This window comes from Lolium rigidum, chromosome 4, assembly GCF_022539505.1.
Source record: "Lolium rigidum isolate FL_2022 chromosome 4, APGP_CSIRO_Lrig_0.1, whole genome shotgun sequence".
Classification (NCBI taxonomy): domain Eukaryota; kingdom Viridiplantae; phylum Streptophyta; class Magnoliopsida; order Poales; family Poaceae; genus Lolium; species Lolium rigidum.
The window spans coordinates 173,211,016-173,283,104 of NC_061511.1; the positions used below are offsets into that span (position 1 = coordinate 173,211,016).

The 72,089-nt window shown below is 45.1% G+C and overlaps 3 protein-coding genes across 5 annotated transcripts; 1 reads left to right on the top strand and 2 right to left on the bottom strand.

Moving 5' to 3' along the window:
- Positions 1 to 35,687: 35,687 nt before the first annotated feature.
- LOC124646400 lies at positions 35,688 to 50,250 on the top strand. 3 transcript variants are annotated; one of them, XM_047186521.1, is made up of 4 exons: positions 35,688 to 35,735; positions 47,279 to 47,343; positions 47,935 to 48,048; positions 49,789 to 50,250. In XM_047186521.1, exons 2-4 carry the CDS (start codon positions 47,299 to 47,301, stop codon positions 49,909 to 49,911), a joined length of 282 nt encoding a protein of 93 aa, XP_047042477.1. In that variant the 5' UTR covers positions 35,688 to 35,735; positions 47,279 to 47,298; the 3' UTR covers positions 49,912 to 50,250. The 3 variants fall into 3 exon arrangements, with proteins under 3 accessions (XP_047042477.1, XP_047042475.1, XP_047042476.1); XM_047186519.1 differs by lacking the exon at positions 35,688 to 35,735 and adding an exon at positions 46,400 to 46,507; XM_047186520.1 differs by lacking the exon at positions 35,688 to 35,735 and adding an exon at positions 46,739 to 46,851.
- Positions 50,251 to 51,313: 1,063 nt separating this feature from the next.
- On the bottom strand, positions 51,314 to 52,762 carry LOC124647810. The gene is made up of 2 exons (XM_047187680.1): positions 52,681 to 52,762; positions 51,314 to 52,368 (listed from the first exon to the last, which is right to left on the bottom strand). Exons 1-2 carry the CDS (start codon positions 52,760 to 52,762, stop codon positions 51,314 to 51,316), a joined length of 1,137 nt encoding a protein of 378 aa, XP_047043636.1.
- A 1,850-nt stretch (positions 52,763 to 54,612) lies between these two features.
- LOC124646402 (TATA box-binding protein-associated factor RNA polymerase I subunit B-like) lies at positions 54,613 to 59,440 on the bottom strand. The gene is made up of 6 exons (XM_047186522.1): positions 58,843 to 59,440; positions 58,163 to 58,743; positions 57,920 to 58,076; positions 57,054 to 57,178; positions 55,177 to 55,645; positions 54,613 to 55,043 (listed from the first exon to the last, which is right to left on the bottom strand). Exons 1-5 carry the CDS (start codon positions 59,438 to 59,440, stop codon positions 55,247 to 55,249), a joined length of 1,860 nt encoding a protein of 619 aa, XP_047042478.1. The 3' UTR covers positions 54,613 to 55,043; positions 55,177 to 55,246.
- Positions 59,441 to 72,089: the final 12,649 nt, after the last annotated feature.

The window sequence follows — 72,089 nt, forward strand, 5'->3', positions numbered from 1 at the left end:
GAATCTCACTCGCAGGACTATCCCACGCTCCACGGCACCAGCCACCAAGTGCAAATTTAATGAGAAGTAAGTAGATTATTGACTAATCGTTTCCAGCTCCCCATGCAACATGCGCATTACTCGCTCATTATTTTATTAATAAATTCAATCACCGCCACAGGCATCAAAGTGGTACCAAAGAACTCGTGAATGTTCCCCGTCATACAAAAACAAGGCGTAAGTACAACGACAGAAGAGTCCCAAGTACGCCACATATCAAGGCGTAAGTACAACGACAAAAGGCATAAGCACAGCACCTATCAAGAATAAAAGTACATTTCTATCGCGGAACAAGTACACAAAACAAGTCTTGAAATACTATTAGCCAATAGTACTCAATAGTTCCCCATCTAAAATTTCAGTCGAGTACAGAGGTGAAAGGCGCACGAGTACAGCTTAGGCAGCAAGAGGAATAAATGACTGTTTCACTAATTCTCGTCCGCAAATTTTGGGTTCTCGCAAGAAGGTACAGGTGTAAGGTTTGTCGAGTACAGCGGTGATGGGCGCACGAGTACAGCTACGTTAGCAAGATAAGTAAAGGAGTGTTTCCTCTCGTTCTCTCGCACGTTGTTTGTTCTTTGGGAAAGGGACATGCGCCAGCAGGGTCGAGTACAACGGTTAAAGGCACACGAGTACATCTTAGGCAGCAAGAGGAACACATGACTGCTTTTCTATATTTGTCTGCAAATTCTGGGTTATTCAAGAAAGTACAGGTGTAAGGTGTGTCGAGTACAGAGGTGAAGGGTTCACAAGTACAGCTTCGTTAGCAAGAGGAGCACAGGAGTGTTTCCCTATGTTCTCCGCATGTTATATGGTTCTTTGGCAAGGGACATGCGCCGACAGGTCGAGTACAACGGTTAAAGACGCACGAGTACATCTTAGGCAGCAAAAGCAAGACGTAATCGTTTCTCTATATTTGTCTGCAAATTTTGTGTTCTGCAAGAAGGTACAGGTGTAAGGTGTATCGAGTACAGCAGTGATTGGTGCACGAGTACAGCTTCGTTAGGAAGAGGGGTACGAGATTGTTTCCCTATGTTTTCTGCATGTTTTTTGTTACTTGCGAATGGACATGTGCCAGCAAGGTCGATTACAGCGGTGAAGGGCGCACGAGTACAGGTTAGCCAGCAACAGGAACACATGACTGTTTTTCTATATTTGTCTGCAAATTTTGGATTATTCAAGAAAGTACAGGTGTAAGGTGTGTCGAGTGCAGAGGTGAAAGGTTCACAAGTACAGCTTCGTTAGCAAGAGGAGCACAGGAGTGTTTCCCTATGTTCTCCGCATGTTTTATGGTTCTCTGGGAATGAACATGTGTCAGCAGGGTGGAGTACATCGGTGAAAGGTGCACGAGTACAGTTTAGGCAGCAAGAGCAAAACATGACTGTTTCTTTATATTTGTCTGCAAATTCTAGGTTCTAATGGAAGGTACAGGTGTGTAAGGTGTGTACAGTACAGCGGTGATGGGTGCATGAAGGTACAGGCGTAAGTACAACAACACAAAAGTCCTAGGTACATAATATACAAGAGTACAAATACAGCTAAAATATAAGCTAGAATATAAACTGCAAACACAAGTATTAATTACAGCAACAAACAAACAACAAAGTACAATTCGAATACGGGAAAATAACATCTACATAACTTGAGGGAAACATAGCAAGGAATAGTAAGTGTCTCACAGTCACAATAAAGAGGTAAGTACATCAGGAAGCAAATATCAAGTACGTAAGACATAAGAGTACAAGTACAGAAAAATATATGCCAGAAAAAGGAAACCACAGATGTTCAACACAAGGTGACAGCACAAAACAGGAGATTCTTGGGTTCACTTACAGATAGTAAAAGCACAAACTAAAATATAAATAGAACCATAACGGAGAATCAATGATACTGTCGGAATACAAACAGAGAAACATGTTTCTTTCCGAAATGGTTTGTATCTCCTTATCGAGCAACATTCACCGTCTTGCATGCTTTCTCATTATATCAATGATCTGCAGGAATTTTCTTTGCATTACCTTGGAAAGTTAGCATATAGAACGCCAGCTGCTCACGCAGCTTGATAACATCATTCCGCAATTAACAAATGAAAATTATATGCAGACCAACAATTACATTTGCAAAGAAAAATATAGACAAAGACTTACTTCTCTTATCTTATGCTGGAAACCACCGCAATGTTGAAGAATTACTTTCATAGCTTGAGGTCCAGAGTCGTTCCTAAAAACAGTATTGAGTAAGATCAAGAAAATAAAACTATATGGATTACCACGAGAACAAAACAAAGACACATAGAAACACACTGATAAATACAATCTCTTAAAATTTTACTTACTCATTGATGTTGTCAGAAACAATTTGGGCAGGCATCACCTGAAAGTTATAAATATCATAACGCTCAGAGTAATATGCTGCTGTATAAGTGTTATCACCAGAATTTGACCGGGTCAGAGGTGGGCCGCGATCAAGATGGATTTGAAGATATATACATGGAAGAAATACGTGAATCGGCCTTTTAGACCAAGTTGGGCTTAATTGCCCGTGTATCTGTAAAATATTAGATCGCATCTTAGTTTAGAAGTTAGAATCTTACCCGTGCACGGTTTGGTGCACGCCCACATTAGAAAGTCCGCTGGACTATAAATATGTATCTAGGGTTTATGGAATAAACAACAACCAACGTTCAACCACAAACAAATCTCGGCGCATCGCCAACTCCTTCGTCTTGAGGGTTTCTACCGGTAAGCACCATGCTGCCTAGATCGCATCTTGCGATCTAGGCAGCACAAGCCTGCCCACGTTGTTCATGCGTTGCTCGTCATCGAAGCCTTTTTGATGGCGAGCAACGTAGTTATCTTAGATGTGTTAGGGTTAGCATTGTTCTTCATATTACATGCTATCGTAGTGCAACCCTTGCATGTCTAGCCGCCCTTACACCTATTTTAGGTGTAGGGGCGGCACCCCGCTTGATCATAGTTTAGAAGATCTGATCCGTTACGGTTGCTCCTTGTTTCATCAAGGATTAGTTTAACATCCGCAATAGTTAGGCCTTACAAAGGGTTGGAGGATCCAGCGGCGTGTAGGGTGGCGTTTGCTAGCCCTAGAAAGGATGTTCCGGGGATCAACCTCGTGTTGGTTTTTAGGCCCTGTCTAGGATCGGCTTACGGTCACCGTGCGCGAGCGCGAGGCCCAATCGTGAGTAGGATGATCCGATTATGCGGTGAAAACCCTAAATCGTCGTAGATCTAATCAGCTTTATCTTGATCAAGCGGGACCACCATATATTCGGACACCGTGTCCGGATCATGGGTGGATCGGCTCTTTGAGCCGATTCACGAGATAACCCGAGAGTCGATCGAGGCTCTTATTTAACGTTTACGTGTGTGCCCTGCAGGAAACTAAGCGAGGCATCATCCACACCTTCCCGACCAGGTATAGGTCGGGTGGCACGCCCTTGTGATAAACATCGGACGTGCGACCGGGAGGCTTTGCGGGCCGTCGCTCTGAGGGACTGGGGCCAGCCGCAGCCCTAGTTGTTCCCGGCTCTACCGTGTTGCCCGTCTCTGCCCGCCAGGGGGTTTCTGACGTCAACACATTCTGGCACGCCCGGTGGGACAACCTTCGACATCCGCAACATCCCATCTACATCCGAGATGGCGGAAGACGCTCCGGTCACGTACGAGGATCTGCCTGATGAACTCAAGAAGAAGCATGACGAGATCAAGGCAACCCTCGAAGCCGAACTCATCGGCTCCTTCCACCGAACCCGCTCCCATGGCGTCAGGTGGAAGGGTTTCACACCCGAAGGCGCGCTCGATGGAGTGGACCTTTCCGCCCCGTCGGAAGAACGCACCAGGTCGCTGCGGCAGGAAATCAACTACATGGTGGCTCATTCGCTGCACCGCCACTCTGAGAGCCTGGTGAACACCTTGGAGCGTGTCGCTCTGCGCGTCGTCAAGGAAATCATGAGCCACCAATATTCTCCATCGGGACCAGCTCTGGGGACTTTCAAGGGAGAGATGCTGACATAGGCATCCCAAATGGGCCTGCCTAATATAGTACCCGGGGTTTATTGAAGGCCCACTACCCGAAGAATAAGAAGACTCGACAGCCCAAGATGTATTTAAGGAAAAGATAGAGTTGTAATAGGAAGTGTTATTTGTAAATCGGCGGGATGAGTTAGAAACCGTCCCGGACTCTGTAATCCTTGTATAGCACGAATCCCTCGGCTCCACCTATATAAAGGGGGGTCGAGGGACGAGAGGATCATCGAATCATTGTCTGCAAACCCTAGTTTTCATATTCGTCGAGTACTTTTCGGCTGAAACCTTCGAGATCTACTTGCCCTCTACTTCTAACTAAACCCTAGCCTATAATCCATAGGCATTGACAAGTTAATCCCTTGTCAATTGGCGCCGTCCGTGGGGATTAGAGGCGTAAGGATCTGATCTCGATGGCACGTTCAAGATCTTCGACATCGTCAACCGGGAGCAACACTATGGATCGAGGTAAACAGATCGCTACTGGTCCTGTTGATTTTGTTCCTCACCCACCCTCCCGTTTGGATGCATATGCGTATCTGGCGGAGCCCTTGGAGATGACGTTCGGAAGGTTCCACTTTCGCGTCAAGAAAGAAGGATCGTATCGTGTCGAAATTCCGATTTCGTCGGGATCGTCGGCGGTCGATTCTGAATTTTCAAGCTATGCATCATCAACCGAGTCGAAGAAGAAACTTCGGCAACACGCTACGTCGGCACCAGAGCAAGAGAGAAACTCGCCAAGATCTTCGACAACGCATCGTCCGGGTCATCTCGCGGACTCATATATAAGCGATGGCTCAAGCGATGTCGACAGTTACTGACTTCGTCGACAAATCTCTCACAGTGGGCAAGGTCTTCATCAATCTCAACAATGATGTCACCGAACCCAACATAGATCCGAGTACAAAATATCATCGGATTTATGCTATCGAAGATCAAGAGGAAACATCGGAGGCTTTCGATCAATTGGGAAATCCTTTTGTCGATCCCTCAGATCTAAGGAGAGGTATGGGCACTAAATATGTCGGGCCCACACCACGCGTCAGAGTCCAACTTCCACAGGCAGCCTGGGATAGAGCGGCAAAAGCCATAGATGGTTCAGAACCAATGACGACAACAGCTACAGCTCAAGAACTGCAAGCTTATCAATATATGCTCGCACGAACTGCCCGAGAAATAGAAAAACAGACAGCTGAGCTAAACGGGAGAAAGGAGGCAGCTTACGCATCCAGCAGGAGAAGGGCAGATCTAAGTGGACAATCTAGAGTTTCGGGTGATAGCCACAGGGAGGCTCGGAACGAGAGGAAGATCAAGGCTACAACACATACCCGAAGCGGACGAGAGAGTACTTGGTTCAAAACCTCGACATGTCCTTTATGTCGATAGATACAAGAGGAAATATTATCCCTAGGACACCGGAAGCTGGGTATATGGCGACACAAGCTTACATCCTCGCATCCAAGCCACCCCCAGGAGATCCAAGGGAAACATTATACAACATGGCATTGGCGGGAGTTGGAGCTATGGGGACAGCGTTCGTAGCAACGCCTCCCGAAGGAGCGAGCAAGGCAAAATAGTCCACGACCTGCAGCGAGAACGGCGGCAGCTCCGGAAGGACCAAGTGGAGCAAGAGACACAGGAGTACAAGCAAGGGTCGACGAGCAAGGCAAAGCAGAAGAGATCATCGGCAGTCCCCGGAGCTTAATGACGAGGATATGTGTGGTCTACCTTGTTTCACGAGAAGAGTCCGAAAAACTCGAGTCCCCTCGGGATTCAAGTTACCCGATCACTTCAAAAAGTTCGACGGCCCGCAAGACCCGGAGGATCGGCTAATCGATTACCTCGAGACGGTAAAGCTAACCGGAGGAACTAGAGCAACAGCCATGCAAAGTATTCAGGTGCACCTAAGTGGAGCCGCACGATCTTGGATCAAAAAACTTCCGCCAGGATCCATCGACAGCTGGGAAAGTTTCGAGGACGTTTTCGTCAAAAACTTCAGATCCACATGCAAAAAGCCTGCATCGTTGGAAGAGCTGAGGGCGTGTCGACAAAAGCCCCAGCCGTTCGCATGGGCAGCACCGGAACTGCCGAACTCATCGGCATACGTCGTCTACAAGATTGGTGGTGATCCTAGTGACTACCAATTCCTACCTGAGGCACCCAAGGAGATCCCGCACGGATACGCGTGCGCATACCTACCAGACTGCAACGCCTGGGCACTCTCGAACCAGGCTGCAATATCAGGGGCCTCTGGAACAGCGGGAGGGACGTCAGGAGCCGATCCTGAGAAGCAGTCGTGGCTAGCTAAGTACGCCACTCCGACAAACCTCCACAGCCCAGCTCCTGCAGTTGGCTTAGAACCAGAAAAGCAAGCATGGCTGGTCAAGTATGCCACCCCGGCGAATCTTCAGGGTTCGACACCTTCAGCCATCACAGCGGATCAGATTTGTGCAATCCCGAAAGATCGGTTCGGCATGATGCCGAAAAGGAAGACGTTCGGCTACACCAAGCCGTACCCCAACGACTACGAACTGATCCCGCTACCGCCCAAATATCGGCTCCCGGACTTCACAAAGTTTAGTGGATCAGATGGTTCCAGCTCCATCGAGCATGTGAGCCGATATTTGGCACAGCTGGGCACGATCTCAGCGTCAGACGAGTTGCGTGTGAGGTTCTTCGCACAGTCCCTCACAGGATCGGCTTTCGGGTGGTACACGTCGCTGCCACCGAACTCCATTCGGACTTGGAAGCAGTTGGAAGAATAGTTCCATGAGCAGTATCACTCAGAGGCTTCCGATGTTGGCATTGCCGATCTAGCGCAAGTACGACAGAAGCGCGGGGAAACAGTGTCAGAATATGTCCAGCGCTTCAGGACAATTAGGAACCGATGCTTTTCGGCTCATATAAGTGAAAAAGAAGCAGTCGAGTTGGCGGTGGTGGGTCTCTCATCATCAATCAAGGACGTGGCCTCCCAAGCAGACTATCCTTCGTTAGCGCACATGGTGCAGAAGCTGTCAGCATATGAACAGCGCCACCCAGATGTTTACCAGGACAAATTCAAGCGTGCGGTGACCTTGGTTGAGGCAGACGAAGATGAAGGTGCTATGGGAGATCGAGAGATAGCAGTGGCTGAATGGACTCGAGCGACAGGCCCCGTGACCTGCAAATGGGTGAAGCCACAAGGCCCTCCAAAAGGGTTCGACTTCGACGTGACCAAGACGGAGCAGATTTTTGATCTCTTACTCACGGAGAAGCATATAAAGGTACCCGAAGGCCACAAATTCCCCACGGTGCAAGAGCTGAACGGAAAGCCATACTGTAAATGGCATAACACGTTCTCCCACACCACCAACGACTGCAGGGTGTGGCGGCAGCAGATCCAAATGGCGATAGAAAATGGACGGTTGATTTTTAACCAGTACGCCATGAAGGTCGACACACACCCTTTCCCCGCCGTTAACATGGTGGAGTATACTTACCATGAGGGTTGCCAGCCAGGGTCTGCGTTCAGCATCAACATGGTAGAATCCGGACACCACGCTGGCAAGGATGGAGATGAGGGCAGCTGCTCTCACAGCAAAGATACAGAGGAAGCCGCTCCACGCGATCGGCTCCGCCAAGATGGCAAGCGCTACGTAACAGAGGGAGAAGTGAAGAACATAAGATATCAGCGACCTCTCTCTGATCACCTCCTCAACAAGTATGTGAGTCAGTATGACCAACGCCGACGGTCCAGCCGATGATGATGAAAGAGATCGTCCGGCCGGAGAAGCCGAAGACATCGTCGGCATAATCACGATGAGGAGGAGCACGAGCGTTGTGCCAAGGAAAAGGCAAGGGAGCAAGACGACGAGGACAGGCACCGGGATTGTCCCTTCTTCGAGCACTCGCTGGGATTCGAGGAATGAGCCGATTGCCAACAATCGGCAATTGCCCGAATGCAACCGGAAGAAGAAGGAGGCAGCCAACGTGTCCGTGTTCGAGCGCTTAGGACCTCTCCCGCCACGAGCAAACGAGCTGAGTCCCCTCGGTTGAAAGATCTCGAAGATTCAGAAGACGAGGGAGAAGAAGAAGACAGGTATCACCGGCCAAGGTGGTGCCCTGACGGACTCAGCCGTTCCCAGAAACGCAGGGTTCAACGATTGCGTGGCCTGGAAGAAGCCGAGAGGTTATACTTGCATACGTTGAGGAAGGCAAGGCCTGATCTGGCTGCGAAGGTTCAGCGAACCCTAGATGAAGTAGAAGTCGTCCATGCAGATGATTCAGTCGAGGTTTCAACGGCCGGCATGGACATTTGGGAGACATCAGGCCAAGAGCCGCTCTCAGGCATCAATTTGGACGACTGTGAGCGCATCGACGTGACAAAGAACGGGGTTAGGCTGGTTTTATCCACCGGCCTGACCGTGTAACAAAGCAAAATGTCGATGGATAAACGTGGCGAGACTGATCCTCGTGATCGGCCCCAAAAGATTTATGAAGGGACATCACAAAACCTTCACCGAGCAAGCAAACATGGAGGCCGATTCCAGCAATCGGCCAAAATTATCCTCACCAACCATTCTGCCTGGGTTCGACATGTTATCCAACAGAGCCGATACCATCAATTCTCTTGACAGAATCGGCTCCGGGGGGCACCCAGGTAGATAAAACACGAGGATATGCAGTGAAGTGCCTCATTCTTTGGTAATGAGTATTAAAGTATGGGGGCCGATGCACAAGTCGGCCGTAAAAAATTCGGAAAATTCGAAAATTTTTGAGCACAGCCGATGCAGCAGACATCGACTTAAGGATATAAAAGCCGATGCATGGCCATCGACTCAAGAGGAATAATTGTTACGATCAGAGGGTCGATGGAGCACGAAGGGAGATTTTAATGGAAGAACTCCTCAATGGAGTAGTTTAAGGGCTCGGATCCTCTCTTCAAGAACAATGCCAAGAGCAGCCTGGACGTGCAGATCAGGTCAAGGATGGATTGCCTCAGATCCACCGAAGGAAGGGGGCCGACTGAAAGGCTCGGGGGGCAGCTCACCCTGAAGGTTCTCTGCTCTGGGGAGCCGATTTTGTTGGAATCGGCTGGCTCTGCATTGTGGCATGAGGTCAATGGCGACCTGATTGGCTATTTCGCTACCTTTCTCGCCTTGACTAAAGCTCGGAGGGCCACTAACTTGGGAGGTGCTATTTTCGAGAGCCAATTGGAGTTGCATTGGCTGACACTGCATCATGATCTTCTCAGGGAGGAACTGGGAAGGAAAAGCCGTCGTCTTGTACGAGGTTTGGACCGTCTTTGGTGCTGCAAGAAAAGGAAGGAGACTGGTTTCTCAAATTAGCCGATGAACAGTCATCGAGTCGCGGGACTGCAAAATACCACGGTCAAGTAAAACAATAATAATCCGATTCGTTGCTATCGGTCTTGGTGTGGCAAGCGGAAGGATGGAGATTGGATTAATGGAAGGAGAAATTGAAAGAACAATTCTCATTAATTCAAAGGAGCAGCTTTACAGGAAGAGCCGATGGCTCTCAAAAGAGGGATCTGGTGCCTAGTGCACCGCTACTGCTAGTCCTACTCTACTAGTCGTCGCTGTCCTCATCATCGCCGTCGTCGAGGTCGTCGGCGCTGCTCCCAGGAAGCTCCTCGCCGCTGCTGCCCCAGCCGTCGGCTGGAGCTTCCTCCTCCTCCTCGTCATCATCATCATCCTCGCTGTCCGCCCAGCTGCGGAAGCGCTTCGTTGGAGGATACCCAGCGGAGGAGGAGGAATCATCTTCCTCCTCCTCATCTTCTTCTTCCTCGTCGTCATCGTCGTCCTCGCTGTCCGCCCACATGCGGGAGCGCTTCTTCGGCGGAAGCCTGGCGGAGGGGGAGGCCTTGGTCCTCTCTGCTTCTCCTTCTTTCTTCTCCTTGTCAGAAGAGATGGGATTAGCCCTGGAGCGGGGATCGTCCTTTTCCTTGCTCTTCGGCGACGATTGGAGAGAGAGGCTTGAAGCGGAGGAGGAAGAGGAAGACATGGCTGCAGGGGAAGAGGTTTTTTTTGTTTTGGTGAACGGAGCAGAGCAAGGGGATGGAGTGGTGAACCGTTTGGCACAGATAAATAAAGGGAGTGTAGTGGAGATTTAATGCCATGACGGTTCTCGAGGACGTGATGCCGAAATTGCCAATTCATACAGAGAAGCCCAGGAGGCGAGGTGTAATGATGGAAGATTCTGCAGCAGTTCTGCTCTTCCACGACATGACCCGACGAAAGAAGAGCATAATGATTTTGGAAATGTCATTTCCAAAACCAGGGGGGCATGTGTTATCACCAGAATTTGACCGGGTCAGAGGTGGGCCGCGATCAAGATGGATTTGAAGATATATACATGGAAGAAATACGTGAATCGACCTTTTAGACCAAGTTGGGCTTAATTGCCCGTGTATCTGTAAAATATTAGATCGCATCTTAGTTTAGAAGTTAGAATCTTACCCGTGCACGGTTTGGTGCACGCCCACATTAGAAAGTCCGCTGGACTATAAATATGTATCTAGGGTTTATGGAATAAACAACAACCAACGTTCAACCACAAACAAATCTCGGCGCATCGCCAACTCCTTCGTCTTGAGGGTTTCTACCGGTAAGCACCATGTTGCCTAGATCGCATCTTGCGATCTAGGCAGCACAAGCCTGCCCACGTTGTTCATGCGTTGCTCGTACTGAAGCCTTTTTGATGGCGAGCAACGTAGTTATCTTAGATGTGTTAGGGTTAGCATTGTTCTTCATATTACATGCTATCGTAGTGCAACCCTTGCATGTCTAGCCGCCCTTACACCTATTTTAGGTGTAGGGGCGGCACCCGCTTGATCATAGTTTAGAAGATCTGATCCGTTACGGTTGCTCCTTGTTTCATCAAGGATTAGTTTAACATCCGAAATAGTTAGGCCTTACAAAGGGTTGGAGGATCCAGCGGCGTGTAGGGTGGCGTTTGCTAGCCCTAGAAAGGATGTTCCGGGGATCAACCTCGTGTTGGTTTTTAGGCCCTATCTAGGATCGGCTTACGGTCACCGTGCGCGAGCGCGAGGCCCAATCGTGAGTAGGATGATCCGATTATGCGGTGAAAACCCTAAATCGTCGTAGATCTAATCAGCTTTATCTTGATCAAGCAGGACCACCATATATTCGGACACCGTGTCCGGATCATGGGTGGATCGGCTCTTTGAGCCGATTCACAGGATAACCTGAGAGCCGATCGAGGCTCTTATTTAACGTTTACGTGTGTGCCCTGCAAGAAACTAAGCGAGGCATCATCCACACCTTCCCCGACTGGTATAGGTCGGTGGCACGCCCTTGTGATAAACATCGGACGTGCGACCAGGAGGCTTTGCGGGCCGTCGCTCTGAGGGACTGGGGCCAGCCGCAGCCCTAGTTGTTCCCGGCTCTACCGTGTTGCCGGTCTCTGCCCGCCAGGGGGTTTCTGACGTCAACAATAAGCCTTCTTGAAGTTATCAATAACACTCATTGCAATATTTTCTGCTACAGTAGCATCATAATAAGGACAATATGTCTCAAACCGCAGTCGGGCGAAATTAGCGACAACCACAATCCAAAAGTGATTATCTCTAACAGGAAGAATTACCTGAAAAACAACCAAATTTTTAAAATACCTAAAAAAATCTACACTACTTAAAAAGAACGAAGGTGTTCCCTATTCTGCCAAGGCATCCACTACGACAAACCTTTGGTCGTCCTCTCGTCGTACTGCCGTTCCGCACCTGGGCCGCGTCGTCCTTCCCGCGCGCAAACGTTGTCGTGGGCCGTGGCTTCGTCGTCCCGCAAACGTCGCCGCATTCAACCCACCCACGCCCACACAGCGCCCCCGCCGCCCATCTCCCTCGCCCATCGTCACGCAACCCTAGCGCCGAGCAGCCCTCCGCCGCCAGTCTCGCCTCCTCGCCCAAGCTGCCTCCTGCTGTCGTCTCCCTGCAAAAGTGCCCGCAGTCTCGCCTCGTCGTTGCCGGACTCCTGACCACCGAGCGAAGCGCCGCCTCCATATTCTCTCCCCGAGAATCCAGCCACCTCTCCTCTCGGCCTCTCCAGCATCCACACCTTGGCAACGGCCCTATCGGCCTCTCCCCGACATCCGGGAGCCCTCACTGGCCTCACACCTCCTCTTCCAACGCCACCTTGGTCGTCACCGTCTCTACCGCATGGATCCGGCGCCATCGCCTCCCCCTCAACCGTCGGTAATCCCCCCGCTTGTCCATGTTCACCACTGCCCGACGCCCTCCATAGATCGTGACCAAGAGGAGCAGCACATACCCTCAAAAAAAGAGGAGCGGCACAGAGTCAATCTGGGCATGGAGGCCCAGATCCGACCTCCCCCTTCCTCCTCCATACCCCTCTCTCTAATTCATACTCTCATATTGCAAATCAATTTCGTTCGTGTTCAAATCTGTAGCAATCAGATTATTTACCATGTAATCCATTTTTCCGCAATCAATTTTAGGTCACTGGATGCACGAAACGATTCATGGTTTCAATGAATTTTGGGTCGCTGGATGGGCGCTCGTCAGGCCACAACCGCCAGCGAGTCTGTCGTCGCGGACTTCACGAACTGCTTCATCGTCGCGTGGGAGCAGCTCAATCCTCAAGTCCCCATACGTAGCTGTGAACAAGGTGATTTCTAATCGACTGAGCACATGTACTACTTAGCAGAGAGGTTTCAGTGTTGATTCTTTTGGGGACAATCACAATTGTTGCTCCCTTTCACTAACAAAGGTGAGCACTTCTCATCTATATGCACATACATTCGTTGATTCAGCTAAAGCAGATACTAGATTGGCTGTGAATCAGTTTTTTGGTATAATACTCACAGCTGGGTGAATACCTAGAAGGTTGTTGTTTTCATTGACATTTCCGTCAAAAAAATTAATTGTACTACATGATATGAACTGATGATAAGAAGTTAAATAGTTTATCTTACCAGTAAATTTTACTTTAATTCAAATGTGTAGATATATTTCATCTGATGCTTTCATAAATTGAATTATTGTATGTGGGACTCTGGGTGCAGAACAACATGGTAGTCATCATAACCGATGCCTTTTGTTTTATTCCTTTGCTGCAGACCAAATTTTGCTTTCTTTTAACCAAAGTATGTATTATTCAGGTATAATCAAGGATGCTAAGCAATTTTAACTAATATATGCAATATCTAGCTGACAAACCTGAGGTCTTAAAAATGCTACTTTCATTTTTGTTAGATATATCTTGTAACAAACCTATGAGAACACAATTGGTAGTTCTCTAACTTCTATTTTTTTGGGAAATGCTATTGTTACATATTAAGATGCCAACTCTGAAGCTTGATTGAAAATATTGTGTTGTTATTTTACAACCATACTATAGTTTGATCGCTTGCTATAAGAAACAACCTTGTTACATACTTCAGTTTTTGTATTTCAGAAGATGAACTGTGCTTTAATATCATGATCATATAGGAGGATCATATTGATTAGCTCAATTTTTTTTATTATTTTCCATGATTTTAAGACCGGTCATCGCATTTTGTCATGATCATCCAATAGTTGTCTCACATGCGAGTATACAAATATCGAGGTTATCATTTAGCACATATATTACTTATGATCTCACTGATGGCATAAACTTTAGGATACCTGTGATGTTGCATTGGCAGATACAAACGTGATAAACATGGGTATTAAAAAAGATAGATACAATGCTCTTTACCTAAGTTATTTATTGATCTCAACCAAAGTTCAAAATTTTATTAATTGATAGACGCAGAAAGAAAGGGGTATTGATTCAGATTCCCATCTTATTACAGATCTCCCAGAACCACAAATAATCTTTGTCTTTTGTATTGCAATCAAAATGTTTGTGATCTGATGTTCGCATAGGCATCATATGCACCGAAGGAGTTACAACCTTCTCTCTGTAGACAACTTGTAGGCATGCCCTCTGCAGCTTCCCGCTCCATAAAAGAGGCCGCTTCCATTGTATATGTATGCTTGCGTTATGAAAGCCTTAGTGTGCTGATCTATGACAAGCTTATCAGCAGATTGAGTCTTGTCCTGGTCATATGGGGTGTCAGTCTCCTGCAGCTGAATGTATGCTCCTTTCAAAAATTTGTGTCTCCTTGGAGCCTGGTCAGATCATTACTATTTAATTTCCCTTAGGATCAACCAAGTTAGTTGTGTCCTATCAATGTATAAGTAGGCATTCACCTGCAAAAGAAACTACTGGGTTCAGGTTATAGCATTACCGAATAGGATGTGAACTACATAAGTGGCGAGAATAGGAATGCCTCAAAAGCGACTTTCTTCGTAGTATTTTACATCCTTTAATAAGATACATAAAGAGATTTTCATAAACTAAACTACATAGTTCTTTGGGTTGCTCTAAAGCATATGATGAATTGAGTACCTTTTCATGAATGTCCAAGAATTTTTAGTGTTGAAAGGAGGCCCTTAATCGAAAAACTAATTTATTCTTTTTCCAAGGTCCGCTCTCAAACTTTTGCATTTATTTCTAACACATTTAAGTTCTTTCTAACACAGAAAATCATCATATGTGTTGCGATGACTACGAGGACACTTGACACCGTGACGCGAGATGCCGATCATGCACCACCTCTCCGAGCATCTTCGCCGCTATGAGGATGCACTCTTCATGCATATTTTCATGGGGATCTGAGGCGGTGGCTAGCTCTTCGACCTCATCGTGACCAAGGAGCACTACACCAAGTGTGCTGCTGTGAAGCTCATCAAGACAATTATTGTGGCTGTGGAGAGATGCCATTTGCTTGTTGTCATGCACAGGGACCTCCAGCATGAAACTTCTTGTTTGCCGGCACCGCCAAGGACATGCCACTGATTTTGGGCTATCCATGTTCTAGAAGCCTGGTATGTACTCTTTTTCTTTGCTTTACATTGACCAGTCTACCACAATTCATGATATAGAGATGGCCTTTCATGTGTAGTAATTTATTGACCGGTTGGAGCTTCTTGGGATAATCAAGATGGCAATAGTACTTTGTAAACATTTGTTTAAAAAAGTCTTCCTGTTATTCTATATTTACTTGAAAAGGGTGCTCAACATAAGGATTTTTTTTGGGTTTCTTGCTTGGCACTATAAGAATCAATGTAGACGTCTCCTTCATTGCGGCTACCTATTCTGCAGATTTTTTTCCCTTCGGAATTCGGAGCATAATTTATATACATTTTGAGAATCATGGTTTTAAGGCGTATACCTTTTAGAACGCTTAGGCAATAAGACGCCATGGTAGCGCCTCAGAAGTTTGTCCGCTTTAGGCACTTAGGTGTCAGGGCGGGGGTAGAACGCTTTACCGCCTTAAAAAACCATGTTGAGAATGCCTATTTTCCAGAAGGAAAATATTTATTTCTCACTCGAGTTAGTGTTGGCGATCTGAATCTATCATTTGTTACTCTGATAGGAATTCTAATCTCCAACAAAGTCACATAATTCTTGCAAATACAAGAAAAGGGCAAATTGTATGAAGAAATCTTCATGAAATGGTCAAATTGCAAAGAAAAGTGTTGCAAATTGTCAAATCCCCTGTCCCAATTCTCTACCACCTGCAATTATCGGTCTTTGCCTTATCTCACCTGTCAGTTATGTGGAATGTGATGGCCTGGATTCTGGTGTAATAAGATAAGTAAATATAGTGTTAATTTTTGACTTGTTTCTCGAGTTGTAGTACTCTTTCAGGAAGATTTGCTAAGTTTCTACATGACCAACATCATTAATTGGTTTTTTATATGGAGCTTTAGCTATTTTCCCTTAGATCTATCGAACTAATGTAGCCTACGCATTCATTCTAGCATGTAGTCGGTGAATGCACAACCACCTACTATTAGTAATGCAGATGATGTTCATTTATATTTGATGTAGGTAGCTTTGATGAAAAGTACTTTGAATTATGGACGAATTTTAGCCATTTATTTGTGTTAGTGTAGAACTATAACTCATATCTGACATTGTACCGGATTTAGATCTCTTACAGTGGCATACGATTGCCATTTAGATATCCTACAATGGCATAGTGGCAATGCACCTTGGATTTCCATTAATATGTGTGCTAGCGATAAACTGATCATGTTTGAGGTGAGATACATAGCACCTAATTGTTACCGTTGCGACATAAACCACTATTCATCCCTTTGGTTCTGGCTGAATGAAAAATGACACACAGCTTCTTATGTGCCCTGTAGGTTTACTTTGGCATGTTGATCTTCCTGGGGTCCATGGTGTACGACCCGCAAGAGATCATTTAGAGGGCGCACCACAGCGACATGGACTACATCAAGCATGGGCTCATACTCTTCACTGATTTCATCGCCGTCCTTGTCAGGATCCTCATCATCATGGTGATTGGCGAGCACGAAAACCACCTTGGTGGCATATTCATTCTCCATCCACTGTTTACCCCAATTTATGGTCATGTTGATGTGGTATGATCTGATCTATTGTGCTGATGATGTTGGTTTCCATTGAAGCTCAAGAACGCAGGTGACAAGTCAAAAGAAGGGGGGAGGAGGTCTTGAACATTTCATGTGCACATAGTAGATACTATTGGTATTACCACCATCGCTACTGGTACTACCACTGCTACGTAAGAAAGTTGGTGAAGTAATTGTGTGTGAAGAGGAGGAGGAGGAGATCTTGAACATTTCCTATGCACATAATAGATACTACTGCTGCTACCACCATCGCTACTGGTACCACCTCTGCTACATAAGAAAGTTGGTGCAGTAACTTGTGTCTATTCACTCTGTTAATTCACGCGTGTGAATCTGATGTGACTTTGAAGCTTTTGCTCACACGGTTTTCATTCCAGATTTCATGTACTCTTGCAGTATTTCATGAGTTGCTTGAAACCTGGAACACATTCATAAGTGAAATGGTTTTTGTTGTATGATTGCTCGTGTGTCTGAACTTTGCATTGTTCATTTTATTTATGCGATTAATGCATCTTTGTGTCGTTCAAATTTTATTGGATGTCCCTGAAGGATCTGCCAAATGCATCTCATGCATATGTTGCAGCCTTATGTTGATGAGCTATGTTATTGTTTTTTTTTTTTTGACTTGAGCTATGTTATTGTTGTGGTTGGCTCGCTGGGTGGTACTGGCACCATGTATGTTTTTTCATTGTTGTGGACTCAGTACGTAAACATGTCTCACAATTCAGCCTTAGAGTTTGAGGCCTCTCGGGACTACAGGACCAGAAACATAACAAAATGCAAGGATGCGAAACACGGGAAGAAGATACCCAATATGGACTACTCCCTTCAGTCTTGATTAATTGACGCATCAGATTTCATAGGTCCATGTTCAATCATGTCCATTAAATTCAACCGGAGGTAGTAGTAGACTAGCATAGTGCTCCTTCGATACAATGCAACTATATGGGAAACGATTAATACCCCGCTCCCCCGATCCATAAATAAGTACCCCACTCCTCCGATCCATAAATTTGATCTTAACCCTGGACACTTATTGTGAGTAGTAGATTTTTATCTACCTTTAATACAAGATAAGTAACTATTAAAGGGGTATGAAAAGCATGCAACAACTAACAGCTAAAAGATGTCTTCTCAACAAAAAAAGAAGAATGCCCTTCCAACGGTTAGAAGTGTTGATTTATTTGTTCAGTGATTTTGGTACCACCATAATATTTCCTAAAAATGAAATATTGTCTTGCATATATTACATTCTATACCTTTGGATGAATGTTAGCTTTGTGTACCATAGTCATCCTCCGTAAAGCCTTTGGCCGAACCTATTTAGAGTCATCCTCGGTAAATCCAGTCTCAACCAGAGATAAGGTAAAATCTTCTAATGACATTTATGAAGGTTTAGAATATAGGTGAAACTTACCGCGGAAGAGTAACAAGACCTAAAACTTGGAACCATGCAGAAGCATAACAATGATTTCTTGTTATTGCATTCGGTATTATCATGATGTAGTATACTATGATATCTTTGATTTATTTTAGTTGAGAATTATATATGTGTATTGAGAAATGAAATTTAAGGACCCGTGGCAACGCACGGGCATCTGTACTAGTAAAATTAAAAGGACAAATTTAATTTTTAAAATACAAAAAATCAAACAGTTGCACAAGAGTTGAAATAGCAGTTGAAACCAAATTCAATTATAAAACATCAAAGGAAAACTTGTGGCATACTAGACAATGTATATATTCAAGATACAAATATCATAAAAACAAAATACTCACAACATAAAAGTGATATATCCTGCAGGGTAAATTAGGCTCCATAATGTAATTCTTCAGTGCGTTCGGATCAGCACCCAATTCCCTGAATGTCCTCTAGCAGAGTAGAGAGAGAAAAAAAACACACATTTTACCATTCTGCCAAACAATTATCCATAAAAAAAGTAGAAAATATCCATATTTAATAAATAAATAAAAAGAGTAAAAACTTACTACACTCTCACTATACATTATGTACTTTAGGCACTCGGGGACGCTGTTGATTAAATAAGACATCGTTGTCATACTGCTCTTCCATTACGGTGGCGAGCAAATACATTCATAACGTAGTCATGAACATAACCACCAGAGTTGCATTGACAACCCAAAATTTCTGTGAGTGGCCCATCTTCCCCTTGTCTCAACAATTCTTGGGCTGCACAACGAAACAAAATCACAACATAGCAAAAACATTATTTAAAATGATTAAATAAAATGGAAAACCGAGTGGCATAAAATAGTAGGATACCTTCTTCCAAATTGCGCTGGTAAATACTTTCGCACCCACTCCATCATATCAATCTCAGCCTGCGTCGAATCTCTAATTGAGAGGAAGGGGCGATGATTTCCATGATGCAAAGGTTGACTTTGTGAAAGCCCTGCTGTTGATCCTCTGTTATATGTGCCTTGTGACAGACTCGTGTTAAATCGTACCTGCTGTTCACCATAATTCCTCCGGTGATACTGCGGCGTAGCACAAACACGTGGGGACCGAATCATGAATTCCGGAAAGGGAGTAACCACATAACCAGCGTTCCCACCCACATCTTCATCATCATGTTGGCTACTATTATACCTTCCTGCATTTTGAGAGCTCTGAAAATTTTGCTGCCCAAGCGTGTTGTAAGAGCTGTTATGACCAGTGTTGTAAGAGCTCTGAAGAGAAGACGCTTCATAGGGAATAGATCTCTCATGTCTATAACCAGCAAACCCAGAGTTAAAACCAGACACAGATATTATCCTTCCAGGTGTGTTTACTGCTTGCAAAGAAGAATGATTTGACAGGTGCAAACCATCAATGTTAGAATTAATAGCTTGGGAGGCGGGGAGGGTGCACGAAATTAACGAGTCCTTCGCCCTCCATGGAATGTTCTTCCATTTCGATCACGGAGAATGCCACGATAACCGGATGACAATACGAGGTTGCGATGGCTGCGACATACCGGGGACTCCGTCTAGATACTCGGTGTTGAGTACTTGGATGGCATACAAACACTTCCAACAGGCACCAAATGTTCAGCCATCAAGACATCTGAGGGTGATGAATATGAAAATTTCTTCATTGCAAGCGTTTTCGTCCTCTCAATCCTTTCTATTTCTTCCCAGGCAGAAGGTTCATCCAACGGGTCACATGGAACAATATAACTAGTTTGGTCTCGCTCCACTTGCCATCTTTGAGCTACCCTCCTCCGATACGAGACATCTTTTGTTTCTTCGCAGACGAGTCATGCTTGGAAACCGTGAGACTCGGATGAATTTCTCTTCGAAGACGGGGGTAAAAGAGAATCTTCAAGACCGAGTAGCTGGATTATTAGAAGTGGAAACCTTAGCACGCTCATCGGCAAAAGCGAGTGGGATTAATTGGAGGTTACGCACTTGTAGTGCAATAAGATTGAGTTTCAACTGCCAGCTTCTTGCCAATTTGTTTAACTTCAACTGTTGGATCGTTAGAATTACCGGATGAGCCATCTTTGAAATCTACTCTATCAGCGTTAACACAAGCCAAAGAGTCGGCCTTGCAGGTTTTCGTAGTAGCACCTGAAGAACACGCGAGCTGAGCCACTCCCTTTGCTAGTGGACTCGGGAAAACAAAGGACAACTTCATTTCCTACGAGTTGCATCAACTTGTTTAACATTGTCAAGCACCTTCGGGGGGGTCACGAGAGGGCATGTTTAACCTCTCACCAACTGCGCTCTTACCGGTATCTAAGGCAACCGAGCGAGTTGCAAGTTTCGAAGCAAGAGGACTATTCAAAAGTCCACAACAGTTGCAAACAACTCCTTTCTGGACAAGCAAATCCAAAGCTCCTTCGGACGGGAGTATTGATGGAAGATCCTCCACAACGCGATCAAGATATGCTTCGAGATTCAGGAGATACTCCTTATACAATGCATTTGGCGTGTATTTGCAATTAATGGGAATGAGCTGTTGAAGCAACCTAATACGTTTATAAACATTCGACTAATCGGCATGATTTGCTCACGCCACATGTCATCGCACATCTCAGCATTAGTAGCAATACCCTTATTCCTGTTACGGCTTTACGGCAAGTCTGTATGTTTGGTCATTCAATACGGAGACTTCTTGATTTGATTCAGTTCTAACGGCGGATGGGCTATCACCCGTCCCATTCGAGCGGTATATATGATCAAAATCATTGAGTATACCCGGACAATTCGCCATATTACTTGAACCATGGCCTTGAACAAGAACCACCCTGTTTATCTTCGGATGCGCAAAATCTTCATTCATTATAGTGGCTCGCAAGCTGCAAAACATTGGCAATCTTATTGTTGATGATTGGCTGAATTGCGAGAAAATATTTCAAAGTACAAGCCACTGCTGAATTTCTTTCGAGGTCATCGATAGCTCTGTTGCAAAATAAAAAACAAAACAAAACAAAAAATTAGTAATTGCGAGACAATTACTTCAAAATATAAAACATTACACTACGGATGTCAATTAAAACAGAACATCACAATAAACGTACCAACGGACGCATCGCGAGCTTCACAAAGGAGCAAAGAAACGTCTCGAGACCGGGATGCGGATCTCCAATACGGAAAGTGGAAGACCCACTCGATGAAACGGAGTACGTCTCACATCCTTCAGCTAATTATAACACACATAAAGAAAAATAAAAAACACGAGTTTCGGGACAACACATAAACATAAAATTTTAAAACATGTATTGCTCATCATCGGATAATAAAATACACTAACCGGTATTTCACCATAGGTTCCATCCTCCGTGAGAAACCAAGTCAAGTTTTTCAAATTCACTAAGCATGACTCGAATCCCATACGCTAATTCTTGGAACAACACTAGCAAGCTCTTTGACTTTTATATCAAGATATTCTAAGTAAGTCATCTACAAAGAACAACAAAGCAAAAAAAAAAAAAATCAGGCACTCAGATAGAATTAATCAATAACATGACAACGGCAATGCTGTTGAGAAACTAAAGAAGTTACTAACCGGAGGAACTACCAAGCAACCACGAGAGGGCACCTTGTAGACCACAATCAACGAACGTTTTCATGGAAGCTGAAAGTTTACGAAACAACTGCTGTAGACCGAGTCATACGTGCGGATTTCCTCGGAAGGACCCTCAAGTGCTTGAAAGGTAGTCGGGATCGACACACTCATACGTCGTTGGACATAGAAATGCGATAATACGGAACATCATCCAATATATCTTGAAATCTTCCTCTTCCAAGTCGGAAGACAGACATATTCATTAGCTCATTTATAGTTGGGGTACTGCCTTCACGGCATGAACGATTCCTAACAACATCCACTGAATTGCTCACTTGCACTTGATAGGGATGCGCCAGTCCTCCAATTGGTGTGCCTAATACCTTATGGACACACGGTGCATTGAAAGCAAAGTCAAAGCCATTCTTGAACACAAACATCCTTTTTGAAGCAACATAGTTGCCGACAATCCAAGCAACAAAAGCCCTTGGTATCTCTTCAAGACGAATATCAAGGAGAGATTCTTGACCTATATCGACAACATAACCCCTTTGTTTGGGGCTAAGGGACTTGCAAACAGAAATGAACTTTGGAAGGCTAAGTTTTGTACTAAATTCTGATGAACCATTAGGCATAGATCCGGAACTGGAAAACAGAAAACAATAACACATAAACACATGATCATGACATGAAAATAAACCACAAGCATGAACAAACATATTTAGGAATAACAAACAATCTAAACTAACCAAGATTTTCTCAATCCGTGCGGCTCAATTTTTTCGGTATTAGCGAGATACTTTCTTCTCCATCCCGATCCTATCCTGCTCAAGCTGGTCACGCACCATGAATTCCTGAGTCACCATCTCGGTACCATCAACGGAAAAAGACTGCGTATCGGATAATCGAGGGTGACCTCATCTTCACCATCACGAGGTACGGCAGCTTCGTCATCCATTGAACAACGCAGGCTACGAGAAAACAACGAGAACTCACAAAACCAGCCGAAAAAATCCACGGGGCTCTTTATTGAGAACCCGCCGCCTACAATCAACAATCGAAGAAAGAAATCAAACGATAAATAAGATTAGGAAGCATTCCAGACGAGAGGTTTCGAAAAACAGATCTCGAGATGGGGGCGCAAACGTACGAAGAGGCCAAGAGGGAGGAAGAAGATGGCTCACGGGATCAATGAATGACGGCAAAAATTACGGGAACGCCACGGAAGAAAAATTGGGAAAGAGAAATAGAACCAATCATCCCATCCAGAGTCCCACATGTCATCCACGCGAAAAGGAATCATAAGAAAAACGAGGACCCACAAGTCATACTTGAAACATCAACTCCCATTTTAATGACATGTGCTTGGCCCACAAATACGAGGTGAAGAAATATATCGGAGATATATATCTTAACAAATCCTCCACTTCTGGTGGACAACAGGATCACGCTTTCCATCCCTTTCTCTCTCATCAACAGATTCAAAATTCAAATCAAGATCCAGACGAGAGGAACGACGGAGCCACCAAGGAAGACGAAGGAAGACGAACGACCACGAACTCAAGGTAAACATCTAAATTCCAGATTCGAAGATTTGTAACGTTGCGTACCGTACCCCGATTTTTCTCGTTCGACATACGGAACCCCATCCACGACTAACATGTATTTCGGTCAATCGCAATTTTCCATCTAACTTTTTTTTTTCCAACGATTCAAAATTCGAACATGCGGGACAACATCAACGCAAAGGAACAAACAAGGGATGAGAGAATTACGCAACGTGCACAGTACATCCGATAGGAATATCCACATAGGTAAAATTCACCAGGTTTCTTTTTCATTGGTTCTGGAATCTAAAGAGACACAGACTAACCACTCAAACAGGTGGCACTAAATAAGTTCAAACAACTGGGTACTCATCAAAAGTAATCGTAAATTAAAACTTGCACATTTGCTTCGAATACTTTTCAAAAGTAGCGATCTAACTTCTCAACCTTCCACGCTTGCTCTTCATACTCATGGACTTCAACACTTCATACTCGTGCGAAGCTGGAGAAGAAAAAAGAGAGACATCGGAGAAGATGGATGAAACATGGGCACAACAGAACAAGGATGAAGAACAACCAATATTGTGGTTGAACAAGCTGCCTCCTGGAGTCAAGATACCACTAACCGCACAACGAGATGGCAAAAGTTGCAAAAATGGTAAAACTTACCGAAATCTACTCTACTTACAAGCACCTCCCCGTTATGATATAGTGCTAAACTTTGTGGTGTCGGGAAGTACTAAATCACCATACTAACAAATACTAGTAACAACTGCATGGAGAAAACGGACTAACGAGTGTAGCAAGTACGGAACTACCGATCTCGTGCCTACAATGATCGGGAAAAACTAACTATTCATATCAAGAAGTACTAGTAACATTTGCAAGGAAAAACAATTTCCATCTTTGTCAAACAAAAGCAACGGTATTAGGATGCCTATATTGTTCAAAGAGTACTAACCCATAGTATTAAGAAGCATTAGAAACGAGTTCCAGGCAATAACGAGCTTCCTCATGTCGACGGGTACACAAGTACTAGTACTATGCCTATAATATAACTTTATTGTGGTTTATTTTGTAATGTTATCATATATCTTTATTTAAAATGTACACAACATAAACTATATTTCTTTTGTTTTTGACATGCATGTACAAAATAATTTATATTCAATTTTTTTTCGGGCAAGAATACACACGTGGAGGAATAAAAGGGAGAAAATGCAACAAAATAAACTTAAACAAGCTGAGTCACGATACGGAGTGCAGTGTGCTCACCTTAAACGATCTCTAATAGAAGTAAAGAAGGAAGAAGCTTCCGGCAACGGCTCGACAATGGAATTGGATAGAGAGACGAAGGAAAAAAAATTGCTAACCTGCGAGAAAATCAATCAGTATGCGCCCTCCTACGCTTGTTCAAGAGAGCATCCTTCCCTGCTTCCAAGCAACATCAAATCAAATCAATCACAAAAGTTCACAACGAAGGTTGGTAAAATTAATTACTAGACATGGCACCAAAAATTCACTACTAGATTTTATTGAATCAATTTAACAAATATACTTAAAATTGATTATTTTACGAGATGGTAATATTATTGACTGTCAATCTTCTTACAGGATGCCAATGGCACCAATTTGAGACAAAAGCATCACGAAGAAAAAGGAAAACATAATTATGTGTCAGCAACAAGCAGCCAGAGCAGCTCAGCTGCACCAGCGGAAAAATACATGCAAAGAAAATCATCAAGTTATGAGGTAAGTAACAAATCTTACACAAGCAAAGTACAAAATCAAAAACATTTTTAGGATAAATACTGACAATTATTTATCCATTTCTCAGGGTTTATTCAAAGAAATCGACGACGATGATATGTCTGACGACAACAACGACAACAACCACACACGGATCAAGCTAGTAGACAAGCACGACACCTCCCAACAACAATCTCAACAAAACAAAGAAGACATCAAGAAGGCATGTAGATTACGGTTAATCAACAATTCTCGCAATGACCGAGAAAAGTATACGTGATTAAAAAATAGCCGACAAAAATAATTTATATCCAATTTACGGGAGGTCTACGGCAACCGAGGCAAGAATGAAACAACATACAAGACCAAGCAGCAGCTATGGTATACCGGACAAACGAGAATGACGGGAAAACACACAAGCAACCAATACCGAGAAAAAATTATCAAGGTACAATTCAAGAATTTATACAAGATAAATGATGATTATGCATTATGGTGAAACATCGGTAAACCGGGAATCTAACACAAAGTTTACTTGGTTTACTTATTTGCGAGGAAATGAAGTTTGCCACAGCCAACACCAACTCCGGTGATAGCACAACAAGCAATGCAAAGGTAGTAACTACATGTATGTATTTATAATTACAAATTACATTTAAAATAATGCATTAAAATATTTTTTGTATACCTTTAATTTACAGGAAACATATGAAGCATACACATGTACGAAACATGAAACAAAATCATCGATCGAGCGGGTACGTACTTTTGATTTCAAAAACGAGTACACACTTTGTTATATGTGGAAATAAACATTAAAATATCTAAACATCTGGAACACCATCTTACAAAAACTGATGCACAATATGAATGTTATGAATTCGGGAATACGAGAGAAATGGGAAGTACGGACGAAGAAACAAGTGCCTCAAAGGAAACAAATCAAAAAGAAGCTTATTCATCATCGCAGAAACACAGCACAGGAGAATCAAACTCGCCCTCGGAGGAGCAAGCTACCAAACAAGAAACAAAAGAAGAACTGAAGGATGATGATCCAGAAATAAATCCACATCCTCCAACAAAGATGGAAGAGGAAATGGATAAGATGTTCAGCACAGATGACTACCCAGCAGTTGAAGAGATTATCAGTGCAGCTATACCAAAGGAAGGTGCCCGTTTCAAAACAAGAGACGATGCATTCTATAGATACGCTATGTATGCAAGAAAGGAAGGATTTGCAGTGAAGAAGTTCAGCAGCAAGAGATCAGGAAAAAACGGAGAAATTTACATGCAAACGTTTGCATGTAACAAGGAAGGATGCACAAACACAGATGCCGAACCATCATCGCACAGGAGAACAAACATACTACTGAAGACTGGCTGTAAAGCACGGATAATTGTAAGAGAATTTGATGGATCTTGGTACATCAAGAAGGTTCACTTAGAACACAACCACCCAGCTGGAACCAACGGACTATCTCATTAGGTTTGCACCTTGTCACAAAAGGATGGCCGATCTCGACGGGAGATTAATTCATCTACTACGGATGGGACGTCGCCACCAAGGAAGATGATGTTAATCTTCCGGTCGATCGGAGGGAAATTCCGTGGAATACCCTTCGATGCTTGTTGATCTAAGCAACATAAAGAGTCAACAACAACAAATAGAGAAGGACCATGACATCCGAAGTGCATGGAACGCTTCAAGACACTCCAGAAAACGATACACGGCTTCTATCATGCCATGGAAATAGACAGACGAAAAAGAGTTCGGAGCTGTTTTGGATGGACGCAATGTGCGTAATGAACTACAAGCGGTTCGGTGACTACATATCTTTCGACACAACTTTCGGCACAAATAAGTATGGCTTACCATTTGTTCCTATAGTTGGGGTGAACAATCACGGCTCCACGATGCTTGTTTGCCGTTGCTCCGCTAAAGGATCAAACAACGAGATACATTTATATGGGTGCTTGGAAACATTTGTTCGAGGCCATGGGTGGAAAAGAACCAAAGACAATAATAACGAGACCGAGGACAAGGCAATGAAGAAAGCAATAAAAACAGTTCTAAAGTCCACAACACACGAGAGCTGCTACTACCACATCGTGACCAAGATGAGCGAGAAAGAGAGCACCTTCTTTGCAAAAAACACGGGATCTGTCGGAAATGCTAATGTACATTGCAAAGAACGCATTCACACCAGCTGAGTTCGAAATGGGATGGAATAAAGTGATAGAGGATTACAATGCTAACGGAGAAGAACACCTAAGCAAGTTATTCGGGATAAGACACGGGTGGGTACCGGCATACTTCATGGATAAATTTTACCCATTCTCATCAAGCACGGGAAGGAGCGAGAGCACAAATAACATGTGGAAATGCTATAGCCAGCACACGAGACACGATAACAATGTTCCTTGAACAATATGAGGTCATACAAGACAAGTGCTTATACTGCACTGGACAAGAAGAAGCTCACATCAACAACGAAAACAGCAAAATTAGTAACAAGACATCCGTTTGAGAAGCAAGCTCTTGAACAATTCACAAATGACATATTCGAGAAGTTCCAGATTGAGATCACAAACAACACGGCATTCAAGGTAGATGGATCACTTGAACCTGGTCGCCACACTGCGGCTGAAAAGAATAGTGAAATTCTACAACCACATGGAATTCAAAAGGGAGTTGTTTGACGTCACATTTGACGATGAAAAAAAAAACTTCATGTGTTCCTGCAAAAGATGCGAGAGGGATGGTATACATTGCTGCCATGTAATAAAAGCAATGGTTCACATGGAGATCAATGATTTGCCGGAGAGTTTTGTGATTAAAAGATGGAGAAAAGACATAGACATGGAACTCGCAACATTAGGAAATGTCGCGAGATGCTTCTTGCGGAGACGAAACACTAAAGTTTGCCGGTGTGATGAGCCATATGGCAGAACTTTGCAACAAAGCGTGCCCAAATGACAAAGCATACAATGTCATGATTCGGTGTATGCGTGATATGGAAACAAAAGTGCTTGGCAGCAATAAGAGAAGATGAAGGAGCTAAAAAACTTCACGACGAAGAAACAGGTAGCAACAAAACATTGCGTGACCCACCAATGTCCGACGGAAGAGGAACAAAAAGAGGGACGAGAATGATGCCGAGGTTCGGAAAAAAGACGAGAAAACTAGACAAATAAAATACGGATACTTGCAAGAAATCAGGTCACAACAAAACGAGGATGTGGAGAGCTGAAAGCAAAAATTGCAGCGAGAGGCGGCACGAGCGGCGAGCACAAGCGAGCGGCGAGCGAAGCGACGGCATCACGGGAAAGATATACAAGCAATACGGCACAGAATCAATCAAGCAACGAGACACACAAATAACGATAGTAACACAACGAGAGAGAACAACACAACCGGGAAACACTTACGGTATGTACTACCACAACGGAAGAATAAGATGCGACATGGAATATCTAGTATTTGGTACAAAAACACATTAACAAGGTAAGTGTGCCCATGAAGTTTCTTTGTCAGTGATGAAAACCTACTGATGCAAATAATCTGCTTTTTCCTACAAATTAACATAAATTTAACATATATTTATTTGCAGACGCCGACGATGAACAAAGGATATCAAAATGAGAGCAACAAAAGTAGGAACCACTCAAGGAGGAAGCCACATGAATATTTAGAATATATGATACAGACAATGGAATGAATATGTAATGTTATTATGTACTTCATTTCCTTATTTTGTACAATCAAGTTCACTTCATTGACTTCATCTGGACGAAAAAAGGATAACCATTGTAAAGCAGTTCTTACTTTCGAATTCTTCAATCCGTTCGCGAACGAAACTTGCCAGATAATCAGGAGAATCATAAGTGAGCATCATTCCGGTGAAGAACTGTCGAAAACTTTCGATGCCAGCCTGAAAAACACGAAACAACACAATGGTTAATGATCTCCAACAAGAATGCACAAGCTCCAAACGAAAAAGTACACAACGACTAAACAAAAAGATGCACAAGTACTAAAAACAACCATTGACATGTACTATTTATACAGCGAACAAGTACTAAAAAACTGCCTTAAATACTATTGAATAAAACTATGTACACAACACATTCCCTACCTTGAATACATTTGGGTAAAAATTAGCCTTGAATATCCAAATAAACCTCATTGCATAGATACCACAGTCACGCCTCGCGCTTGTCCTAATGGTCAAAAAGAAAGAAACAATTAAATCCAAACACAGTAAACAAAATAAAATCATAGTTCACATTAAGAAAAGATGATTACTGCGAACAAGAAGGGGTGCCGCAAACTTTTATCTTGAACGATGAGATATTTAATCTCTCGACACCATGAAGATAAGCTGTAAAGTTTCTTAAATGATTTGACCTGAAAGAATAAAAAATAAAAGTTATTGTTGTCATGTGTAAATAATTATTTAATTAGCTAGATTACAACGAAAACCATACAATTCTTTGAGTAGAAGCCATCTGAGCTTCAGTCAACTCCAGCGAGCTAGACACTCTAAATTTCCTGAAATGGAAGTCGACAAAGATAACCCACCAATGGCTTGTAATCGCAACAAGTAATGTAGACCTGTTTGAAATTAAACAATCACACGAGAAATAAGAAAGCATCCACGATACTTGTAGTAGAAAAAATATAAGCGCCAAACAAAACATGACAAACATGCCTCTTCCCTATCCAAACTATAGTACTTCAGATCATGTTCAGCAAAGCTTGCAGTAAGATGAATAGGGTCAGCATCATCCACATCAAGAATATGCTGGAAAAAACAACAAGAATATGTTTAAAAAACTAAATGATAAAAACATTTAGTTAAAAAATAAATAAATCTAAAACATATACACATGACGTACCGCCAAAGAGCTCGGAATAAATAAGAAATCAAGACCATCATCAACGCACTTAAGAAAAACATCCATAACAGAAGGATCCATGAAACCACCACCCTTCATAGCAAGGTAGAAACTATGCCGAGTTGACGGACTTACCACCAACTTCAAGTATTTTCTCGGAAGCTGCAATTGTTAAAAACAACAAGAATAAACATCCGTATATACAAAAATAGATGAAAAATAGATGGAAAATTGAATTACAATGGTTACCCTTCAATGTAATTCCTAGGAGCCTCAAGTACATCAGCAAACAACATTCTATGCAAAGCGATTCTGGGGACTTCCTCTTCCCCGGATAGCTCCTTAAGCTCAAGACAATCATCGGAATCGCCGTCCGCATAGGAATCATACTCCTGAGCCACGGAACTACCTCCAACAACATTTTCAGTTTCAGGCTCCTTTCCCTTGCATGTACATGGCCCCGAACGCTCCAGACAACAATCCTCAAGACAATAATCAGAATCGAGTGTACTGCATTGCCATCACCCTTACGTGCCTGCAGAACTACCTCCAACAACATTTTCGGTTTCGGGCTCCTTTCTCTTGCAAGCACATGGCTGCTTCTTCAACTCAATTGACAAAAGAGAAACCATATCACGCATCCGATCGGCAAGACCACGTCCCGTTCTTATCATCGACGAAATGAAGATAGTCTTCCACATTTCTTTCAGCTTAGAACGTAGCTTGTAAATAAAAAACACAATTAAGAATGCAATTTACAATAACACAATAATTAAAAATCAAAAGACATAATAAAAAACCTTACATCATTATGCATTTCACCAGGAAACATATCTGAGATGTGACGATCGGCGCTTCACGAAGATGGTCGGGAATACCGGCACGAGAGTGAAAACCTGGATCTGCCATCTTTTCCAACCTGAACAAGCACTGGAGAACACTAAAATTAGTTCGGGTACAATGTGTGCAACTTATCACTTTCGAAACTAGAAAAAACAGGACAACAAAAAAAGATTACAACGAAACCACCTTTGTCGTCGCAATTGCATATCTTCACTACACGTCTAAAACGATACGCGCCTTTGGCGCAAATACATCGACAACCAAACAAGGAAACCAAAAGAAAGCAACATAATTTACACGCATTCACTGGCGAAGACGTGTAACAGAGCAGCACCTTTGCTGCCGCTAAACTCTACAACAAATAGGTGCACAAGTACAAGAGATATAGATGCACAAGTACAAGAGATATAGGTGCACAAGTACAAGAGATATAGGTCCACAAGTACAAGAGATATAGGTGCACAAGTACAAGAGATATACGTGCACAAGTACAAGAGATATAGGTGCACAAGTATAACAGATATACGTGCACAAGTACAAGAGTTATACGTGCACAAGTACAAGAGATATACGTGCACAAGTACAAGAGATATACGTGCACAAGTACGATAGACTAAGCTACGCAAGTACAGAACAAATTGTCACACGAGTACCAAGGTCAAACACGAACAAGTACAAGACACAAAGGACAGCAAGTACCAGACAGAAACGGGTGGACATACAGAAGTACAAAACCATCTTATGAACAACCACTGGACAAACCCTAGAAATAGTTCAGGTACGATGTGTGATAAAACTAGACCAAACAGTACAACAAAATACACAGATAGAAACCACAAGAACCACCGAGTCGTCGAATCTGCATGTCAACACGACACGGGAAACTCAGCGGCTCATCCAGAGCGGGTAAATCGACAAGAAAAAAGACCAAGAAACCCTAAATAGTGAAACTCAACAGCTCATCCAGATGCATGTAACCACGAAATGTGGAATTATACGGCTACTCCGACAAAGGCAAACCCTAAGCTGGTGTTACTCGGAAAGTGTATAACCAAGAAGAGGCGGAAGAAATCGATGAAAAAAGAACGACTTTACTGAGAGAAAACGCATCTGCATCCGCCTTCCGCATATTTTCCATTTGAAAGTGCTACCTCCCTCCCATTAATTCCCCAGAAAACTCACAGCCCGGAAATACAAAGGGAAAATACTGATTCGATCTAATCGAATCAAAGGGAAAAACCAAGATCTTAGAAACCCTAAGCAGGCAGAAAACGCGACAGCGCTTACCACTGGAGCAGGAAAAACGTCCGCCGACGATGAGTTGCGAGAGGTTCTCGACAACAACGGAGGAGAAGGGAAAATAGCCGCCGACGAGACGACCAGCCGAATGAACCAGAACCCACGACCAGCCCAGACGACAGAAGAAGAATAAGGGAAAAAACGGAGATAAAGGCAGACGCGAAACGGGTCCCTGTAAACCCGTTAAGTGAGAAGCGGACCCGTTACGAGAAGTGGACGGTTCGCAAAATCACCAGAAAGCAACACGTGTCGAGCGCGGAGGAAGTCCACCGGCAAATTCCGCGCCCCACGTTCAACCACGTGTCGCGCGCGGAGAAAGTCTCTTCCCTTCTCAAAGGTCGGCCTTTTTCTAGAGTTTTCGACTAAAGTTTGGATCAAAGGCGAAGTAATTCCCAAGATTGGCCTGAAGCCAATCCCCAGCCCAAAAGAATTTTTTGTTACTAGTTATTAGTTAGCAAGGATTTGAGAAAATATGAGCTTCCGGCCCCCCTGCGTGTAGCAATGCAACCTGGAGCCCATTAACCAGCCGTGCACGACTGGCTCCAAGGCGAAGTAATTCCTAAGATTGGCCCGAAGCTCAAGGCGAAGTACTCGTAGTTACTTTGTTTTTTTTTAGCATGGAACTCGGTTTGCTTTATAGTAATTTGCAATGCCCCAACGGACGAACTTGTTGAACTTGTTGAGCTTTGACAACGGGCAATCAAATGCTATCAGAATCGCAACTAAAAATAGATCTTTCACAGCACTATTGAAACTGCCTTTGAAAATAGATTTTTTGAGGCACTTTGAATACTGCATTACATTATAATTTGTGGCACTATTGAAAATACCTTTAAAAATAGATTTTTTAAGGCACTATTGAAAATGACCTTAAAAACAATTGTAGGCATTATGCCATAATGCCGCATAATGCCTCTAAAATCAATTGTAGGCACTATAGACTATGCCTCTAAAAAGAATTTCACGCGATAATTTTTAGGCACATTTCATATTTATTATGATGAACAACTGATGATTCTGCAGAGGACATATATGGCTTTTATCCATTCAAAACATCACTAACTCCATCATTTACACCATTCAATTGAAGTTACAGGACTGAATTCTCTCTATTTAGAACTACAAAATTCTGAACTGTTGCGATTGTACAAGCTTCACGTTAGCATCTAAGTGGTAGCTTACATCTTTCGTGAGAAACCCTTCTAAGTTGAAGCCCAGCCTCAGGTTTACTGTCGCGAGCTTCATCAATAAGAACTGCAAGATAAAGAGCTGAGTGTCAAAATTCTGCACTGAACAAGTACTGCCATACAATTTACAAGAAACATTATTCAGTTAACTGTATCTAGTGATTTAGTGATTATACTTCTATCGTTCCACACGACAACCATGTTCAAAGCTGAAATTCTAGTTGTTACAAAGTTGGCTACACCTTGGGGAGATTACATCTACTTGTCTTTGCGAACATAGTTGATGATCTCGTCAAGCATCACCGCTCTCCTCGCATTTATCTTTGCTTGTTAGGTGTGATTTTTCTAACTCACATGACCAATGAAAACATACTGGGAGATGCAATAGTACTCTAATAATCAGAATAGATGAGCTCAGAACAAAGCAATAGCAAGAAATAGATTGCTCATGCTACACTCAAAGAGGATTTAAGAACCTTCAAAACGGCTCTAGGGTTATCAAGTGTGAGATTATTAGACTGTTTGAGTGTGATGATGTGATTCAATTATCTGCACATAAAAGCTCGTTTATGCTTCTAATACTTATATTTTTTTATCATGATATGATGTTTGTGCTACTAACTATTTATTATCTAGGCCCATCAGCGACGCACTTTCGTCATCACCCCGTGAAAAGGTGTGATCTTCCTTCCACTGTTCTAGCCTTGGCTGATTTGACACATAATCCACAATGAAAATTCTTGTTCTAGTTGCCATAATCTGGAATTGGCGACGTTGGAGACGCCTTCTCACTTCTTGATCAAGAAGGTGTTTTTGCGGAAGAACATAGGCTTAGCCTTAGATGTTTAGATCATGTATGGTCACGGTTCTGCATCTGTCGTGTATACTATTCCGGTGAGACCCAAAGGTACGATCTTCATTTTCTAAGGGTCTGTTCGGTTCTGGAACTAGCTGGAATGGAACGGAACCGTTCCGCACCGGGAACTGATTCTAGTGTTCGGTTTTGCACTGGAATGGAACGCACTCATTCCTCAGCAGGGAATATTCCCACGAGATGCGGAATACACCCATCCCTCCAATTCGGCCGGACGAGGTGGAACCGGTCGCTCTTAGCGCTAATTCCTCTCTCTCTCCCCTGGCATAACCTCTCTCTCTCGTCTCCCTCTCCACCCCACCCCCGATTTTCTCTCCTCCAGGCGGCAAGGACCGGCGACGGCGGCCATGGCCGGGCCAGGCACAGCACGGCCAGGGGCAGCGGCGGCCACGGCCGGCCAGGCGCAGCCCTCCTCCCTGCTCCTCCGTGCTCGCGGCCAGGGGCGGCGGCGGCCACGGCCGGGCCAGGCGCAGCCCTCCTCACGGCTCCTTCGTGCTCGTGGCCAGGGGCGGCGGCGCGGCTGCCCGAGGAGCAGCGGCGTGGACCGAGGCGCGGCCAGCCTCCTCCATGCCCGCGCCCTTCCCCCGTGCTCGCGCCCCTCCTCCACGCTCGCGGCCCCTCCTCCGTCAACGCCAGGGCCCTCCCTGCCTCCATGCTCGCCGCGGCGGGAGCCTCGGCCGGCCGGCCAGGCGCGGGGGCAGCAGGGCGACGACCTCGGCCATGCGCGGATGCGTGGCCAAGCTTCATCCGATTTGGGGGAATTAGCTTAATTAAAAACGTTTAGATTAAATTAGTCTCTAATCAATTGATGTCTAGGTTAATTAAAATCCATTCCATTCCACAGGTTCAAATTCAACCGAACACAGCATATAGGATGGAGAGAATGGAATGGAATGGGATGGGATGGAACCATTCCATCCCATTCTAGTATATCCTAGAAACGAACAGACCCTAAGAGAATAGTGTTGAAGAGATCCCGAAAGGACACAAATCAGCACTTTTAGGCAAAAGATCAGAAGATACGCCTGCTCCCATGGGCTCTAGCGGTCCAATCCAAAAGGTGGACTCTGGCAGACCTGAATTAATTCTAAGGTGCAGGCTCAAAATGGATCGGGCTTTCTATGGTCGGCCGAAGCGAAATATAGCCCGATAAGTCCGGCCACCAAACTCGTCTCCGTTTCCAAAAAAAAAAAAAAAAAAAAAAAAACCAAACTCGTCTCCGGCTCCGATCGAAGAGGAAGACGCAAGCGCAACAATGGCCCTGCTCCCGTCTTGACCTCGTCTCCCTCGACCCCCGACCCCTTCTTCTCCGTTAGACTAGTCATAGTGGGAAGTAACATAGAGTAGTAACATGCACATGTTACTACTCTATGTTACTACCTTCATAGTGGTTAGTAACATCAAAGTAGTATCATATATGTCTTCATTAATTAGCTTATAGACTCATTGTATCTTGAGAAGTGTGATGTTACGATAACTAGCTATGTTACTCCATCCTCCTCTCTCCTCATTAACTCACTGCCACATAAGTAAATTTGCTGAGTTGGACACTTAGTTACTAGTGAAGTTACTCCCACTATGAGTAGTCTTAGCTCGGCTCCTACACCGTGCGCTACAGCCGTCGCCGCCCTGCTGTACCGTACGTCACCGCCGACGCCTCAATCCACGCCCTACCCCCCGGCTCCGAAACACCCCCGCCTCTCACGCATCGCCATCATCCCCTTTCCTGTTTTTCTGAGATCATGCTGCCCTACCCGGCCTGCAAGTATCTGGTGAGCCTTTTCTTATGCACCGATTAGTTCAATCCCACTGGCCTTTCACAATTTCTGGGTGTGCCCTCCAGGCCTCCATCTAGATCCGCCCCTCCAGAGATTTTATCACTTAACACCTTAGTTGATGAATTTTTATCACAAAACCACAACTCTCATTTCAGAACACCAACTCTTGGTGTAATTGTTTGCATAGAACACAGTAGTTGTAATTAGCTGGTTTGAAAGCCAATCAGCCCATTTGATAGATATTTGTATCACAAAACACCAACATTTGTATTTTTTTCAATAATACATCTTTTCTACAAGATGCATTTTCAATTCATTTCACCAAAACACAAGCTACAAGCAATTGGATAAGATGTTCTAAGTTTACATTTAGTGCCTTACACCACATACAAAAAATCAGTTTGCCTATCAGATTAATCACACACAAGCTACATGCAATTCTTTCTACATGCAATTCATTTCACCAGAACACAAGCTACAGGCAATTCATTTCACCAAAACATTAGTTTGCCTCATCAGATGAATCACATTAGTTTTGGCAAAAAGCTTCACATCTAGTGTCTTACAGACATACACAGTAAGAGGCTTAATTGTCTTCCTCCTGTTGTTGATGTCCTTGCCCATTACTAGTTGTGAAGTAACCATAAAGCCGGCTGTCGGTGTAATGGATCCGTTGTCTTCCTCCACGGACAGATTGGAGCTTCCGGGCTGGTGGTGTTGGAGCTTGACGTGTCGCAGCTGGAGCTTGCCTAGCTCGAGGTGATGTTTGCCGAGGTGGAGGTGTAGGTGCTGCTGGCCATGGTGGTGCAAACGGGGATTGCTGCGATGGTGCTGGTGGAGTTGTAGATGCAGCTAGCCGTGGTGGTGCATGTGGGACTTGCTGCGATGGTTCTTGTGGAGGTGTTGCAACTATGGAAAAAAATAGCGCGCTATTCCAACGCTAATAGCACACTATAGCATATCTGGAGAGCCGACGCTACGCTATTTTGGCGCTATAGCGCGCTATTCGCGTTAATAGCACGCTATAACATGCTAATAGCGTATTTTTAGACCCGCACTATTTTGTTATAGCGCGCTATTTTTTCCTTGCAACTGGTGGCGAGGATGGAGCTGCAGGCGGGTGCATGTACTCGGGCAACTGCCGGTTACTCTGAAACAACAAAAAGACATGGATATTTGATTTAGCAACACATAGTAATATAAAAGTGAAGAAGACAGACTTGGCTATTAGTACCTTGTGTCCAGCCTTCCTAATAGCGAGATGCGGCTTCAATGGTTATGTGCACGTCGTGTATCTGTGCCCTTGAAGTTTGCAATTTGAGCAAGTAATGTATCCAGCCTTCCTAGTTCCATCTGACCCTTCACCTGCACTAGGCCTTCTTTTCTTCTTTTTTCGCCCACGTTTGATATGAAAGACAGGAGGCTCAATATCAACTGTATCAGTTTTACTGTAGGCCAGGGCATACATTTCCTTTTTGAAAAACTCACTGATGAAATCTTCCGGATGTTGCCTTGCTTGGAAGATAGCAACTATGGCATGTTTGCACGGCACTCCGGTTAAATCTCATTTTCTGCAGCCACACGTCTTGTTGAGCAGATTCACAGCACACACATCTCTGGTCCCATTATATGTTGTCTCAACTTGCCAAATTTCATTTCCTGCATTCAACGGTATGCACCACCTAGAAAACCTCTTCTCGGTCTCAAGTTGTTCAGCAAATATGGATGTTATTTCCCAACGTGCAAGAGCTAGTCCATCTCTCGCACCCGCAAACTTAACCATAAGCTTAGTCCTAATTTGATCCATCATAGTAACTATGGGCTTCTCCCTTTGTTCAAGGATGTAGCTATTAAAAATTTCACTTAAATTGTTAACAACTAGGTCTGTCTTGTATGTTGTATCCATAAACACTGGTTATTATTATGTTGCACAATTCCAAAACGAAATATGCAGCCTAGATTTACTAATTTCCTAGCAGCCTGAAATCAAAATAAACTTCCCCTCCTCACATTTTCTCTCATTACATTGTACAATCCCAAAACAAAATATGTAGCAGCTAATACAACACCACAAAATTAGTAAACGAATTAAATTTATACGTCGATCAGAGCTAAATTGTTCCAAAGACAAATTAGGGTTCTGTTGCGGTCAGAAACCCACCGGCGAGCAGCGACGGGCAACACTGTAGAGCCGGGAGGCTCCCAGGACTGCGGCTGGCCCTGGTCCCTCCAAGCGACGGCCCGCAAAGACTCGGCACGCACGTCCGATGCTGATGCAAGGGCGTGCCACCTGACCTATACCTGGTCGTGAAGGTGTTGGATGTGCCTCGCTTAGTTTCCTGCATGGCATACACGTAAACATTAAATACGAGCCTCGATCGGCTCTCAGGTTGTCTCGTGAATCGGCTCAAGGAGCCGATCCGCCCATGATCCGTACGAGGTGTACGATCGGATGGTGGTCCCGCTTGATCAAAATAAAGCTAAAACGACCTACTACGATTTAGGGTTTTCACCACATAATCGGAACATCCTACTCGTGATTGAGCCTGGCGGCCACGCACGGTGATCGTAAACTGACCCTAGACAAGGCCTAAAAACCAACATGAAGTTGATCCCCGGAACATCATGTCTAGGGCTAGCAAACTACACCCTACGCGCCACTGGATCCTTCAATCCGTTTGTAAGGCCTAACTATGCAGATATTAAACTAATCCTTGAAGAACAAGGAGCAATCATAACGGATCGGATCTACTAAATAATGATCAAGCGGGGTGCCGCCCTTACATCTAAGATAGGTGTAAGGGCGGCTAGACGTATAAGGGTTGCACGACGACAGCATATGACACGATGAACAATGCTAACCCTAACACATCTATGATAACTACGTTGCTCGCCATCAACAAGGCTTCAGCACGAGCAACGCATGAACAACGAATAAACGTGTACTGCCTAGATCGCAAGATGCGATCTAGGCAGCATGATGCTTACCCGGAAGAAACCCTCGAGACAAGGGAGTTGGCGATGCGCCTAGATTGGTTTGTGGTGAACGTGATTGTTGTTTATTTCATAAACCCTAGATACATATTTATAGTCCGTAGACTTTCTAACGTGGGAATAATCCCAACCGTGTACGAGCCAAACTCTATCTAATCGACACGTATCCTACTATGTTACAGATACACGGGCAAACTAGCCCAAACTTTGCATATAAGGCCGATTCATGTATTTCTTCCATGTATATTCTTCAAGCCCATCTTTAATCGCGGCCCACCTCTGATCCGGTCAAATTCTGGTGATAACACATGCCCCCTGGTTTTGGAAATGACAATTCCAAAATCACCCTGTTTTTCCTTCGTCGGGTCATGTCGTGGCAGAGTAGAACCGCCGCAGTATCCTTCATCATGATGCCTTGCCTCCTCCACTTCTCCGCGTGACCCGGCAATTCTTTGTTGGGCACCACTTCCTCGGAAACTGCTGTGGCATTGAATCTCCACTATATCCCCTTTATTTAACTGTGCCGAACGGTTCGCCACTTCATCCCCTTGCTCTGTTCTGTCCATCGGCATCCAAAAAACCCTCTTCCCCTGTAGCAATGTCTTCCTCTTCCTCCATCTCCTCAGGCCTCTCTTTCCAATCTTCTTCCTCGAGCGAGCAGGAGTGGAACTTTGACCACGTGCCAGATGGCCCACCCGAAGCACTCGTCTGGTCAGATGGTGACTTGCCTCTGACCGATGGGGAGGACGACCTCCAGTTCCTCATCGAAGGGGAGCTGAAGAGCGAGAGCGAAGACGACCTCCATTCCTGGGCGAACTCCACCTCCTCCGACGAGGAGGAAGAAGAAGAAGTAGAGGAGGAAGAGGAGGAAGATGATTCCTCCTCCTCCGCCGGGTATCCGCCGGCGAAGCGCTCCCGCGCGTGGGCGGACAGCGAGGACGATGATGATGACGAGGAAGAAGAGGAAGAGGAGGAGGATGATTCCTCCTCCTCCGCTGGGTATCCGCCGGCGAAGCGCTTCCGCGCTTGGGCGGACAGCGAGGACGATGATGATGACGAGGAAGAAGAGGCTCCGGCCGAGGGCTGGGGCAGCAGCGACGAGGAATTCTCCGGAAGCAGCGCCGACGGCAGCTCCGATGCCGACGATGAGGCCAGCGAGGATTAGCAATGTAGGATTAGTAGTTCCTGAGCAATCGGCTCTTTTTTTGTTCTTCCTTTCTTGAGCAATCGGCTCTTCATTGTAAAAATCCCCTCTTATTAATGAAGAAGACATTTCTCAGCTGATTCTGTCCCTTTTCCAACTTTGCCGATTTAAAGTGAATCAACACATTAAGAGCCGATGGCAGCGCATCGGCCCTTGCCATAAAACTCGAGCAAGGCCAACTCTATCGTCTTTTCAAATAGTAACCTGCGACTTATCTGAAAGAGCAAAATTCAAATCCCCAAAACGCCGTTTGAACAGATCAAACCCACGGCCATATGAACCTCAGATGTCAATCGCGCAGGTTCGCAACTGCAACGGACCCAAAGGCAACACCATCCAACGCCCACGCTATTGTCTCAGGCCTGAAGGTGATCCTTAACCACTCCTTACTGTTCGAACATAGCGCCTTGCTCTATCTTTTGCATCAACAGGAACGGCCCTGACCGTGTAGATGATGATGGATTTTCCTTTCAAATTCCTTTCAGCGGCTCTGGTGGTCTTCTTTTGCAACAACTCACCACCTTGGAAGAGGGTTATGATGGCGGGCTATCCGATGAAACCCCAATCGGCTTCTAAAAACAGAGCATTTACCAGATCAGCTGCCCCCCGAGCCTCAGTCAAGGCGAGAACGGCGGTGAGGACACACAGTTCAGACAAATGGACCTATGCTCGAGCAAAACCACCACACACAGCCTGCCAAACTTGCCACCATCGATGCTGATAGATCTTGTGTAATTTGTACTAGAGTCGATGGCTGTGCATCGGCTTTGCTCCTTAGCTCTAAAGTCGATGTCCGTGCATCGGCTGTACATCATGAGAATTTTCTTTTACTGGCCGATTTTTCTATCGGCCCCCAATACTGCACATGTATCGCACATGTTCATCTGATTAGATGCCCCCCGAGCCGAATCTGCCAGGTAACTGCGGATATCGGCTCTGTAGTTAGCCAAGGCACTGTATTTGAACGTCGGCTCCGTTAGGATCAATGTTGACTTTTTCCAGCTCATCGGCCGACGTAAAACCGCTGCCCATTAGATCGACGTTGAACACAGGCAGAACGTATGGTGAGGATAATTTTGGCCGATTGCTGGAATCGGCCTCCATGTTGATTGAAGCGCTCAATGAAGGTTTTGCAATGTTCCTCCATAGATCTTTGGGGCCGATCACACGGATCGGCATCGCCACGTTTGTCCATAGACGTTGCTCTTGTTACACGGTCAGGCCGGTGGATAAGACCAGCCTCACCCCGTCATTCGTCACGTCGATGCGCTCGCAGTCGTCCAAATTGATGCCTGAGAGTGGCTCTTGGCCTGTCGTCTCCCAAACATTCATGCCAGCCGTTGAAATCTCGGCTGAATCATCTGTGTGGACGACCTCTACTTCATCTCCATCCCACTGTATTAGGCATTGGTGCATCGTGGATGGAATGCAACAGTTGGCGTGGATCCAATCTCTCCCTAGCAGGACAACATAGGTGCTCTTGCTGTCGACAATAATGAACATCGTAGGGATGGTTTTCCTCCCTACGGTCAGATCCACGTTCAGAACACCTTGTGCGTCAGATGCTTGGCCGTTGAAATCGCTCAGTGTCACGTTGGTCTTGATCAGATCCGAGCTAGAGCGTCCCAACCGACGTAGCATGGAGTATGGCATAATGTTGATCGCCGCTCCGGTGTCCACCAACATCTTGTTGACGAGGCTGCCCATTGATATAGCCTCGCATGTACAGGGCCTTCGGATGTCCGTAGCTTCTTTCTCGTGGCTTCTCAAAGATAACCGGCCGTGGGCCGCGATCAAGTTGTGCCACGGGTGCTTCGTCTAATCCTCGGAGCACTAAACTCCCTTGGAAGGATGAACACCATGTTTGTGCCAGCCGATGTCTCATCATCGGCTTTCTTTTGTCTGGGGCGCCACTCTTTCCTTTGTGGCCGACCTTCTTCGTCCAGGGTTCGCTGAATTTTCGCGGCCAGATCAGGCCGCACCTTCCTTAACGTGTGCATGTATAACCTTTCGGCTTCCTCCAAACCACGTAGTCGCTGAACCCTACGCTTTTGGGAACAGCTGAGTCCATCAGGGCACCACCTTGGCCGATGGTACTTATCTTCTTCTTCATCATCGTCCTCTAGTTCCTCGAGATCTTCTACCCGAGAGGACTCAGCGTGCTTGTTCCGAGGCGGGAGAGGCCCTAGACGTTTGAACACGGACACGTTAGCTGCATCCTTCTTCTTCGTCTACATTCGGGCGGTTGCCGATTGTAGGCAATCGGCTCATTCCTGAATCCCAGCAGTGTCTGAAGAAGGGACAGTCCCAGTGCATCCACGTCGTCTTGCTCTCTCGACTTTTCCTTGGCGTGGCGCTCATATCTCTCTTCGTCGCGATCATGCCGACGATGTCTCCTGGCGTTCCTAGCCAGACGGTCTCTTTCATCATCGTCGTTGTATCGTCGGCGTTGGTCATATTGACTCACATACTTGTTGAGGAGGTGATCAGAGAGAGGTCGTTGATATCTCACGTTCCTTACTTCTCCCTCTGTGATGTAGCGCTTGCCATCGTGACGGAGCCGATCGCGTGGAACGGCTTCCTCTGTGTCCTTACTATGAGAGCAGCTGCCCTCGTCTCCGTCCTTACCAGAGTGGTGCCCAGGTCCTACCATGTTGATGTTGAACGAGAATCTCGGCCGGCACCCTCCAGGGTACGTGCACTCCACCATGTTAACGGCGGGGAAGGGGTGTGTGTCGACCTTCATGGCGTACTGGCTGAAAATTAGACACCCTTGTTCTATCGCCATTTGGACCTGCCGACGCCACACCCTCCAGTCGTTGGTGGCATGGGTGAACGTGTTATGCCACTTGCGGTATGGCTTTCCGTTCAACTCCTCGAGCCGTGGGGATCTTGTGGCCTTCGGGTACCTTTAGTCGCTTCTCCTTAAGTAAGAGGTCGAAAATTTGCTCAGCCTTGGTGACATCAAAGTCAAACCCCTTGGAGGACCTTGTGGCTTAACCCACTTACGGGACACGGGGCTTGCCCCCGAGTCCATTCAGCCATCTGCTACCTCTTGATCTCCCGCATAACCTTCATCTTCAGCTGCCTCAACCAGGACCACCGCACGTTTGAATTTATCCCGGTATACATCCGGGTGGCGCTTGTTCATATGCTCGACAGCCTACGCACCATGTGCGCCGGTGAAGGGTAGTCCGCTTGGGAGGCCACGTCCTTGATCGGTGATGCGAGACCGACCACCGCCAACTCGATCGCTTCTTTTTCAGCCACATGAGCCGAATAGCATCGGTTCCTAACGGTCCTGAAGCGCTGGACATATTCTCGAAACTGTTTCTCCGCGCTTCGTCGTACTTGTGCTAGATCGGCAATGCCAGCCTCGGAAGCCTCTGAGTGATACTGCATGTGGAACTGCTCTTCCAACTGCTTCCAAGTCCGGATTGAATCTGGTGGCAGCGATGTGTACCACCCGAAAGCCGATCCTAAGAGGGACTGTGCGAAGAACCTCACACGCAGCTCATCTGATGCTGAGATCGTGCCCAGCTGTGCCAAATATCGGCTCACATGCTCGATGGAGCTGGAACCATCCGATCCATTAAACTTGGAGAAATCAGGGAGCCGATATTTGGGTGGTAGCGGGATCAACTCGTACTCGTTGGGGTACGGCTTGGAATAGCCGATTGTCCTCCTTTTCGGCACCATGCCGAAATGGTCTCTCAAGATTGTACTCGATCCGATCCGCGGTCGCTGGCTGCGGAGTCGAACTCCGAAGATTCGCCGGGGTGGCATACTTAGCCAGCCATGCTTGCTTTTCCAGCTACGAGCCAAGCTGCAAGAGCTGAGCTCCGGAGGTTTGTCGGAGTGGCATACTTAGCTAGCCACGTCCGCTTCTCAAGATCTCGCTCCCGAAGTTCCTCCTCATTGTTCCGAAGTCCCTGCTGTTGCAGCCTGGTTCGTGAGTGCCCGAGTCATCGCGATCCTGGCACGTATGTGCACGTGTATCCGTGAGGGATCTCCTTAGGCGCCTCATGCAAGAACTGGTAGTCACTAGGGTCACCACCGATCTCGTAGACGACGTATGCCAGTGAATTCGGCACTTCTGGTGCTGCCAATGCGAATGGCAGCGGTGGATGGGACTGGAGTGGCATCTCTCCTTGGTGAGTCCCTAGAGCTGGTCCTGACGGAGAGTACTGATGCCTCATGATTTCCTGGATCACGCGAAGAGCGACACGCTCCAAAGTGTTCACCAGGCTCTCAGAATGGCGGTGCAGCGAATGAGCTACCATGAAGTTAATCTCCTGACGCAGGGACTCGGTGCGTTCTTCCGACGGGGCGGACAGGTCCACTCCATCGAGCGCGCCTTAGGTGAGAACCCTTTCCACCGATGCCATGTGAGCGGGTTCTGTGAAAAGAGCCGATGAGGTCGGCTTCGAGGACTGCTTTGATCTCGTCATGCTTCTTCTTGAGCTCCTCGGTCAGATCCTCGTACGTGACTCGAGTGCCTTCCGCCATCTCAGATGTAGATGGCGATGCAGTTGATGTCGAAGATGGTCCCACCGAGCGTGCCAGAATGTGTTGCGGTCAGAAACCCACCGGCGAGCAGCGACGGGCAACACTGTAGAGCCGGGAGGCTCCCAGGATCGCGGCTGGCCCTGGTCCCTCCGAGCGACGGCCCGCAAAGACTCGGACGCACGTCCGATGCCGATGCAAGGGCGTGCCACCCGACCTATACCTGGTCGGGAAGGTGTTGGATGTGCCTCACTTAGTTTCCTCGCATGGCATACACGTAAACATTAAATACGAGCCTCAATCGGCTCTCGGGTTGTCTCGTGAATCGGCTCAAGGAGCCGATCCACCCATGATCCGTACGAGGTGTACGATCGGATGGTGGTCCTGCTTGATCAAAATAAAGCTAAAACGACCTACTACGATTTAGGGTTTTCACCACATAATCGGAACATCCTACTCGTGATTGAGCTCGGCGGCCACGCACGGTGATCGTAAACCGACCCTAGACAAGACCTAAAAACCAACATGAAGTTGATCCCCGGAACATCCCGTCTAGGGCTAGCAAACTACACCCTACGCGCCATCGGATCCTTCAATCCGTTTGTAAGGCCTAACTATGCAGATATTAAACTAATCCTTGAAGAACAAGGAGCAATCATAACGGATCGGATCTACTAAATAATGATCAAGCGGGGTGCCGCCCTTACATCTAAGATAGGTGTAAGGGCGGCTAGACGTATAAGGGTTGCACGACGACAGACATATGACACGATGAACAATGCTAACCCTAACACATCTATGATAACTACGTTGCTCGCCATCAACAAGGCTTCAAGCACGAGCAACGCATGAACAACGAATAAACGTGTCTTGCCTAGATCGCAAGATGCGATCTAGGCAAGCATGATGCTTATCCGGAAGAAACCCTCGAGACAAGGGAGTTGGCGATGCGCCTAGATTGGTTTGTGGTGAACGTGATTGCTTGTTTATTTCATAAACCCTAGATACATATTTATAGTCCGTAGACTTTCTAACGTGGGAATAATCCCAACCGTGTACGAGCCAAACTCTATCTAATCGACACGTATCCTACTATGTTACAGATACACGGGCAAACTAGCCCAAACTTTGCATATAAGGCCGATTCATGTATTTCTTCCATGTATATTCTTCAAGCCCATCTTTAATCGCGGCCCACCTCTGATCCGGTCAAATTCTGGTGATAACATGTTCTTTTTACTCCCGGCCACAATCCTAACCAAAAAGAGAAAAAAACTCACAAATTAGGCATTGGCAAAGCTTACCAACTGAACGAGATGGGGTTGTCGGAATAGATGGCCGACGTCCACCTACCATGCGTGCCGCCGCCCCCGTCTCTGGTGCCTGCTCCATTGAGGCCCGCCTCTGCCTTAAATCCCGCGAAGCCGTCGATGGCACCTGGCTGAATCTCCGCCGCCAGACCATGGCCAAACCCCGTCGCCGGCGCTCCTCCGTCCCGGTCGCCGGGTCGGCCGGTCGCATCTCGCTGCCTCCGCCTCTGTTCGCTCAGAAGAGAAGAGTGCGAGCGGAACGCGAGCGTGTTTGGTGCCACGCTGGGCCCTAATACACTAATGGGCTGTTATGTGCAAGCAATTAACCAAGAGTTGGTGTTCTTTGATTAAAAAAACGGGAGTTGTGGTTTTGTGATAAAAAGTCAGCAACTACTGGTGTTAAGTGATAAGATCTCTAGATGCACAGAATTTAACGGGAGTTGTGGTTTCCACTGCAATCGTGAAATAAGTTGGATGCACAGAATTTAACCGTGGAACTGGAATTCGGAGCTAAATAGGCCCAATTCGGCTGTTTGGGTGACCTTGGAATTGGGACCTGGAAACTATGGGCAATTCCGAGCGTCACCCACACGCGCACCGTTTCACTTGGATAGATTGCGAGCTCGGGACCTCGGAAACGCTCGGAAACGCTTCGTCAAAGGCTCAAAGCGCGAGAGCACCACAGGACGGTCGGGAGCTAAGCCCTTCTCTGCCCGACGCGGAAGTTCCCGGCGGCGGCGTCTCCTGCTCCGGTAAGCCACGCCGCCTTGTTCCGCTCCCTCCTCCCCATCTCGCCCCTCCCACGAGCATCTCCCTGGCGTCATCCTCACAGGCTTCCTAACCCTAGGCATGAGCGGGCGGTAGGGGAACGGCGGAGGGAGGGAGGAACGGCGGCGGTCAGGGAACGGAGACGGTAGGGGAACGGCGGAAGTAGGGGAACGACGGCAGGAGGTGGCCTCTCCCTGGCTGAATCCCAGTCGACCTCTTCCTACCTCTCTGACTCTCTCCGATTAGATTTGTTCATGGAGGCATGAGGCAGTGACCTGCATGGCTGCATAATCCTAGAAAATTAGCAGCAATACAGTCCAATTTCAACGTATGTACTCCATATTCTGTATTCCTTTTTGATATATGCCTGATGTAAGTCGAATTTGTGAGATACAAAATTGTTTATTTTATATTATTATGTGTGAAAAATAATACATATAAACATTCTAATATAAACATATTATTTTCATACATGTAGACAACTTTATATTGTCCAAACTTAACAAAACATCAAATTCCACGGTTTACGCATCCAAACATGAATTGGAATTGGGTGCCACCCCTTGATTTCAACAACAAATATCATGTACATCCAAACAACAGAATTGAAATGGTGGTCATTTCCTTTCCATCTCGGATTTGGAATTTCAGTCCAATTCATGCACTACTGCTTTATTTCTTTCCATTCTAGATAGAAGTACTTGCAGACCGGCTTAAACACCATCCATCTGTATCTGATGTGCTCCTTCAAACAGGATCAGAGGACAGATAAAGAATGGCTGCACGAGACACCGTTATGACCTCTGAGGATGACTATGAGGTATGCCGTCTGTTGGTTTTATATGGCGCTTTTACTGTCCAAATTACACTCACACAGGAACTCTCTTTTGCACCACTTTGTTCATAGTTACAGGATCAGTCACAGGAAATGTTTTTAATAAGAAGTCATTGGTATCGAACTATACCAGTACCTCGCATATTATCGGCTGAATTAGTGTGCAAAGTTTAGCTTAGGATAGTCAACCACACCTTAAAGAAATCAACTGAGTAACAAACATTCTGGCGAATCTAAGTTCTTGGTTTACTTGTTGCTATAATTCCCCACTTCTCTGTTGGAACCCCGTTTGCACTTGTTTCGTACACATGCGAGAGTGGCTGCGTTGTTTACTGATGCTAGAAGGAAGCACATACGACATCTCGAGTACTGTAATCTTCAGTTGGTAAATTCCTTAGAACAAATTCGAGTATGTTTTAATTCTGGACCAATTCATCTTGAATTTGTATTTCTACTTTTACTTGTTTTCAGTGAGAATTGGTATTTTTAAATCAATTGTCCGCAGGGATGGACATTTCCTATGGATATTCTCGAGTTTTTTTCTGTTGTTGTGAGCTATGTGACTATGTTTTGCAGACTCAACAGAAGAAGCAAGCAGCTGCAGATGTTCTTTTCCAATACTCACAATTTGCTATGGTGTGCATTGGTGAGGGAGTTCGCCCGTCAGATCTCCGGTTGCATCTTATGAAGGTGTATTTGGCATCTTGTAACTACTGCGGTTTCTAACTGTTGCATATATATTACCATCATTTTTATGTATGTCCTAAGCATGAGGGTACTTCTTCTCATATTGCCTTTACATACTAAACAGTCAACATATTAATATTATCTTGTCATCCAATTTTCCACTACAGCATTTTCTATTTCTTCTGCCTTCACTAGAAAAGTGTTGATAATCCATCAACAAAACTAAAGTTAAGCTGAGTTAACAGTTCTTTATTTGTTGTATGTCTAATCGACCGTAAATATTATTAGAGGCCCATTTATCTCAATATTGAGTTTATAGGGCAACAAAATGTATCCTAAATTATCAGAGGGAACCTTTATGTTGAGGAATTCTGGAATTCAGAGATCATAAATTTGATGCATCATTTGTGTGTCGTGGTTTACTTGAGATACTGCTTTATCTCGTAAATCAGACAAGAATATCTGCTACAATTTTTTATGCATGATAACCAACATGGAACTGTTCTAAAAAAATTATAAATTTGTGCATTTCATCTTCCATTTTGGTATTCATGTGGAGTTCAGTTGTCCTGTAGATTAATTACCTTCCATTAAGCAGCGACAAGTGGATATTTGTCTTGATGAATTGGTCAATATGTTGGTGATGGATAGTTAATCTCGCACTGCCCGCGATGATGCTATTGTAATGTACTACCTCCGTCCATAAATAGATGCCGAAAGTTTGTCTAAATTTGACTGTATCTAGTCACGATTTAGTGTATAGATACATCCGAATTTGAATAAATCTTTGGCATCTATTTATGGACGGAGGGAGTAATATAATTGTAGTGTGACTGCATAATTATTACCTATTGTCACTCTTGAGTTTTGAACACTTCGGCTGTTTATTTGAAGTGTCTGCAACTGTTCTATTCACCATGTGTTTGATGCAAATTTGCTATCATATTAAGATTCTCAGTATATTCACTCAAACAAGATAACATGTTTCTGGGTGCAATTAAGAACTTAGTTAGCCCCATTCTGGCTTCGGTATGTGTCTATGAGCCTGGTAGGTCCAGCTATTCCAAAACCTCACTCTCTTATAGTTTTATCTTGTCCAAAAGAAGAAATAAGAGGGTCAAGTCCTTTATTTCTAAGCTGTTCAAAACTAAGCCTCTGTAGTCATTGAATCTGTGAGACGGACCAACTCTATTATTCAAGTTAAATCGCATGACTAGCCAACCTTTTTACATTTTATGTCTTAAGTGAGATAATAGGAGAATATAGTAAAATTATTGTTAGAGAAAAACTATTTCTGACAAAAAAATAGTTAATAAACATGGTATAAGGGCAAAAATTGCATAGTGGATTGTGATATATTCTCTGTGGTTTCTAAGGAGCCTCATTTTGCTGCTTTCCACTGGCATTTACAGTTAGTTTCATCTTGAAGTGGCCTAAGATAGGATTAGGCATTTTGAAAATGTGCTTTATTTGTTGATTTTACCTTTTTAGCTTCAAATCCAGATCTTACAGCCACAGGTCAAAATTGTCCAGGCCGTTTGGCACATAATTCAAATAGACTAGACTGTAAATTTTACGTTTGAATGTAATTTGACCATAAAATCAGTTTCAGTGAGTACAATGGCTGTATATGCACAACTCATGCTATTAGCTATGCATTTCACTGCAGACTCGCTGTTGTTATTTATTCTCACCCAGCTCAATGGGATGCTAACCCAGAGCTTGTCTCTACTTCCCTCCCAGGAAGTTTCAGGGATGTCCACCTCTTTGAAGGAAGAGCCACAGCAGGCAGCTGCCTCCCCAGATTCTAGCGGCGAACCATCATCCTCTGGGACAATGAAGGAAGACAGGAGCGAAATCCCCTAAGCTTCATGTGCATCTTGCAGTGAGATGAAAGTAACTCGGGTGATAGGCACTGATTTGTGATCATAGAGATGCAAATAAGTTAGCGTTCTTGCGGTGGGCATCCTGCCAATTTGGTTTAAAATGCAGAACACGTATTCTTAATAGATTGTAAAGTAAGTTTATGATATCTTTAGGAAAACACGTCTGTGTCATATATTTCTGCTGTGTGAACATGCCTATAATCGCAGAACGTTATAGTGGTGCAGTTCTGTCTTTTCTGCTCAACCTGGATGATTGGAGGTTGTGTGTATCATTTTTTAGTGGATACTCGATCACCAAATATATTTGTCGAAACCACTTTCTTTTTTGCAGCTTCATTCCCATTACCTTCATTGGTTTTAGGGCTACTACATATGCAGATCAAAAGGAAAGTAAATGCGACACTACAGGTATCATGTCGCATGAAGAAACTTCCAAGCTAGTATCAACTGTCCTCTTAAAACCACCTCATGGTCTCTCAATTACGGAAAAGCATCAAGATGAATAACATCAGGTTATAACTAACACAGCCTTATGTAACCATGAGGACGCAAGTAGAAAATTACATACTATACCAGTTCTGAATACTGGATACATCAGTCAGCCATCTCTGGACGGCTGCACTCATCCTAATGTTTTCCAATACAGTAGGTAGCCAACGCTGGAGTATGTTCATCAGAAAACAGAGACTAGCCAAGAAAAAGATAGAATGACTACAGGCTCAAATTTTCCTTTCAGATTATTTGAATTAAACAGGAGTTAGCAAGACAAGTTTTGCTCCAGGCCAATAATTTCCACCAAAGAGAGAACAGGCAAGACCTAAACATCATTTGCACCAAACAACCCAAAAATCAAGTGTTCATCTGCTATGACCAGTAACAAGAGAAACATCCAAACAAGATCAAGTTTCATACATCTATTTCACAAGCAAGAGGCAACAGGTCTAGTGGTGCATCATGCAAACTTGTGAAAACCATAATTGGCTAGTAGAGCAACTCAATATTGATCATGGGGAACCACTTAGAACTGAGCAGCACGCGATCATGTAAACTTTCATAATCCATCACCCGCCTGCACTTTTCTTCAAGTAAAAGCATTCACGTCGTATCAACATAGTCGTAACATATTTCCAGGCCTGTACAAACTGAAACAATTCAGCAGCAATGAAAATTGCGGGAAACTAGATAGCATCATGATTTGACAGATGAAAAAGCCTGCACATGGAAGGAACTTGAATCAGAACTTGGAATGAGAATAGACAGGACATGAAACTGGAAACACTTCTTATATAACTAGCAGGTTTCAGAACAAATACGAGTATCAGTTTTCAGAACAAACTTGCCTGGTTTCACAGCAACAAACAGGCATGATCAAATTCGAAGACCTAGGTCCTCTGCTCAGCTGCTTCAAGATCCCAGTTCCTAGACCATGAACCAGTACCGCCACAGCCACTTGGTACCTGGCTCAAGCTCTCAGTTGCACGCCCTGAGGACAACGGTAAAACCACAGTAGAGGAAGGGCTGTCTGAGCGTCCACTCCAGGTGTTGGAGAGTGTAGCCAAATAAGAGCGCAGCCATCCCTGAGAGCCCCCAACAGCCTCTACCTCCTCGCCAGACTGCATCTGGATGCCATTTGAATCAGTGCCAAGGTGGCCCATATTGTCTAGTCTCCAGCTTCTGGTTGTATGCTGTAAGGGCACTGGCACTACCACTGCAGTGGCATGGTTGCTGGAGCAACCCCTCCAGCTGCCTGAAAGTCTGTCCAGTGAAGATCGAAGCCACCCACGAGAGCCCCCAACAGCCTCTGCCACCTCCTCTCCAGGCGGAGCTGGCGTTGCCATGATCTGTGCCTCGATGTCATACTGATCTGAGCGGTAAGCTGGTGCAAGATTTGTCTTGTCAGTGCAGGGAATGGTAATGGGAGCATCGCAGAAGGGACAGCATGAAGGTGCTGCGGGTCGGCGAATCCGTGAGATAACGCACGATTGGTGGAATTTGTGTGAGCACACCGGAAGGGCCATGATCAAATCACCAGGCACAAAAAATTGGCCGCAGATGCAGCAAAACATTCTGCTCCCAGGCTGCACCAGCACTGGGGGTTGCGAGAGCAACTCCAAGATCAGCTTCTCCACCTCCGGTAGACAGGGCGCAGAGGGCACAGGGAGCTCCAACCCAGACACACACACTTCTGCATTCATTTCGGACGCTGCTGCCGACGAGGCCTTGGGGGAGCTGCTGCTGCGGCGGGAGAATGAAGAGCGGGACGTGCGACGATGGCGGGAGCTACGGCAGAGGACCCCAATGCAACAGGTCAAGAGAGTCGTGGCAATTATGACAACAGCAATGATGGCGATGCTGGCGCCTATGGATGAAGACTGGGTAGCTGCGGGTGACACGCTCGGCACCAGAGACGGAGGCGGTGAAAGACCTGGAAGCATATCTGCAGCAGCATAACAACTGAAATCAGACACAAATCTGCTTCTGGTTCAGTAAACTTGGCTTAACAGAAATCACATGCAGAATATTAGAACCACACAAATGGATATTATTGTTCTAGGGTGCTGGTATACTTGGAATGCAGGGAACGGGAAAATCTTCCAGAATGAGAGAGCAACATTGCAAAACTGGAAAAGGCAGTTCAAAGAGGACATTTGCTCTGGTTATCTATAAGATATGAAAAAGCAGAACAGTTACAGTACTGGATAGAAGTATAGAACTCAACTTATAATCCTCCTTCTTTTCTGGTTTATACTTGCAAACATGATCTCATCAAATAACTTTCTTATCGCAACACACCAATCGAAGTAATACAGAAAGTAATCTGAATCCTCCATTCCCGGCACAGCCCAAAACTTGTGGGTGCAAAATTCATTAACGAAACGCTCAACAAATTAACATTGTTTGCCGCAGCAAAATCGAGCTCGAAAATTCGGTTACGTGCTCCTCTCCCATGCCCGCTGTACATCGAATCGAGCCTACACAGGGCACAAATAAAGGGAATCCGTTCATAGGCTTTAGGAGGAGAGAAGGTGCGTAAACCTGGTGCATCGGCGACGGAGAGGATGGCGAGAGCGCGTGACCCTGCGGCGGTGCTGCGGCCTGACCCCGGAGCCTCCTTCGCGGGGACCTGTACCTGGGGGCGGAGGATGGAGCTAGGGTTAGGTTTCCCGGCGGCGAGGGGGGCGGCGAATGGAGGAACCGGAGCGTGCCCGTGAGCGGGACATAACATGGATCACCTCGGGGGCGCGACGGCGGCGGGAGGAGGAGGGGACGGAGGAGAGCACCGCTCCGGTCGCCGGTGCCGGTCTGCCGGAGCTCTCTCTGGCGGGATCGCGCGGGGGAGAGAAGGGGGTTTGTGAGGGGTTTGGAAATGGCGCCTGCGCGGGAGGAGACGGCGATATGTGGATGATTCTGGCGAAGCAGCTGGCCCACATGTCAGAATTACCCGAAATGGACCCACATGTCAGTCTTTACTAGATAAGCTTTAATTTTGGGGATACTCAAATGATTTTGGTCGTGTTCATCGTTCTATTTTCTCATCGCAAAGTGTACTTCGCCATTGCTCCACGGAGAACATGCATGTCAGTTCGTTGTACTAAGTCAAGCCCAAAATTGACGGAAAATCCAAGACGAATACATAAATTAACAAAGTCATGCCTCTATATCTCCTCCACGAAACAGGCTTTCGCCCCGCTATATTAATATAGCACACAACCGATACAGCATAGGATCCATGGTTGAAGCAAACAACACAAGCATGCTGAAAAGAAAACACAAAAGAAAGAAGAAAAAAAAGTAATATCGAAAAGGTCGGATCGACGAAAACGAAAATGCTTGCAACCGCTGCATCGGAGAATACCACGCGTCTAGCACTCTGAAGCCCCAAGTACCAAGCAACACCTTCAAGAAAGAATGCAACGACGACACCGCTGCTGCCCGGAGTGGTCCTAGGGTTTCCCCCGGTACGCGCAAGGATAGAGAAATAGGGCCCCTTCAAGAAGGAAGGGTGGCGCCCGTGGACGTCACCGCGTCAGTGTCGGCGAAACCGACAGGGATTTCTCCCGACTCTCGTAACCGCCTTGGACGCTCCATCATGCTCCACCACCTCGCGCCACCATGGCCACCACCCCCCGTCTCACCGTGACCAACGAACCAGGGTCAGCACTAATAAGATGGGCCATCTAGGAGCGAGGGGCAACACGTCAGCAGCCACAATCTCACCAATGGAAACTCCTACGGCTACTACTTAAAATCTTCAAGGTTAGTCAAGCTTGTGGAAATTCAATATTTCGTAGTCTTGTCATGGATAAATAAAAATAATGATAGGAATGCAGCTCTAGAGACGGTGACTTTAAAGTGTCTGAATGAAAGTTTTCTGTTTTACCAATGATCTTTGTTATGGTTTTTTACTCTTTTAAATAGATCAATAAATACAAATCTTTATCCTATAGAATGATAATTAGTATCAAAATGTTTTTGATATATACTGCCAATGTTTTGACTAAATTCTAACTAGTCTCGGTCTACAAAACAATGGCAAGGACAGACCTACAAAAATCTGGGGCACAATTGCACTTCTAGCGTAAGACCTACAGAGTTGTAAGGAGGATATTCTGAGGACATTTGTAGAACCTTGTCCTGGTAGCCACATAAACCATGACTTTTTACATAGCTGCCACTTAGATCAGAAAATTTATAGATTGTGCGCATATAGCGTAGTATCAACATGGTTGCAAATTTCATGCTGTGGCCTAGGTCACTTCTTACAAGCGAACCGAGAAAACTCTAAGAGGATAATTCTACAGTAGAATTTCTACTGAACAGATTCTTATCAGCAAAGCCAAATTACAGAACTACAGGCATCTTTCCATGGGAAATGTTAGTACATATAGAGATACAGTTGTCCTGGTCACTTTGTCTGCCGGATCTTGCAAGGGAGCTCACTGTTTGTTTGATCTTGCAAGATAGCCTTCCTATCTGTAAGACCTGTGTGTTCCGAGTTAAGAATAGTGCCATCCAGCAATCCATCTGGACCACTTGATTCAACCAGAAACATGCATTAGCGTGTGCATGCTCTCTTGGAGAACTGGGGTTGAGTTCCATAGTTGAAGGAATCTAAAAATCAGGTCCATGGGAATTAGCAAGCAAAGAATACACAGATGAACCAGGAAATTATGCTATTTGGCAGTCAGTAACATAAACTAAAGCCTTAAAGAAGACAATAAAAGAAAGAAAGGTGTTGACTTACCACCACATCGGCATGGCACAATAATACATCAAAAACTTCATTCTGACACATGTCTTTTGGAATACTTTGCTTAGCTCGGTAGATTCTGTAAGGCATCCAAGCTTTTGCCTATCCGTTGTTCTATCTGGGCAAGTCTCCTCTCAAGTTTTAGCACACTAGTATGCATAATCCTAACATCAACTTCTGCAAGCTTTGCAAATGCACGTATCAACATGTAATAATCAGCATGTCCAACACAAACAAGACTACCAGTTATTGTCTTCCTTCTATAGTGAAGATAACCATCTGATTTTAGCACTTTCCTTGGTGGTATATAACAAAATCCACGATCTTCCATCTCTGACTTAATCCTTTGTATTCCTGGTGCTGAAGAAAAGCACCTTGCACCAACAAAAGTTCCATCCCGGTCACGTTTATTCACTCCATTTGTGGTTCGCATTTCCTCCATGTGCGCTTTTGGATTCTCACTCTACAGTGCAACAGGTTTAGCCATCAAAATCAACAACAATCACCCCGAAAAGACGTGCCGATAATGCTCAAGGAGCTACATCTGTACAGATCTGAAGCCCAAAATCAATATGTGATGAGAGCAAAATAGATATATTTTTATGAATAGCAACTTTCTTGTTCTTTATCTTTCCAAATTTGTAATTTACATGGTTCAAGAAAGCGTATTTAAGCGCACTCTAAAGCGCGCTTAAGCGCTGAGCGAGAGCATAACACTACGCTTTGGGCAGAAGCGGTGATTTAGGCAGTTTGAAAGCAACAGATCAGCTGTTTGCTTCTTTGAACTCAAGTTTACCTGTTATTTGAACCTGCTATTTGCTTGTTATGTGTGTGTGATCGTTGATCACCTTATCAGACTTACTTATTTGATGTTTGCTACTATGCTAGATTTGGTTGTGACTGATTTGAAAGCTTTGTCAATTTGATATTTCAGTTTGAATTCATATGTGCTTGCTGGCTTGCTAATCTGCTATATCATTCATATATTTTCTTCATATTTACATGTCAAATGTGTTGACTGCTGGGAAATAGGCAAAGTTCTGGCATTTTTTTGAAAACTCTTAAGCTCACTTAAGCGCAAAAAGCTCTAAGCGAGGGCCTGTCGCTACGCTTACGCTTTACGCTTTTTGGAACCTTGAACTTACCAGTTCCTAAGAAAATCCTTTGAACCAATTGTGTTTGGCTTCTAAGATCATTTACATTTTCTTTGCTTGCAGATTTTGTTCCTAATTTAACATCCATAAGTACAACCTTGTTAATGGTTTACGATGTTCAGAAGGCTACATCAAAGAAAATTGAAATTCAAAACTGATATGTGGTGAAATGAAATACTACCTCTGTCCGTAAAAGGATGTCAAAAGTTTGTTTAAATTCGGATTTATCTAGACACTTGTTGGTGTATAAATACATTTGAATTTGTACAAACCTTCAACATCCTTTGTTGGACGGAGGGAGTAAATAACTTTTTTTAAATAGCAACTTTTTTGTTCTTCATCCTTTCAGCTGGTTGATACCTGCCTGGCAGTCTAGAGTCTAGACCACCAACTAGTGCTAAAGCTACTTGGCCATCTGTCGCCAGCGCTTATGCACATCTAGGCGAGCGCCTAGGGACACTACTTTTTAACTTTGTTTAGACTATAAATTGAGTTTATGCCAATGCAGTGAATAACCTGAAAGCAAACTGATCCAGACCATGAGAGGGAAAATATTAAAATAGCACAAAACAAAATAAGATAGCACTGAGAATTTGGGAAGTCAAATAAGACAAGCAGTAACTTACGATGGGCACGATCTCCACGACTCCACTACAATTTTATAGCTTGATGCAAAAAGAACAAGAGTTGACAACAAGACCAAGTTGAGTGCATTACCGTTTGTCCTTTGTACATGTCTTGAAAGATCTCTATTAAGTGCTCCTCTTCGACTGAGCATGCAATCCCCGGAAAAACGACATCCTTGCAGTATTTGAGATACGAATAAAGGTCTTTCGAATAGTCTGTAGAACCAGAAAACTTATGATCAATTTTGTACCACTAGTAAGTATTTGGTCAAGTCACAAGAAGTGCTGCCCTAAAATGACTTCAGTCAAACCATTATAACTTCAAATAATCATATCACTGTGAACATCTATATTTGATAGATCAGAATGGCATCACACAATTTATCCAGTATACTTTGGCATGATTGTACTTGTATACTTCTTAAGATAATAAATTATATTGCTCTACATAGAAATCTGGTTACACTGCTATACGGAAGTTACTGAGCGCCATCCGTACAATAGGAAGGGAGAAGTGCAGCTTTCTATACATTACAAATTTGAAATGTAATGAGAACTGCTATAATGTTCTCTACCAAAAATTTCATTTTTGTGTAAGGGAGCATGAGAATATGCTTATCAGAAAATCAAAAGGTAATCGCAGAAATAGAGTATTTTTCATCAGAAGATACCCGTGCACTGTCTTTTAATTTTTCTAACGCTCAAGTCGTGTGTCAGTTATTAACAAGCATTATGAAGCTCTCTATTTCTAAGTGGGGAAGTTGAGATCCAAGAAATGTGAAAAGTTCTCTCTTGTGACATATTTCCTTTGCTAGAAACTTTAACGACATGTATTTAGTACTACCATATAAGGTAAGTATTTAAACCACTAAGCAACAGAATTAGCATGAGACCTGACATGTGTGCATTACAAGAAAATAATGATGTGGATGGAAGGCAATGATCACTGAACGTTACCATGTGCAACATCAATATTATCATAGGCATCTGCAAGAGTGCACAACAATTCTTTTGTGCCGAACTCCTCACTGGTGTCACCATTAGGCTTCATAGATGGTGGTAAATCTGCATCAGGGCCAGACCCACCTGCATCCCTTCCCGCCTCACAAATCTCCTGGAGAAAAGAAACAAAATTCAGTCTACCATATGTAAGTCAGATCTTACATGAATTCAGAGAGTGATCCTATATGGCATACTCACCTCCCAAATCCCTTGGCCATTGATGTTATACAGAAGTCTTAGAGACACTATCAGTATAGCCATTACGCAGACCTGTGCAGGGGCCCTAGCTGGATTACTAGACAACCATAGTTCTGCAGGCATTGCCCACTCATAGATGCGGCAAGCATGAGGGAGGATTTTTTCTATTGGCAGAGACAACTCATTCAAGTAGCGTTGAGCAATAGCATAGAAATTAACAGAAGGAAGCTGCAAGCCAATTCTTTGTGCTATGGATGCTGCCGCGGCTTCCAGTTGCCATATTCCAATCACTCGGACTGGCCTGAATAGTTGTCTTGCATTCAAAGGGCAGTGTTTTATAGGGGTCCCGAGAAGCTTGTCCACTTCGGTAAATGCTGCCACATAGGGAAGCTTACCCTCCAGTGCCCACCTATAAATGTCAGCCGGCAGGACGGCTTCCCGGGCAATATGACAGGCCAGGAAACAGACAGACAATGTTGAGTACACTGGCAGCATCATCCTCAGTGAGCGCAGAAAGATGAACTCAACCCTTCGCCTATCTTTTGGAAGCAATACTTCATCCTCCAATTCAAGTTTCACCTCTTGAGGTATCTGTTCACCTGCACACAAAAGATATATTTGGTCAAGTTTGTTCTGGTGTTTGAATGGTGATAACTGAACAGGAGCGCGCAAAATGATACCTCCAGGGGCAGAGCACTTGAGTCTCTGAGCAGCCTCGTCCTCGGCGAGCACCTTCCGCGCCCACATTTCATCAAACACCTTGGAGGCAGCCACCCAGCGCACCCAGACAGTTCCAGCCACGCCGCAGACGAGCGCGCCGACGCGGTACCTCTCGACCAGCACTTCGAGCTGCCGCTGCAGGATCACCTGCAGGCCCTGCACGTAGCGCCAACGGACCCGGTTCGCCAGCTCCTCCGGGTCGCGCCAAGCCTCCTCGTCGCCAGACACGAAGTCGCGCGGCTCGCTTGGCTCGTCGAAGCCGTTGAAGGCGGGAGCGGCCGGGGCGTGGGGGGCGTGGAAAGGGGTTCTGTAGGGCGTGCGGGGTTTGGCGGGTTGGGTAATTCGGAAGGAGGACTTGACGATTTCTTGGAAATCGTCGGGGTCGGCGGCGGTCGCCTGGGTGGAGGTGTGGACATTGGAGCACTGGCGGCAGGAGAAAAAGCCGTCCTCGGCGTCGTCCGGGCTGTACTCGTCCGGATTGCCGCAAGACTCGCAGACCACGCGAATGATTCCCCCGCCGCCGTGGTGGACCGGGGAGGCGCCGCCGTCGTTATCCATGGGAGCAGCGAGGCAACCAGGATTCCTGAAGTGGAGGAGCAAGAGTAGAAGCGTGGGAGCTGGAAGTGACAGCTGCTCCGCCTCCGCGCGCAGGGAGCACCGCCGCTGCCAAGGAGAGCTCCACGCCGTGCTTAGGAAACGGGAGGAGGCGGCCGCTGGCCGGCGCCGACGTGTCGTGTCGCGGTCGCGGGCTTCCGGAGATTAGGGTTGACGGCTTGAGATTGAGAGTGGGCTGTGTGGCAAATTAACGGGAAACGGAGGGGCCAGGCCGCCCTAATGGGCCAACGCGCCAGGAAGAAGCACAAGTGGCCTAAAGGGCATCTCCAGCGGCGCGACGCAAATGGTCGTTTTCGTTCGCCGTGACCGGAAATGCGTCTGGCACCCTCTCCAGCGGGGCGACGCAAAGTGACCGGGCCGTCCGCGGAGACGCAAACCTGGATGCGTCTCCGCGGACACTGCGCGGACGCCGAAAGTGTCCGGTTGTATCCGGCGGACGTTTCGTCGGACCCGCCTGGCAGCGACCCTGCGTCGACGCGTCTTCTCAAACACGCCTGCGACTGCCGCCGCTGTGTCGCTTCGGCAGTCTGCGCCACGTTAATGGCAATGCCTCGGCTGCCGAGCGGCCGCAGCCCACCTCTGCCAACCACGTTAATGGCGTCGCCACGCGTCCCGCGGCCACCGCATGCCTCCGGCCTATATAAAGGGGCCGCGCCTTCTTCTTCCTCATCCACTCCCTCCATAGAAACCCTAGCCGCCACAAAGCTCCGGCGTTCCGCCGCCTAGGTGTTCCTGCGACGCAGCCAGGCCCGCGAGGAAGACCATGGCGGGTCCTGGTGGCCGGCGAGGCGGTCGAGGCCGCGGCCCTGGACGGCCCCGGGGACGGGGCAGGGGTCGCCGTGGTGGAGCAGCTACGGCCCCACGCTCGCCGTCGCATGCGCCCTCTTCGTCTTCCTCCGACGTGGAGGGACGCTGCTTCGAGTTCCTCCTCCGCATCGACGATGACCCGCTCGGCATCAAGCGTCTCCCGGACAAGTTCGCCGAGTTCGTCGACGGCGTCGAGCCGGCGCATTTGCAGCTACGGGAGGCCAGCCGCAGCACTCGCCGCCGGGCCGTGGAGGTCCTGTTCGACGGGCGAGCAAGATGTACTTGCACACCGGGTGGGGCAAGTTCGCCGTGACTCGGCGCTCGAGCCCGGCTGCCGGCTCACCTTCTCTACGAGGGAGACGGTGAGATGGTCGTCAAGGTCTTCGACGCCACGGCCTGCCGCGAGCACTACCACACCGGCGAATCCGAGTCGGACTCCGATAGTTAGAACGTAGAGTGTTCTTTCTTTGCAACGAATCGGCTACGGCCGGACGAAGCCCGATAGTGGAAGGTTTACGTACGTTCGCCTCATCGGTAGAACCAACAAGGGCACCGTCAATCCTCCCGCTGGATTTTCCGGTTTGGGTGATCTGGGTGTGCCCTCGAATGTTCTTTCTTGGCAGCGAACATACGGAAATCTACACAACTGGTTTCTATTTTTAAAATATTTATATTTGTGTCCACCATGGTACAAACTATGTATTAGTTTGTGTAAACCATGTTCCAAACTATGTACTAGTTTGTATAAAATAATCTTCCAATTTGTAATATTTGGAAGTATGTTGAAATGAAAAGGAGAAAAAAAAATGCGTCGGGCCGCTGGAGCCAACCCCAGACGCAAACGGACACGCGGACGAAAACGGTCATTTCAGCGTCCGATGCGCGACGCAAACGGACGCGCGCGGACAGTAAAATGTGTCGCGCCGCTGGAGATGCCCTAAATACATGTTTGTTCTTGTCCTTCGGTGAGTGAGAACTGAGGAGATGAGCGCCATTCGACCAACCAAAAAAGGCAGGAAGAAAAATAAGAGGGACTTCGTCGGAAAACCACAAATGTAGCTCGAGTTACATCTAGCTCGTTTTTTAATAAACTCAAAATAATATTTAAAGTTTCAAAAAAATCTGAAAATAAATTTTGATGTAAACAATCTTGTGTTTTACCGCATGCAAATTTGCAATTCGACTTATCATGTGACCTGTGTAAAAATGACAAATTTCAGTGCTAAAAGTAGTGCTTTTCACAAGATAAAACTTCTCTTTTTTATATAGACCACACAAAATATTGGTTTTTCGTGAAACTTGACGAACGCACGTATATTATGGAGATGTACATGTAGAATTTTTTGTCCAATTTTTTCGACATTTCGAAATATGAATTTTTGGTAGAGGGAGCATACGCACCCGGGAGCCGAATTGAATTTCCGTTATATTCAAGGCTATGCAAAAAATGACAAATTCTGAAATCTATAATAGTGAATAGTACAAACTCTCACAATCTGTCAGATTTTTTCATTTTTCTGCTGCCTCGAATATATGGTATTTGGGGTTCAAATTTTACACAGTGATAGAACTCAACATTGCCTACATCTAGATTTTTCATCAGATGTTTTTGAAACATAGAATGCCATTTTTGAAACTTTCAAAAAAAAAACGAGCTATGTGTAGCCCGTCCTACAAAAGTCCACAATTGGACTCCTTCGTAGAATTGAACAAAATAGTCACAGTGCAAATGCTCCCAAGCAATTTTAGGTCTACTTTAGAAAGTTTGTCGGGGCGGCACACCGCGCTCTTAGGTGTTAAACCGTTTGTTATATTATTTTAGAAGTGCTATAATACAATAACCTAGTGTGGAAGCACTGATCAAGAAACGTGAACTGATATGTAGTGTCATGGTTTAGATTTTTTTTTTCAGCTGCACACAGGTATCGCTGGAAAAGGAGCGATTGCTTTGCAAAAAAAAACACGAGCAAGATATTCCACCATAACATGGATCTCAATTGCGGTAAGAAGAGGCAGAAGTGGAGGATCAAACTCTTCTATCAGGGAAAGACACGAAGGATAAATGTGTAAAATCACTTATTTGAAATATCTTTAAAATAGTTTTTTATTAGAAATTGTATTTTCGGTGGCCATATGGAATGAATCATAAAAGAGGGAAGCACTAATTGTGAGGCGATAAAAAAGAGGGTAGTATGGAAAAAAAGCACCGGATGATCATAGGCGCGCTGGCTAAAGGATGTGACATACGACGGAGCAAGTTTTTTCAGAGATACCAGAAAGAGTAAAGTAGTACTTTTGTCGACTAAAAGAGGCAGTGAATGGTGAATTTTCTTTGGAATTATCGCTGAATTATGCATCCGTGAATAGTTACTGACGGTTTATTATTGTCAAGGAATAGCAGTGAGGCTAAAGATTCGTGTAAAAACTACCACGCTTGTGCATCGTTGAAAATTTACCATTGCAGAAATATGCGACACGATTTCTACTGAGATATTGCTTTTAGGAAAATAGTTACCACCTCACGAAAAATTACTAAGAAATATTTAACGCGACAAATCAGACTTACCGCATAAAAATTATGCTCCGCTGAAGAATTACCAACGGTTATTTAAGTTACTGTAGAATGCTTCTATCGATGAATTGAAAAATTACCGTCAGGAAGTAGTCAAAAGATGTGAAAACAAAAAGGGGGCATTGTTCATGCGTGCACGAGGTTGAGCTCAAGATTTCTTCCAAGAAATTGCTTTCGGGAAAATATAGGTAGTTACGGCCTCATAAAAAACTACCTAAATAGTAAGCGCAACAAATTAGAATTACCGTTGGAGAATTATACTCCAGTGAAAAAATATTCACGGGTAATTAAATTACTGTAGGATGTTTCTACCACTGAATCACCGCAAATAATTACTACCGGGAAATTTAAAAGTTATTACCAAAATGAAAAAAATAAGGGATTTCTATTTTTTTTAACCTTGGTTCCTTACTTGTACTCAGTTTTCCCAGCAGCTAAACATTTCCTCACTTTTCCCCTCCCTCTAGTCTCAACCCCTCGCAAACGCTCGGACGGAGGTTGCCGTTAGGTCAAAGGTCTTGACCGTTACATGCTGACGGGTGGGGCCACGTAGGGGCAGTTCCTCCCTTGGTCTTTACGTGTTGACTGGTGGGGCCAGGAGACACGTCGGACCAACTATCCATCTCTCGCTTACGTGTGGGCTGCTTTATTTCCTAATTGTATGGCCGGTGCAACAATGATGCCAATGACCGATGAGGCCATGATGTAGGGCCGGAGCAGCTACTCCCCAAACATTGACATGTGGGATTGCGTATGATATGTGGGGTCATCCGCTCCTACCACCCAGTTCCTAGTGTATATTTTATGATTTGCCACACTTTTCTTTGAAGTGTATTATTTGCCACATGACGAACACATGCGAGTGACTAAGAAAATGAAAAAGAATATAAGTGCAAATAAAAGTGTGGCAAATTGTATATCCCTTATCGCCAGCCCCGAGCAGCTCCTACCCCACCCGCGAACAGAGCAGCCATCGTCGGCGCCTTGTCGCATCGCCGGCTCCGTCCTCTCGTAGCATCGAACGGACTGCGGCGCTGCACCTCAACCAAGTGACAAGGGATTAACTTATCAATGCCTATGTATTGTAGACTAGGGTTTAGTTGGAAGTAGAGGGCAAGTAGATCTCGAAGATTTCAGCCGAAAAGTACTCGACGATTAAGAAGCTAGGGTTATGTTGACAATGGATTCGATCCTCTCTTTGTCCCTCGACTCCCCCTTATATAGGAGGCGAAGCCGAGGATACCGTGTTACACAAGATTACAGATTCCGGGAGACTTTCTGAGTTCAACCCGTAAAATTACAAGTCTCTATATTTCCTAATACAACTCTAACTTTCCTGAATGCTATCTGGGCTTCCAAACTTCATATTCTCTGACTTGTGGGCCTTCAGTAAACCCCGGGTACTATCTTTGGCAGGCCTATTGGGGATGCCTATGTGAGTAGCCCCCGAGATTTTGCTTGAATCGAAGAATCAGAGAAAATCTCCAACTTTATAATCATCAAATAAATGTTTCAAGCCATCACATATCTTTAGGTAAACAATTATATATTGTACAGGGATAATGGTAGTTGGGGCTAGTTCATCTGACGGATCAGGTACTAGTTAACTGCTCTAGTGGCAATCCGCAAAAACCTACTTCAAAATCACGTCCCTGGACATGATCTCGGGATACTGGTGTTAACTCGACATGTGCCGCTTAAGGTCTTACCATCTGTCGAGTCCCAGTCATATTTTATCAGGTACCTAACGCGTCCGTTAGGATTTTTCTTCGTATCTGTTGATACGGAAAAAGTAGCAAACCGACGTCAGAGACGGTGCCACACCGCTCAGAATGGATCTGGGGTCTTACCTTCGCAAAGTTTTGCGGCATTCAGAGATTATTCGCAGTTTAGGCGCTCTGAGAATATATTGTCGAGTGCTTTTTCGGCTGTTGAAATAGCACATTTTATTGAGTCAACGGATGACTTAACTTGTCTTCCCGATGGGAGTTTATGAAGAGTTATTTGTATAACTCGAAATATGCTCATTATACTCTTTATAATTTCATCGGGAACGCGAACAGCGTTCCCGATGGGAGTAGCCACCGAGGCTACAGCCAAGGACTTGTACTTGGTTGTAGGCTCAACACTTTAATGCCTTATGTCACTATATTGTCATTTTTCTTGAGTTTTATTTCTATCAGGTGCGCGACCAGCGCTCCCGATGGGAGTAGCCCCCGAGGCTATGAACAAATGCTTGCATTTGATCATAGGCTCTCGCCATTTCTATTTTGTCATTCCCGAAATTTCCTATTTCAAAAGTAGCCCCTGAGCATTTGATCAAAAACTTGTATTTGATCAAAGGCTCTCGAAATTATCATCACTTGTGTTCTTTGACCGGTCTTCGTATCGTCGCTGTTGAAGATTTCCTCTGCCAAAGTGACATCAATGCTGATGTTAGCCACGACCTCTTCATCTAAAAAACACGAGCTCTTATCCTGTCACTAACTGGTGGACCCAAAATCCGCGGCAGTTTGACACGTTCCGCAAGTGGGGGCACACGTCCTCCGCTTTTTCTGGCACGCGCGCTGTAGTGCCTGTCCAGTTCCATCCTCGCGAAAATACAATTTTACCCTTTAGGCCACGTGTAATCCATCAAGTTCACTACTGCTCCATCCAACGGTGTGTCGACCCGCACGCTTCCTATAAAGGGTCGTCTTCCTCCTCTGTTCGCCGCTTCGCCGCGCCGCACCTCTGTTCTTTCTCCAAAAATCCCCCATTGCGCCCAATACCTCCTGAGCTCTACCACACTCCCAATCACGCTTACGCCATTGTTGATGCCACCATGCGCTAGACTCACCAGGCACAACACTCCTGAATCCAAGATGGCGGCGCAAGATCTGGGAACGGCGGAGTGGGAAAGATCCAAGATTTCCAATCAGGATATCAACTTGATGAAGAAACTGGGGTTGATGAAGAAGAAGGAGGCGCTGCGCTTCCCCAGCGAAGAGAGCTACCCGACGCCTCCTATAGAATATCGGGTTAGCTTCGTTGACCATCTTATCCGTGGCCTTTCTACTCCTATCCATGATTTCCTCCGCGGTTTGCTTTTTGTGTATGGGTTGCAGCTTCATCAGCTGACTCCCAATTCCATCCTCCATGTCTCTATTTTCATCACTCTTTGCGAATGCTTCCTCGGAGTCCACCCTAATTGGGCTCTGTGGAAGCGCATCTTCTGCCTCCGCCACAACGGCTCCCACAACATCACCTACAACATAGGCGGTGTTGTCATTTGCGTTCGCCCTGATGTCGAATATTTTGACGTCAAATTCCCCGACTCTGTCCAAGGGTGGCGCAAAAAATGTTGTACGTCCACGAAGAAAGTCCCGACTCGGTGGAGTATAACATCGCCCCCTTCGATGGAAGTGCCGAAATTCTTCGCCGCCGCTCCTGGGATGCAGAGGCCACCGAAGAAGAGATAAAAGCGACAGAGGCGCTGATGTCCCGTATCCACGAGCTCCAAAATACTCGCGGAAAGGAACTATCGGGTATCCAAATTACAGCGTACTTCCTTAGGATTAGGGTCCAGCCTCTGCAGGCTCGCAAGAACCCCCTCTGGAAGTATAGCGGCGAGGAAGATGTAGACCGGCTCTCCAAGGATCTTGCAGTGAAGGATTTGGAGAAGCTTGTCCGAAGGATCTCCTCACTTAGCAAGAAAGATGCCGTTCCTTCCACCTGTCGCGTGGAGCCGTATAGCGGCGCCAACGCCCTCCCCAAGGTAAATTACCATTGTCCTTATTACTATCTTGTTGACTGCTATTTTGAATATTTGTCGCCTTCCTTTTTTGCTGATTCCCAGTATAACTTATTGTCGATATATGTTGTCCTCTTTGTAGAAACATCAAGTTTTATCTTCCCTTCCCCCTCTTCCTGAAGGCGGTGAAGTTGAGGAAAGGACCGTCGTTGCCGACGAAACCCAGGGTACATCTCGCCCTGAGAGCGAAGTTGCGGGTTCTCACAAATCCGCGGCTTCTTCTAAAAGAGAGATTGATTCTGAGGCTTCTGAATCTACACATTCCCTCCCCTCTGCTGTTTCTCCGACGAACAAGCGGAAGAGAGATGATGTCGCAGATTCCGGAACCTCCAAAACTAATAAGTCCCCTCTCGAGGAAACTTTACCCGAAGAGGAGGACAAACCCTTCAACCCTTACGATGATGCCCTTGTCAGCTCGTAAGTTTCTATCTACTTTTTCCTTTGCATCCGATAATTTTGCCTGTCTTTGTTTCTTATATTTTCCCTGATGTATAGTGGTGACGAAGAGGAAAATCCTCCTGTTGACGTGACTGCTCGAACGAGCACGTCCCGTACTCTAGTTATCTCCGAGACTCGTCCTCGCCTCCCCAACAGGATATAGGACATCCTAGTCCTGTTGTGAGCCCCCGTGCTCCGTCGCCAAAAAGAGCAAGGACTGATCAAGGAAAAGAGCTAAGTCTCTTGACCGACAGCTCATCGACTCCTCTTATGGATGATGTAAGTACCTTCCTTGTTTTCTTTTCGCTTTCGAATGTTTCCAACTCTTTTGTTGTCGAAATTCTGCAACCTTTTTTCATTTCGTGTTACTTTTCAGCCTTCGATGAAGGAATTTGTTCGTCTCGGTACTCAATTTATCGGGTACCGTGACCTTGCCAATGAGCTGAAAGGTATTCTTTGCTTTCTGCATTTCATCGAATAGATTTGCTTCTTCTATTTTGCTGTAACTTGTGTCACCCTTTTATTTTGCTAGAATCCCTTTCTGAGGCAAACAAACGTGCTGATGACCTTGCCCGCTGATGTCTACGGGTGCTTCTATTCTTGTAGACAGTGTTGGGCCTCCAAGAGCAGAGGTTTGTAGAACAGCAGCAAGTTTCCCTTAAGTGGATCACCCAAGGTTTATCGAACTCAGGGAGGAAGAGGTCAAAGATATCCCTCTCATGCAACCCTGCAACCACAAAGCAAGAAGTCTCTTGTGTCCCCAACACACCTAATAGGTGCACTAGTTTGGCGAAGAGATAGTGAAATACAGGTGGTATAAATAAGTATGAGCAGTGGCAACGGCACCAGAAAAGTGCTTTGCCCGGGACAGTAAACAAGCAGTAGTAACGCAGCAGTAGTAACGCGAGTAAAACGAGTAAACAAGCAGCGATAGCGATATTTAGGAACAAGGCCTAGGGATTAGACTTTCACTAGTGGACACTCTCAACTTTGATCACATAACGAGAATAGATAAATGCATACTCTACACTCTCTTGTTGGATGATGAACACCACTAATTGCGTAGGATTACACGAACCCTCAATGCCGGAGTTAACAAGCTCCACAATATTCAATGTTCATGTTTAAATAACCTTAGAGTGCATGACAGATCAACACAACTAAACCAAGTACTAACATATCATGCACACTCGTCACCTTCACACTATGTAGGAGGAATAGATCACATCAATACCATCATAGCAATAGTTAACTTCATAATCTACAAGAGATCATAATCATAGCCTACGCCAAGTACTAACACGGATGCACACACTGTCACCATTACACCGTGCAGGAGGATAAACTACTTTAATAACATCACTAGAGTAGCACATGGATAAATTGTGATACAAAACACATTGCAATCATAAAGAGATATAAATAAGCACTTCACTATGCCATTCATAACAGTGAATAAGTATTCTGTGAAATATAGCCTAAGAGACCCACACGGTGCACACACTGTCACCTTTACACACTATAGGGGGGCGCGGGCCCCCCCTTGGCCGCGCCGGCCTAGGGTTTGGTGGGCCTGTGCCCCCTCTCTGGCGGTTCTCGTGTGTTCTGGATGCTTCCGGGCAAAATAGGAACCTGGGCGTTGATTTCGTCCAATTCCGAGAATATTTCGTTACTAGGATTTCTGAAACCAAAAATAGCAGAAAACAGCAACTGGCCTTTCGGCATCTCGTCAATAGGTTAGTTCCGGAAAATGCATAAATATGACATATAATGTGTATAAAACATGTAGATATCATCAATAATGTGGCATGGAACATAAGAAATTATCGATACGTCGGAGACGTATCGGCATCCCCAAGCTTAGTTCCTGCTCGTCCCGAGCGATGTAAACGATAACAAAGATAATTTCTGGAGTGACATGCCATCATAACCTTGATCATACTATTGTAAGCATATGTAATGAATGCAACGATCAAAACAATGGTAATGACATGAGTAAACAAATAAATCATAAAGCAAAGACTTTTCATGAATAGTACTTCAAGACAAGCATCAATAAGTCTTGCATAAGAGTTAACTCATAAATCAATAATCCATAGTAAAGGTATTGAAGCAACACCAAGGAAGATTAAGTTTCAGCGGTTGCTTTCAACTTGTAACATGTATATCTCATGGATAATTGTCAATGCAAAGTAATATAACAAGTGCAATATGCAAGTATGTAGGAATCAATGCACAGTTCACACAAGTGTTTGCTTCTTGAGGTGGAGAGAAATAGGTGAACTGACTCAACATAAAAGTAAAAGAATGGTCCTTCAAAGAGGAAATCATCGATTGCTATATTTGTGCTAGAGCTTTGGTTTTGAAAACATGAAACAATTTTGTCAACGGTAGTAATAAAGCACATGTATTATGTAAATTATATCTTACAAGTTGCAAGCCTCATGCATAGTATACTAATAGTGCCCGCACCTTGTCCTAATTAGCTCGGATTACCAGGATTATCATTGCAATACACATGTTTTAACCAAGTGTCACAAAGGGGTACCTCTATGCCGCTCGTACAAAGGTCTAAGGAGAAAGTTCGCATTGGATTTCTCGCTTTTGATTATTCTCAACTTAGACATCCATACCGGGACAACATAGACAACGAGATAATGGACTCCTCTTTAATGCATAAGCATGTAGCAACAATTAATGTTCTCATATGAGATTGAGGATATATGTCCAAGATCGAAACTTCCACCATGATTCATGGCTTTAGTTAGCGGCCCAATGTTCTTCTCTAACAATATGCATGCTCTAACCAATAAAGTGGTAGATCTCTCTTACTTCGGACAAGACGGACATGCATAGCAACTCACATGATATTCAACAAAGAGTAGTTGATGGCGTCCCCGAAGCATGGTTATCGCACAACAAGCAACTTAATAAGAGATAAAGTGCATAAGTACATATTCAATACCACAATAGTTTTTAAGGCTATTTTGTCCCATGAGCTATATATTGCAAAGGCGAATGATGGAAATTTTAAAGGTAGCACTCAAGCAATTTACTTTGGAATGGCGGAGAAATACCATGTAGTAGGTAGATATGGTGGACACAAATGGCATAGTGGTTGGCTCAAGGATTTTGGATGCATGAGAAGTATTCCCTCTCGATACAAGGCTTAGGCTAGCAAGGTTATTTGAAACAAACACAAGGATGAACCGGTGCAGCAAAACTCACATAAAAGACATATTGTAAACATTATAAGACTCTACACTCGTCTTCCTTGTTGTTCAAAACTCAATACTAGAAATTATCTAGACTTTAGAGAGACCAAATATGCAAACCAAATTTTAGCAAGCTCTATGTATTTCTTCATTAATAGGTGCAAAGTATATGATGCAAGAGCTTAAACATGAGCACAACAATTTCCAAGTATCAAATTATCCAAGACATTTTATCAATTACTACATGTAGCATTTCCCGTTTCCAACCATATAACAATTAACGAAGCAGATTCAACCTTCGCCATGAACATTAAAAGTAAAGCGAAGAACACAAGTGTTCAGATGAAAAAGCGGAGTGTGTCTCTCTCCCACACAAGCATGTATTTATTCAGAGAATGAAAATAACAAAACTAAAATAAAAGCACACAGACGCTCCAAGTAAAGTACATAAGATGTGACCGAATAAAAATATAGTTTCAAGAGAAGAAACCTGATAAGTTGTCGATGAAGAAGGGGATGCCTTGGGCATCCCCGAGCTTAGATGCTTGAGTCTTCTTGAAATATGCAGGGGTGAACTGATGGCGTGTATTTCACACGTTCGTTGGGCAACCCCAAGAGGAAGGTATGATGAGCACAGCAGCAAGTTTTCCCTCAGAAAGAAACCAAGGTTTATCGAACCAGGAGGAGCCAAGAAGCACGTTGAAGGTTGATGGCGGCGGGATGTAGTGCGGCGCAACACCGGAGATTCGGCGCCAACGTGGAACTCGCACAACACAACCAAACTACTTTGCCCCAACGAAACGAGTGAGGTTGTCAATCTCACCGACTTGTCTGTAACAAAGGATTAACCGTATTGTGTGGAAGATGATTGTTTGCGGAAAACAAGTAGAACAAGTATTGCGAGTAGATTGTATTTCAAGTAAAGAGAATTGGACCGGGGTCCACAGTTCACTAGAGGTGTCTCTCCCATAAGACGAACAGACATGTTGGGTGAACAAATTACGGTTGGGCAATTGACAAATAAAGAGAGCATGACCATGCACATACATATCATGATGAGTATAGTGAGATTTAATTGGGCATTACGACAAAGTACATAGACCGCCATCCAACCGCATCTATGCCTAAAAAGTCCACCTTCAGGTTATCATCCGAACCCCCTCCGGTATTAAGTTGCAAACAACAGACAATTGCATTAAGTATGGTGCGTAATGTAATCAACAACTACATCCTTAGACATAGCATCAATGTTTTATCCCTAGTGGCAACAGCACAACACAACCTTAGAACTTTCGTCACTCGTCCCGGTGTCAATGCGGGCATGAACCCACTATCGAGCATAAGTACTCCCTCTTGGAGTTAAAAGCATCTACTTGGCCAGAGCATCTACTAGTAACGGAGAGCATGCAAGATCATAAACAACACATAAGCATAACTTTGATAATCAACATAACAAGTATTCTCTATTCATCGGATCCCAACAAATGCAACATATAGAATTACATATAGATGATCTTGATCATGATAGGCAGCTCACAAGATCCGACAATGATAGCACAATGGGGAGAAGACAACCATCTAGCTACTGCTATGGACCCATAGTCCAGGGGTAGACTACTCACACATCACACCGGAGGCGACCATGGCGGCGTAGAGTCCTCCGGGAGATGAATCCCCTCTCCGGCAGGGTGCCGGAGGCGATCTCCAGGATCCCCCGAGATGGGATCGGCGGCGACGGCGTCTCGGTAATGTTTTCCGTATCGTGGC

Bases quoted from the DNA above. Each gene is read 5' to 3' on its own strand.
- LOC124646400 (XM_047186521.1), top strand. From the start codon at position 47,299: ATGGCTGCACGAGACACCGTTATGACCTCTGAGGATGACTATGAG. The intron at 47,344-47,934 runs GTATGCCGTCTG...TATGTTTTGCAG, and splicing joins CCTCTGAGGATGACTATGAG to ACTCAACAGAAGAAGCAAGC. The intron at 48,049-49,788 runs GTGTATTTGGCA...CTTCCCTCCCAG, and splicing joins TCCGGTTGCATCTTATGAAG to GAAGTTTCAGGGATGTCCAC.
- LOC124646402 (XM_047186522.1), bottom strand. From the start codon at position 59,440: ATGGATAACGACGGCGGCGCCTCCCCGGTCCACCACGGCGGCGGGGGA. The intron at 57,179-57,919 runs GTAACGTTCAGT...CTGGTTCTACAG, and splicing joins TAATATTGATGTTGCACATG to ACTATTCGAAAGACCTTTAT. The intron at 55,646-57,053 runs GTAATGCACTCA...GTTGCACTGTAG, and splicing joins ACATGTACAAAGGACAAACG to AGTGAGAATCCAAAAGCGCA.
- LOC124647810 (XM_047187680.1), bottom strand. From the start codon at position 52,762: ATGGAGGATTCAGATTACTTTCTGTATTACTTCGATTGGTGTGTTGCG. The intron at 52,369-52,680 runs GTATAAACCAGA...ATGCTGCTGCAG, and splicing joins TGATGAGATCATGTTTGCAA to ATATGCTTCCAGGTCTTTCA.